This window comes from Hordeum vulgare, chromosome 5H, assembly GCF_904849725.1.
Source record: "Hordeum vulgare subsp. vulgare chromosome 5H, MorexV3_pseudomolecules_assembly, whole genome shotgun sequence".
Taxonomy (NCBI): Eukaryota; Viridiplantae; Streptophyta; class Magnoliopsida; order Poales; family Poaceae; genus Hordeum; species Hordeum vulgare.
The window spans coordinates 571,719,976-571,791,260 of NC_058522.1; the positions used below are offsets into that span (position 1 = coordinate 571,719,976).

Sequence of the window (71,285 nt, forward strand, 5' to 3'; positions counted from 1 at the left end):
ACAGGGGCCCACAAGCCTGCTAGGCGCGGCCCTGTCACGCCCAAGATGCGACCCTATCCTCAATTTAGCACGAAGGCCTCGTCAGGGATAGAAGCGCATCTCGTCGTGTCGCAAGAATGGATATCGTTACAAGTACATGTACTGAAAAGATGAGATATATATAAAGAGTTGGCGTACACTCGCCACAAGCTACATCAGAGTCACATCAATACATTACATAATCATCAAGAGTAAGAGCAGGGTCCGACTACGGACGAAAACAAACGAGAAAAGAAGAACGACGTCCATCCTTGCTATCCCAGGCTGTCGGCCTGGAACCCATCCTAGATCGATGATTAAGAAGAAGAAGAAGCAACTCCAAATGAACAATCAACGCGCTCGCGTCAAGTACCCTTTACCTGTACCTGCAACTGGTGTTGTAGTAATCTATGAGCCACAGGGGACTCAGCAATCTCATTTCCAAAGGTATCAAGACTAGCAAAGCTTAATGGGTAAGGTATGGTTAAGTGGTGAGGTTGCAGCAGCGGCTAAGCATTTATTTGGTGGCTAAACTTACGAGTACAAGAAGTAATAGGGGGAAGATCTACGCATAACGGACGTGAACTACTGTTGATCAAATGAATGATCCTGAACACCTGCCTACGTCAGACATAACCCCACCGTGTCCTCGGTCGGAGAAGGAACTCACGAAAGAGACAGTCACGGTTACGTACACAGTTGGCATATTTTAATTAAATCAAGTTCAAGTTATCTAGAACCAGTGTTAAACAAAGTTTCCACGTTGCCACATAACCGCGGGCACGGCTTTCCGAAAGATTTAACCCTGCAGGGGTGCTCCAACTAGTCCATCACAAATTACCACAAGTCGCATAGAAATCCTCAACCATGAAGCTCGCGATCTCGTCGGATTCCCTAGTGGAAAACCTCAACTCTGAGATTACCCAAAGCATCACCGGAATCCCGATGCACAAGATATCTCGTTAAAGGTAAAACTAATCCAGCAAGGCCGCCCGCGTGTCGACGATCCCGATAGGAGACGCGTATCTCGTTCTCAGGACACGACGGATAAGCACAGCGTACGGTGGCCTGATAGAAATCTCCCGAGTTGCCCCGGGTTGGCCCCGCAAACGGCTCTAGTTTTGGACCAACACCAACAGCACTGGCCCCCCCTACATTATGTAGAATTACTCCTCGGGTAGCGCTAACTCCCTATGCATTTCAGTTTTATCAAATTATTATGTTGGGCAAATAGTACCAATGTTGGGCCTTGCCAGACCAGCTTTAATCTAAAATGAATTATCAAGGGGGTCCCCATAACAACCCCGATCGTGTTAGGAGCGCTCAATTATGTAACATAACACCGGTAGCCGAAACTAAGGGGGCAAAGGTGGAACAAAACACCAGGCTAGAAAGGCTGAGCCTTTCACCTTTTACCAAGTATATAGGTGCATTAAATTAAATAGCATTAATATGGTGATATAATAAAGAACCCATGTTTTCACATGGAAGCATCTGCACCTGCAACTAGCAACGCTAACACAGGGTTAAGCAAGTGGTAACATAGCCAATCAGTGGTTTGCTAGGTCGAACAGGTTGAAGGTTTCATGGCATTATTGAGAGGCTGATATTTAACATGTGGTAGCCAACAAGACATAATTGATAGCATCGAAATAACTAGCATGGAAATGATAGTAATGGTATCTGGGGAAATGGTCATCTTGCCTGAGATCCCGCTTGGAAGAAGAATGCCTCCGTGAAGCAGACGAACTGATGTAGTCGAACGGGTCCTCACAATCCGGCACGCAGCGGAACTCTATCGAGACAAAGCAAACCGGAAACACAAATCAACACACGGAATTCACCACACGATGCACAACACATATGATGCATGAGCAGCTGAATATATGCAAGTCACGGCATGACAATTCACACAATCAAACACTACACGTTAAGTGAAGTTCAATATGCCACGAGTTGCATATTGATGAAACTCCACGTTTAATTATTTAGTTCTATCCCGATTAGGTGCATGGCAATATTAAATGTGGTTAAACATGGCAAGAGGTGAAGCGTAATTAAACTACCTATCTAGGCATTTTAAATGAGGTCGGAAATGACATATAGCACCTCCGAGACGACCTCACATGTTAATTTTCAATTGCTGTCCAGATCTGAACTAGCACATTTAATTAGTTGTTAAACATCAAAACAAATAGGTTCACGTGATTCTACGCGTCATTTCAAGCAATTTACACATAAAGATCATCTTCAACGGAGCTACGGATCAAAAGTTACAAGCACCGCAAGATATGATGGCATGAATGCAATATGTGTGCAACGACGGTCACGAGCACTTCAAAACACACAACCAGCAAGATAAAATGAAACTACACGAGATTCTAAGCAAGTTTCATGTAGGACACGATCAAATCGGAGCTACGGTTCAACATCTACGAGCAAAATGAGAAATCACTACAATCTGCCAAAATCAGTCACATAGCATTTTCTACGCCCCACAACTACGAACTATACAACTCAAATATAATCCACCAAGGCATGACACGAAAGAGGGCAAGAAGCACTACTACAAACAACTAACAACAACTAGCATGGCAACAAGGAACACTAGGAAAAGAAGTCACAAAATGGCTTCCCACACACTATTTCAGACTTAGTGAAAATTACACCTCATGAAAGTGCAGTTTTCAATCTGAAGCAATATTTACAGCAGCAAAACCTATAGCTACAGGGCTCCAAATGGCATGAAAAATCACAGTATGCAAGAGAAACACAAGAGCTACAATTAACTCCATTGGACCAACCTCAAAAGAGCTACACATCACAAGATACAAGCCAGACAAGACAGCAATAAAATATAACAGATTTCAGACTTAGAAATAATTCAGCTCCTCAAAATCAGCACTATTTCTAGCAACTTGAGGCCAATCAAACGACACCTAAACATGCATTTCTATTGCAATCAAAAATACCAGGGGCTAGAGTAAACACCCAAGGACAACTCCCTAGTTGACAACTCCGTCAAATGAAGCACGGAATAAATCCTACGAATTAAACAAAAGGGCATCACAGCAAAATATCGCGCAAACTAACTTACTCAAAAGCTAAAACTAATTGAACAGAAAAATCTCATGGATTTTTCTACCCCGGAAACATATAAAATATGTGGGGTTGCAACAACAAAATATTGCCACACAAAATGCGAGATAAAATACCCTAGACACGGAAAAATAAACTACCGGCAAATCCCTACACGCAAAATACCAATGACCGCTCTAAAATACATGGAATAATGGTCCTTAAAACATAGGCATTTCTAATACGGCATACGAACAACCCGGTCTTGCGCGAAAAATAATTACGAGCACTATTCTAATGGGACAACACGTTACTCTAGGCGAACAGTGGGTCAAACCTCATCAAACATTTATGCAAGTTGCAAAAACGGATACTACGTGAAATTCTACACCAAAACCATATAAAATACGCCTCGATCCGATTTACGGTTTAAAAGTTACGGGGGTTTGAAAATCTAGTCTATCTCTGAAAAAGAATTAAATTCGGATTAAATCCTAAATATCTACTGGGCCGAAATCCATGCGCGTAAAAAAACTAGGAGGCGCCTGGGGCGCGAGATAGAGAGGCTCGGGGGGGTGCTCTCACCTGGGCCGAGAGGCTCTGCTGGAGATGGGCCGCGTGGGAGGCCAGCCCAGGAGCGCTGCCGTGCTGGTCCAGGAGACGGGAGCTCGTCCCCTCGCTCGACTGGAATCCATGGCGGCACCGAGGTCCACCCTGGCGGCGCGACGGGACGTGGAGGCGAGCGGCGCTGCACAACGGCCCTTTGGCACCGGCGGATCTGACTGGGGAGGCGAGGTCGGGGCGGCGGCACGCCGGTGAGGAGGCGCGGCGACGAGCCGGCGAGGAGGCGCGGGACTGCGGTCCCACGGGAGGCGGCGGCGGGCGATGCAGGCGGCCGGGGGCGAGGGAGGAGCTGGCGGCGGGGCGCGCCGGCCGGCGAGGCATGGCGGCTGGGGTGCCGGCACGCGCGGGCTCGGGGGCTCCTCCCCTCGAGCTGGCGGCTGACGGCGGCGGCGCTGGAGATGCGGGATCCGGGCAGATCGGGGGCGGCGGCGGCTCGGGCCCAGATGGGCTCGGGCGGGCCTGCCTCGGGCTCGCGGGCTCTGGCGGCTGGCAGGAGGTGGGAGAGAGGTTGCGCTAGGGTTGGGCACGGGAATCGAGGAAGAGAGAGAGAGGGGGCTGAAATAAATGCTTGGGCGTCTATTTATAGACAAATGGGGGGCTAGGTTTAGCGAAATTTCGATCCGGATCCAACCGTGCGGTCGGATTCGGACGATTCCGCACGCGGGAATGGGTACGTGGCCGTGGCCGTGTAGGGTGGTTTACTGAAGACGAGAGGGAAAACGGGCGGCGCGGCAACGAATTTTAAAACACCAACACACGTCGGACGAATACCCGAAGACGGTGGCGCTACGGTCGACCGTTCGGGTACCAGACGGTCTCCGATCGCGACGAAATTCGACAGGCGGCCTACCTATATTAAAATAACACCGCACGTCAAATCTCACCCGAATCAGAGAAAGTTTTACGCACACTTTTAAAACAATATTCGAACGATGCCGCGGGCACGTGCGTGTGCGGTCGGGCTCAGAACGGACAACGACGATAACTGGCAACTTGCAACGGATGCACCTTTTGAAAACTGGCGGCAACAAGAGCCGATGCAATGCTGATGATGCGCATGATGCGATGATGATGCGACAAATCTTGGGTGACGTGGTCACTATGTTTAGTACTCTTTTTACGTATTTTGGTACTAGTAACATCAGAACCACCGTTCGTTTTGGAGCCCTTTTTCATGGTTATCTTCTAGCGCATTGGAGCCCCTCATTTTTCATAGATTTTTTCTGCATTTTTCTTTGTGTTTGTTCTATGTGGGTCCTTCTTTTGCAGGAGCAATCTAACATTTTTCCTAGGGAGGTAAACTTGGTAGGAAGCATTGGTAGCCACTTCTCCAAGGTAATGTTCTTTAAACTTTTCACAATTATTCACTGTTGTGTCCTTGTTGTATTTTATTCAGTGAGGCAAGTTGCACTAGGTCACATAAGTTACTCACAGTACCAACAATTCTTTTGTAACTACCAGGTTGCAACATTTTTCTATCAGCATTTTTGTGTGAGACCATCATATTAGTTGCTTATACATAATCATAATAGTTGCTTAGAAACCAGGGTTTTATTGTTATTCACTAGCACATAGAGTTGCTAAAAAACACAGTAATTGCATTGAAGTCAACGTAGCAGTTTTTCTATGTTACGAGGTTTTTAAATTTCCAACTCCAGAACAGTTGCTTACAATGACAACATTAATTGCTCAGAACAACCATAGTAGTTGCTCACAGTACCAATAGTTCTTTGATAAAGGTTGCAACATTTTTCTATCAGCATTTTTGTGTGAAACCATCATGTTAGTTGCGTATACATAATCATAATAGTTGCATAGAAATCAGGGTTTTATTGTTGTTCACTAGCACATACAGTTGCTTAAAATACAGTAATTGCATTGAAATCAATATAGCAGTTTTTCTATGTTACAAGGTTTTTAAATTTCCAACTCCAGAAGAGTTGCTTACAATGACAACATTAATTGCGCAGAACAACTAGAGTAGTTTCTTAGAACTGTTGTTGTTTTTACTAGTTCTGTTTGCCAACATAACGGTTTGCTTTAATACCTCATGCACAGTTGCTCGAAATAACCACACTCATTGCTAAGTAGAAAAGTACATAAGTTGCTTTCAACATGTTGCCAAATCTTAGCAGATTTTGCTTACAAAAAAGCAACAATAGAAGCTTCAGCACAACACATGAAAATAAGATGATGCACACATGAGTATGGAGTTGTAAGAAACTGAACAAAAAGTAAAGTCCCTTGGTGCAATCTGAATTAGGTGATTCTACCGAATTTAGATGAAAGATTTGGGCAAACCTGACCTCCCTGTGCGTTTTGCTTTGTGTTCTTTCTGTAGTTCTTTGATTTTTATGAACTAACTTGTTATTATGCCGCCATTGATAGGGAGAGAACTTTCTAGATCTAGGGAAGAACCTGTCTTGCTGAGGAAGAAGATGGGGACACAGGGGGTGGGGGTCGGGTTAGCTGTGCTTGGTGGGGAGGAATCACGTGAGGGGGGATGTGGGGGAGGGGGACCGACCAAGGCGACGGTGGAGACGTGGGGGGAGAGGAGAGACGCGTGAGCTGGGGAGGGAGACCCGGGTTACCTTTTTTGACAGGGGGGCAAAACTTGCCTTTTATGGCCGGTTGTTAGGGAAAGCTAGGGAGCACCCGATCGCTCCCTAGCCACGTCCTTTTTTTTTCTTGGTGCTTCTCGCTCACGTACAACATTCTAGGCAGGCCCGTCTTCTTCGCGGAAGCGTAAAAGGTGGGATGATGATTCGGGGGGATCTGGGGTTTCTCCGGATCCTGTTGAGATCATTTACGAAGGGGACAAAAATGGCTTGTAGTAGGGTGTTTTCGAGACCGAATTCAAACTCTCCAATTTCAAAATTTCTGAAAAAAAATACACATATACAAGCAGGTAATGTACATATCTGTAAAAATTCATAATAAAATAGCTTGAACTGCAAGATGCACACAAAACAATAAATCATGGGCTTTGAGAATGAACGGTGCATGGGCAAACAAGTTACGTATTTGCTTTATTTTTGTGTAGATTCCATTTTAACGTGTTTCATAACAAAAATGTACACAAATGTACATTATGTCTTTGAGTATGTGTGTATTTTGAAATGTAATTAGTTTTTGTTATTTCCATTTTTCATTCTCTTTTATTTTTACCACTATTTCCATTAACGTTTATATGTTCCTCTTCCTTTCTCTTTCTGTTATTTTTTCATTTTCGTGTACTCTAGGGTTTTTTGGCTTTTCTATTGTTCTTTTTGGGTTTCATTTCTTATTCATTTTTGTTTTTGAAATACATGCCAACTTTTCTAATACACGTTGAACATTGTCAGCGTCATGTTGAGCATATTTTAAATATACACTTAAATTTATCTGAATAGATCTTGAACATTTGTCAAATGTACATTAAACACTTTGTAAATACACGCTGCACATTTTTCAAGCACATTGATTTTTTTAAATAAATAACCAACACGAGATATTTTTTTACCTTTCTATTATTTTTCCCCTTTTTTCATAGTTTTTTCCCAAAACGTTCTTGTGTATTTACAGAAGGCTCATGTCGTATTATAAAAAAAACATTCAACTTGTATTTAAAAAAATTCACCACTGTGTTAAAAAATGTTTGGCATGTACTTTAAAAAGGTTGATCTTGTATAAAGAAATGGTCATCGCATTTTCCAAAATTGTCATGTATTAAAAAGAGGTGTTCATCAGATAGAAAATGTTCATCGCTTATTTCAGAAATGTTCATTATTTCTCCAACAATGTTCATTTTGTAACTTGAAAAGGTTCATTGTGCATTTTCAAAATATGTGATTAAAAAAGTGCATGAATATTTTTATATACAGACAATGATTTTTAAATAGTAAAAAAATACATGATGGACAATTTACAGTGCACAATGGGCAATTTCTTAATACGGGATGAACACTTTCTTGATACCAACTGAACACTCTCTTCAATTCATGGACATTTTTTAGATATGAGATTAATTGGTAGAATACATGTTAAACTATTTATAAATACACAATAAACATTTTTTAATAGATGATGTACACCTACTATTAAAGAGGAGATATGTCATTGTAATGGTTACTACTCTGCGTTCCAAACCAGCGTAAAACAAATTAATACTGGTGGAGCCTTTAGGTAGTCAACTAGATCAGGAGAATGGGGTTTTACCATAAGAAATTACGTATCATGGAATTGCACTAGTTGCTGCAGCAGGGAATTTTGAAAGTGTTGCTCAATCGCTGCAAGCTGAAGCTCTGACCATCCTCTATGTTGTGAACGAAGCGTCAAGAACGGCGTGTCAGAAAGTCATCTTAGAGACAGATGCAGAACAAGGCAATCACAAGCGACCTGTATGACTACTCGAGCGGTCAAGCCTAGGCGTGTTGTTTGTTTAAATGGACAAGAGCAGTGATGCAATAAGCTTTTCAATATTGTAAAGTAGAAACCTGCCCACGGGTATGTAACATATTTCTACATACTGTTTGGCTGCTCATGGTGTATGTATGGAGCAGAGAAGCTATCAAATTTGGCTTGAACCGTTTCCTAGCAATGTAAAAAAAATGTAGCTGGTGAGTCCAGCATGCCTTGTTAATGGAATACTTTGTGTTCCTTCCAAAAGAAAACGTGTCACAGTCACACGTGTGGCATGAAGCACTCCATCTCTGATGATTTTTAAAACTAAAATTGCCATCCAAAAATTAGAAAAACAAAAACAGATCCAAAAAAAACTGAAACTTGTCATCCAAAAAAAAATTGACGTGCTTTACAACAAAAGACATCATCCTTACATCACTAAACTTATCAAGGTCTAAAAAAAGAGTCTTATATTTAGATACCATTTGTAATGTGAAATTATATCAACATACTCCCTCCGTCTTAAAATTTTTGTCTTTGTTTTGTTTAGATATGAATGTATCTAGTCATGGTTAGCATTTAGATACATCCATTTCTAAACAAACGCTAAGACAAGAATTTTAGAACGGAGGGAGTAAAAAACTAGATATTCTTGTGAGAGTAACAGTATTTGAACATTAGCAGTTATTTATTCCTACTTACAAATCCATAATAACTACTCCCTCCGTTTCAAAATATAAGACCTTTTAAAGATTATACTACGAGACTACATACGAAGCAAAATGAGTGAATCTATGTACATCCGTATGTAGTTTATAGTGCAATATCTAAAAGGTCTTATATTTAGAAACGGATGGAGTAGTATACGTCATGGTGCATATTCAAGGGCACCATTACTGAGGCAGAGTTTCAAATTGCCTGAAAAAAACATATTTAATATATAAATATAACTGGAGCATCGTGAGAACCATTAGCTCGTGGTCATTCTGGCCATGGACATGTTAGCAATTCAAGTCAAAGCAAAACTACAATGTGAGGATCCTGATTGATAAGAGCGGAGCAGTGAAATTTTTGTGCGGAAACACAAACATTCAAATGAAATTGCGTATTTACCATATAACTAATGTTCAATCCTCACGAGGAAACACACACGTAGATTATTGATTTGTCCTCAAATGAAATGGAGAAGAAATTGCCGGGTGGACAAATCATCAAATGGCAAGTAGTAGTACGTTTGTTTGTAGAATAGAATTACTGTAGAGTACAAGCAAGTATACCAACTGATCGCTGCCTGTGTATATATAGTATATGTATGGGGGAAGGAAGGAGAAAGAAGCATGAATGAATGAATTTGCCTGCCCTATCACGACGACTCGGAATCATCGTCGTCGGGCGGGGTTCCGACAAGCCAGCCCCACACGCCACCTGAGCCAGCTTGCTTCTTCTGCTTGGCGTCCAGCGCCGCCTGCTCCTGCTCGGAAGCCGCCTTCTGCCTTCGAAGGAGCTCCACCTCCCTCTCCAGTGCATCCAGACTCTGAAGCTTTTGCCGCAGCTCCGCCACGTCCACCTCAAGTTTGAAACATCTCGACTGCTCAGCAGCAAGTTGCCCACGGACAGATTGAAGTTCCTACACCGTTTGCATGCATATATTGATTGGTTCAAAGCTATATATGCAGGACAAAAGGACACGATAAAGTAATCCGTAGGAGCAGAAATTGAACAACTGGGAGATACGGAGTAGAAAAGAATACTCACCTTTGTCAGCTCAGCATTTCTGGCCTCCGCTTCAGTTATCTCTTCTTTAAGCTGTACAGTTTGCAGCCCTTCCCTGTTAAGTGTTGCCTCTAGTTCCTCTTTCTCAGCTTTAAGGGCTGCCAAGAGTTGTTCATTTGCTTCATCATTTCTGTTTTTCTGAAACACAGCACAGATCGATGACATATAAACTCAGTTCTGATAAGACCCTCCAAAATAACTGAAAGTGTCATTATTGGCACGTCACTGCCATCAAGAGCTTTGTACAAAATTACTCCCTCTGTAACTTAATATAAGACAATTTTGTACACTATGATAGTGTCAAAAAACGTCTTATATTAAGTTACGGAGGGAATATGTTGTACGAGCACATGTACCAAAAAGAATAGCTGCACCGTCTAGCTAACATAATTCTAAATTGTACAAGCAGCATGTATACACAAACCCAGACTCAAACTACACTTTCTGCTGCATTCAAGTTGTTAGGTCAACATAGGCAGCTCCATGTAGTTCTGGATATCAAAGAAAAACATTACCGAATCAGCATTGTCCATGGCAATCTCCCGTATCTTCCCATCTTGAGAAATTTCAACCTCAGGTTCCAGCACCCTAGACGTACTATCTGAGGTGGCTTGGTCCTGTGTGCTCGACTGCAAATCTAAATTTACACTAAGTTTAAGAGCATACACCTGTCCAGCAGAGGAAAACAAAACATTGAGATTTTGAACGCAATTTCCAGGAACATAGATGATTAATAAAATGCTAGTTACCTCATTGTTGTACCGTCCATTGTATCCTCCAAAAGAAATGAGATAATCTTCTCCGCTATAATTGCTGTACAATAAAGTCATGCCCTAAAAATAATAGGATGTGAAATACTACCAACCAAAAGAAAATCATTTCAACATTTAACAAATTGTTCAAGAGGAATACCTCACTGGCAAGAGGAACACGTCCTTCTACGGTACTAACAACTGACCATGCCAGAGTTGACATGTTAAGCGCAAGTGTCTCAGAGACACCTGTAAAGACAAATGCATCAGATCACTAAATGAAAATAAAAACCAAAATAAACTACAGGTACACCTTAAAATAGTGATAAACTCACCACAATTCACTAGCATTAACAAAGATGCGTGTTATCTTAATCCTCTTAAAGGAAAATAATAAGACAGTACAATTTGCATTCAAGACAACAAGTACTTGAACCGTTGATTTGTGGATTTGAAAAAGATTTTGCAGAATACTTTCTGAGGTTATGTGGAGTACTTAACAATATGAACATATAAATATAGACTGGAAGACATAAAGTTTTTTTTTTTTTTGGTGTAGATGAGAAGAGACGGAATGTACATGGGACCAGGCACTTGAAAACCTACCGCTTTTGTTATTGCCACCACCAACAATGTACCAATTCTCCCCAACAGTTGCACCTGCATGACCAGCACGTGGGCTTGGAATTGGACCCTGCTGTTTGGGTCTTGACCATTCCATCTGTAATTCCAACATTAGAACTTAACAATCACAGGCAATGAATTAAACTTTAGAATTCCAGCAAAAATAACTGTTCTTACCGTCTGCAAATCAAGGACATGTAGGTCATTAAAACATGTCGCATGAGATCCCCCGCCAAAAATTAGAAGGTAGCGGTCAGCATGGCAAGCAGCAACATGGTCTGATCTGGGAGCAGGAGGGGTGCCTCTAAAACATAAAGCAAACATCAGAATACATTGAATTCAGAAATACGGTAATACCAAGTTCGTCATCCAAAACAAGATCCAAATTTCACATCCAATACGCCTTCCCTGTTTTTCCTTCCATTTCATTTCTCTCTTTCAATCAATTTAGTACTTCTATCAGTCCCATCTAATTGAGAAAAAATTCTGTGGTAAACTAGTAATAATCCAAATAAGCGAAGCACTTCAATTCAGAACTGTTTAACATGAAGAGTAATCCACTTGAATAGCTTTTTAAGTGAAGTTTATGGAACAGCTCACTAGGAAAAGAAGCTTCCATCCTAATAAAATAACTAGTGAAAAGGAAACAAATGAACACGAGGATCCACGTGTTCCAACTAAATTTAGTAGCACTTAACAGTAGTTCAGATACGATGAAACTATCAATGTCACCAGATGAATGAAACAGATCACAACGATTGTGCATGAGAGATCTATAGAGATTCCAGTACTCACATTGCATCCACATCATCCCATGTCATGGTTTCAAGATCAAGAATGTGCAAATCATTCAAAAGACATCGCTTTGCATCTTCGCCACCGAACACAACTAGAGTTGTTCCAACAAGAGTCACTGACTGACCTCCACGAGAAACCTGCAGCAAGATGAAATCTGCATAAGTAATATAATTTACCTTTTACATAATAATTAATAAATTTAGTATCTAGCAAGATTGTCTATTGTTCATTCGCTTAAGGGTGCTTGTGTCAACTCAGCAAGCACCAGAGAATTATTGCAACAATAAAACTACACACGGACATCAACTTGGTATCATACTAGGATTTTGGTGTCACCAGATGCCCTCAATTAGTACCATAAATGGACTGAGTTTTGTTCAAAAAATAATTGGACCGAGTCAAAATATTTCTTGTAAACATGATACATATATTTTGATGATGTACAAGGTCGCCTCAAGTTTGATACTGGTACCGATAACACTGACAAAAAACTTTTACATAAGCTACGAATGAATTAGTCACCCCAAAGCTGAGAGCATGCTCTTTGGACTATGTTGCAGATTGCAAGTATTCAATATGAACGAATCGACGACTTCTTTGGCCAAAGGTAAAAGAAACTCTGGTCATGTAGAAAATTGAGTGAACGTCTTTCAGCAAAGCTGAAGGCCATTATAATGATCAACCCAAGTTCATGGTTGCCAGAGAAAATTAGAACTGCACATACTCACCACTCTTGAACCTTTACTACTATACCACATATAAATACTGTGGTAGCATTTACTCTACTGTGTTAAACGAAAGAAAATTCTCAGACAAAATGAAGTATATGCCAACAGAAGAAATATTTAAGAGAGATGCTTATCAAAGGACAGTGATACAATAAACAAATATGTCATTATAATTATAACCGATATATGGATTGAAGAAATTATTACCGGTGGTTTTCCGTAAGTCCTGACAATCGACCAGGTACAAGTATGCGGATCAAATTCCTTCACTAGCATAAAAACACCAGAAGCAGAGTAACAACATCAATGTTTATTAACCGATATTAGAGACGTAATTATCATGACAACGCTATGCAGACTGAAAAGTGAGTTTAGCAAACCTGTAATGCTGTCAGATGGATCTTTTGTATGCCCAGCAACAGAGAAGAATTTGTTACCGCATGATATCTACAAAGTGATAGTGGGGGATTAGCATCTGGCGTAAGATAATGACTAGCAGCAGCTATTAAATATTTATGTAAAATTTACCAAAGAATGGCCAGCACATGGAGAGACTTGTGCTGTTTTGGCTGAATCAGATGTTCCTGCTTGTAATTTGGCATCAATCTTGGACCAAGTCAAACTCTTCAGATCCAAAACCTGCGGTCGGCACAAATTGTCACAAAGAAAAACAAGCATTGAGTCGGTATTACTTAATTCTGTAGTTGATTCGAATTGGAAATATTTGAACCAACTGTCTGTATGTGCAGTTGGCTCCTCCTCCATGCCACTCTTAAGCTACTCCAACTATTATCTAAATAACTTTGAGCTCTAAAAGTCACCCAGTTAATTCAACACCGTCAAGTCCCAATGTAGGAAATACCAACATCATGAATGACCAATAAACTTGGTATTTAGTTTGCAGTCTATTTTAAAAGAAGAAATCTACGTATCCTCATGCATTGTTACAACATACTCAATTGAACAATACTAATAATCTAAGAGCCTAACTGTTATTTGCATAAAGCACAGATGACTGGAATTGTTACAGGGCATGCTTCAGCACCGCACGAATATTACGTATGATCATTTAGCTTAGGGATTATGAATATAAATAAATCGTCAAATCTGAGAACAGTGTGTACAGATAAAACAATTGGTTAAGGATGATTTGGTTACAAATATAGGATGAAAGTTGCCCATATGCCTCCATGTCCAAGCTAACAAAAAGTTAGAATGCATACATATGACATGCTGCATTATCACAGTTAGCATCACAAACCTGAAGGTCACTAAGATAACGCCCATTGTGGTTTCCACCAAATACAAACATTTTGTCTTGTAGTACAGTAGCCCCATGCTGCAGCAGCCAAAATTCACATCAATGCTACAAAAGTAAATACAGTAAACAGAAACGAAAGATAGGGTAATAGCCTTACAAGTTTGGGAATAAAAGAGGCAAGGGAACACATGGCTCACCTCATAGCGGGGTTTAGGCCGCTGGCCGCTAACAGACAATGCAGTCCATTCTTCGTGAGCACTGACAGTACTAAGACCTTCCAGAATAACAACTTTGTCTTGTGTCTCCATTGAACTTCCGTTTTCAGAAATGGTTTTTGGTTCTGGAATTGATGATGTTCCTGTTCCATTTGTCAAAGCCGGTACGATGCCCGGCTCTTCCTTTGGTTTCTTGTAAAACGAAATACAGATAATTTATTAATAAACCAATAAGTTCAAGGATACATAAGGTGGATTCTGAACACTCAGGCAAACAACAGAGAATCAATGTATACTTGGGATATATGTACCCAAATACACTATCTGATGTGACTTACATGCATTTCAATATCTACTACAGGCTGAGGGTTGATGAACTCAGGGATTCTAGAGTACCATCCAGGATCTTCCTCCTGCCACCATAATACCAATGTGTCAATACAACATTACCGCAGACACAACACAGAGAAGAGCAACGCGTAACTAGCTATACCTCCAGTATTTTGACAAAGAGACGCATCGCCTCGGCGGACGGCATGCTCCCAAGCCCATGCCAGCTGAAAACACAAAGGGTATGACTAAGCAAGCAGCAACAATTCAAGCGTGCATGGCAATTGCTAAATTGGTGTTCACTGGGCTGGGCATCTATCTAAATGGATAGATAATAATTGTTCCAAAAGGCCAAACTACTAAACTAGCGAGGAGTTGCGGCATATGTAGGAAAATTGTGCTAGGAGTTGCTGCGGCCTTTGCAGCAGCATTGGTGAGCTCGATGGAAGCCGGGAGTCGGGCTCGGCGACACCAACCTCGTCCATTTGCTCTGCTCCACGGGACTCCACGCCCTGGGCTTGGGCACGTTGCAGGGCCCAACCGTCGCCTGCACGGAAACGAAAACCCGAGCGAGGTCAGTCACCGCCGACCGAATTCCCGATCCCTGATCCCCCGCCATTTCGGCGGGCCGGGCCTGCTAGGTCGTCACCTGCTGGTGGAGGCCGTAGAGGAGGAGGGCGACGTCGTTCTGGAAGCGGGAGACGGCGGCGGCGGAGGGGGCCCCGGGGCCGAAGCCGGCGTAGGCCGCGGCGGCGTAGAAGCGGTCGGGGTAGGCGATGCCGGAGCTGGCCATGGCCCCTGCTGGATCTCCCTCCCTCCCTCGAGATCTCCCGCCGGCGCCGGCTGGAGGCGGGCGGGCGGGCGGGCGGGCGGCGGCTAGGGTTCGCTGCGGGCAGCCCCGCCTCCTCTTATTCGCCGCCGGGTGGGGGGAATGGGAGCGGGAGTCAGCGGCGCGGGGAGCGGGAGGGGGTCCGGAGATCTGGAGGGAGACGGCGATCGACGCTCGCTTCGTTGGCGTGGCGGGGCGGGGCGAGGCGACGCTCCTTTAACGCAGCCGCCGAGGTGGACGGGGGAGGCCACGTGGGCGTAACACGTTGGTCGAGTGACGTGGTGGTGCAGGGTCGCCGGGGTTGGAGTTGCAATGCTTTGCTCGCTCGCTCGCTCGCTCGCGCCGGGATGAGCAACACCGTCGGAGATGGTGGGCCTAGAATACCTTACAAGCGCGTGTAAAATTTCTGGCTAAGAGTTTACATGAATTTTGTAGACATACCAAATGAAAAAAAAGAAACTTTGAAGTTCTTTGGTTTGTATGTATGTACTTCCTCCGTATTAAAATAAGTGTCTTAACTTTATACTCCCTCCATCCCAAAATAAGTGTCTTAAACTTAGTATAACTTTAAACTAGATCTAGTACAAAGTTAAGGCAGTTATTTTAAAACAGAGGGAGTACTAGTTTTAGTATAAAATTATACTAAGATTGAGACACTTATTTTGAAACGGAGGGAGTATATTCCTATGTAGCGTATGAATCAATCGTTCACATTCAAAGGAGAACAAATATTAGCTTGACTCAATGAAGTAACCAAATAACATCTATTCTTGTGTAAGGATTGACATGCATGTCATCTCTCTTTTTATGATTTTTTATTACCATAATATTCCTATCGCTTTAAAAAAAAAATCATATCCTATGAACCAAAGGAGACCTAAGCTCTAATATATCTTGTGCGAGTTAAATCGAAAGTCCCCGGCTAACACCTATGTCGAAGACGTTAGGTGCTCTCTGCTACAGAGGATTCAAAATACAATCAAAGGTTTCGATACAAGGAGAAGTGTGCAAAACGAGAAGAGGGTGAGTAGTGTTGAGAATCGGGTGGGATTAGGTAGACACTGCTCTTTCCGGATCGTGATCGGTATTCCAAGATGATTGCCTTGGATCATGAGCTTTTTATGTTGGCGCAAGCATGTTCACCCACTTCGGACCAACAAATCTTCACGGACTCCTCAGAATTCGTGTGAAAACTAGACCGGCGAACCAAAACTTGTTCAATGACTCAGTTAGCTTTAAATTCATGACGAGTGTCAAGAATTTGCACATGAATTGCAATGTTGGATTAGTATGAAGGTGAAGATGGGGAGGCAAATACACCTGGTTTCAAAGCTTTTGAGTTGCGAGACCGTAAAAAATGGATGGATCAACGAAGCATCAAGCAAACTGATATGTAAGGTATTTGGCCAATATGAGCACAAACACGAAAAAGGCCTCAAATACCCAAAAGTCAATTTGTGACAAGCATGTTGGGCTGCAGAACTTTGCACATGCGGTTTTAACTTCATGTAAACTTGCTCGCCCACTTTAAATTTTGTGTTCTCACATGTTTTGTAAATCTGGTGCTTCATACACATACGAGCTTGTAACAAGTGTTGCTTGACCAATCGCTGCTTTAACGCTATGTCGAGGTGGACGGAAGGTGTCCACGCGGGCATGATACATGTGTCAAGTGACGTGGTGGGGGAGAGTCGTCGGGAAAGTAAACACATGGGTCTTTTATGTTGGAGGAGTGAGCCTAGACCTTGGTAATGAATATAATAATTGTGACTAAGCTCTATAGCTCGCGCAAGCTTAAAATTTAAATCCCAACTAACACCCAAATATGTCGAAGAGAACTTCAAATGAGGTGAAAGATGAAGAAAAATAATGTGCTACTTCAAATGACTAAATTCAGATATGATAGCGTCGCAGGGTTCAAGTTGCTCACACCAGACGTATTCAACTCGATGGATGGTTCAAGTTTTTTCTCGGTCAAGCTCTGATGGTTTGAATTGTGCGATTCCATGAATTATGGACGGCATCACGTCCTTGCTTTTCGGAATGCTAGCAACATCATTGTCATATTTCATGTTGTGTTTGATTACATCATTCCATGAGATTAGATTTGAAAAAAACCCTTGCGGTAAACTTTCATTTAGAGTAGTCTACGGAACAAAAATTATGGAATTCTTCATCATATAACTAGAACAAGATCATATGGAACAACCTTGATCGATCCTCATCATCCGAAGAATCACATGGTAATCCGCGGCGTTCGGGATTCATCCCTTACTTCAAATACGAATCAAAGAGCATCAACTTCAATATTGTCTTCAAATACAAACCAATGACACATTTTAGATCGCTTGAAATGAAAAATTGTCAACACATTTTAAATCGGCCACTCAACAAGTAAACGTAGAATCTGGTTCGGTTCGAAGTTTGATTTCAGTAGCTGGGCACGTCAGCAGCGGGGTCTTTCCTAGGTGGCGGTGTGAAAAGTCAGCCGACACAGGCCGGGCACAGTGGCCCACCGTCTGAAGGGGAACGAAGGGGTCTACACGACGCCGCTCCCCCGTTCCGGCGACGCGACGGCCGCCGACCGCGTCACCGGGAGTGGAGGAGGGATGATGCAGCAGCTGCAGCCGACGCGGATGCACTGGGCGAGGGCCGTCCCCTCCGACTTCGGCGGCCAAGCCCCCGCCCCTCGCAGGTAACCGATCCCCGCCCCGCCGTCCTTCGTCGCCGATCTCTCGCTCCCCAGACCCTTCCCGCCTGAAAACTGAGCCGGCGCGTATCCCCGCAGCGGGCACACGGCGGTCGCCATCGGCGGGTCCAAGGTCGTCGTCTTCGGCGGGTTCGCCGACAAGCGCTTCCTCGCCGACATCGCCGTCTACGACGTTGGTAAATCCCGCCCCCGCCCCGCCCACCACTCGCTTCGCCTCACCCGAATGGGGCATCTGGCTCCGGTCGGCTCTCTGCTCTGCCGCTGTCTGATTAAACTCGCGTGCCCGCCCCCCTTGCCGCAGAGAACAGGCTATGGTACACGCCGGAGTGCAGCGGCAGCGGCCCGGACGGGCAGCCAGGCCCCAGCCCGAGGGCCTTCCACGTCGCTGTGGTCATCGACTGCAACATGTTTATCTTCGGCGGCCGCTCCGGGGGCAAGAGGTTCGCCATTGCGCACAGCTCTCTGTCTAGTAGAGTTTGCAACCTGTCATTGTCCGTTGTTTACTGTTCCGGTGTCTACCTCGCAGGTTAGGTGACTTCTGGATGCTTGACACCGGTAAAGCCCTTCATTCCATCGAACCTTTCTAGAATCCCCTGTTATGCTCGTTTCGTTTCGAATTGTGTCGGGGATTCAGCGACCGCTAAGCGCTCTCAATATGTCTCGGTGCTTCTTTCGTGTTCAGACATTTGGCAGTGGTCGGAGATGACTGGCTTTGGCGATTTGCCGTCTCCCCGGGAGTTTGCTGCCGCATCAGCCATAGGAAACAGAAAAATTGTCATGTAAGCGATTTGTTTCCTACAAGTTTCGACTGTCATTACCGTGTCTCATCACCTGTGAATAACATGTTGTCCATCCTTGTACAGGCATGGTGGTTGGGATGGCAAAAAGTGGTTGTCTGATGTATATGTCATGGACACAAGTGAGCTCACAGCTCCCTTTATTCAAGCTGTGATGAGCATTGATGTATTTTGTTGAATGAGTTGATCATTCATTATTTTACTTCTGTTACAATCTGTTGCATTTTCTGTTGGATAGTGTCACTTGAGTGGACAGAACTAGCAGTTACTGGATCAGCGCCACCTCCAAGATGCGGACATTCTGCCACTATGATTGAGAAGAGGTTGCTTATATTTGGAGGCAGAGGTATTTGCCATTCCTTAATTTGGTTCTTCTTGGGTCCTGTCAGAGCTTGTGTTTGCTTAACTGACCAGCCAAGTCTCATTCCATATGTTGCAACAAGCCTGTAGTACTTCTCATGCCTTCCTGGTCCAACCTTGAAAAGCTTGCTGACACTAGAAAGTATAATTCTGATTTATTTTGTAAATAGCTACTCCCTCCGTCCCATGATATGATATAAGACGTTTTTGCAAGCTATGTTAGCTTGCAAAAACGTCTTATATTATGGGACGGATGGAGCACCAAACATAAAAGATGATTGAAGCTAAAGTGCTTTCTTGCATTTCAATAACTTCAACATTGCAAATTTTAAGAGCAGTGCCAGTATCAACCCCTTTTTCTAATGAAAACTGTAAGTGATACCCTGACAAACATAACAAATAGGAAGCCAAATTGGGGTCCATGGGGACTTGAACCAGGTGATGGGATTGTACATCCACTCCCACCCAAGTGAGCTAGGCTATTTTCCTCAGCACCAACCCTTTATTGTCATTCAAATTCAATTAGTCTATGTGTACTACAGATTATTTATATTTTCCCCTGAATAATCGTTAATTTCTGAAGAGCTATTATGTAAATGTTCCGCGCGATTGGATTTGCCTGTAGGCTTCCTGCTGAGTACCAGCTCTATTCCTGAGTATAATTTTTAGTGCACTGACGATTTTGAGGATTAGTGAGTTGCATAATTTTTTGGTCTAAAAAATCCTACCCCTGACTACTTTATATCTTCCTCGCAACAGGTGGAACTGGGCCGATAATGGGTGACCTCTGGGCTTTAAAGGGTATTACTGAAGAAGGTATCTCTTCTTTTTTGTTTTTAAAGGCTTTAAAGATCTTAATTGATTATTACATGTACAAAACTTGTAGTGCACTTAGAACTTCTTGTCTAGACAGTTTATGCAAGGGAACTATTGCACGTACAACATTTCCTGGTCCCATCCGGGTACGGTGCAAGATCCAATGGTGTGCTGCACTTTGGTTCCACCCGACGGTTGATTTGATCTGGTGTGTCGGATAAGGATCGGATGGAATGTGCCATATGTATAGCAGGACTCTATATGCAAATATGTGTCATGGTCGGTGGAGGTTACATAACTGCGTTTATAATATTTACATATTTAAGGACACTATCCAGCATATCGTATTCACATATTTTTTTCATGTATGTCCATTCCTGCTTTATTGAAGAAAATGAAGTTTGAGATGGCTTACTGGTATTATTTTACTGTCCTATTTCACTGAGGGATGTGGGAGATCACCCTTTTTTGTTGATATATTTCACATGCTTATTTGTACAGAGTTTCTCATTTAGTCCTTTTGCAGTGGTTACCTCACAGTTGTTTGCGTTTTAGTATGAAGTTGTGTTTCTTAGTTGATTTATAAGGATTGGTTCACTGCAAATCGAAGTTAGACGATTACTGCAATATTTGTAAATTTTCTATTACTGAACCCGATATTGTTGATTTTTGGAGATAATGAGACACCAGGATGGACACAATTAAAGCTGCCAGGACAATCTCCCTCTGCACGATGTGGTCATTCAGTGACTTCTGGTGGACCTTATGTATGCAATCTGAAACGTTGATGTTTTTTTTTCTTCCAACGGCTTAAGTATTAACAGTTGATATCTCTGTTGTGTGCGTCACATATCTGGAAGGTTAATTTCACTTGATTTTTCTGTAAGAATCGATATTAAGCGTCGGTACCTATTAATCATCAGGTTGTTTGTGTTAGACCTTTCAGCCCGAGCATTGATAGTTGTAGATGACACTAGGAGAGTTGGGACAATTTTCGTTGGTTTATTTCTCACACAATGCCATACCAACCTGAGGGGTTGGGGATACATATTTATAGGCTGCTAGCCAGCCAAGCATATGCTAGGATGCTAGTCTAAGATGCTGCTAAGATGCTAGTCTAAGATGCTATCCTAACTGTCAATCCTTGATGGTCAAGGATTCTATCCTAACAACCACAAGGACCATGTGCTGCAGCCCCACAAAGACCCTAGTACAGAGATTTATCCATCATTCTCCCCCTAAGTCTTGTACGTTGTCTTGTGGGAGAGTCGAATCATCCCGATCTTGGAGCAGAGTTCGAGGAACTTGATCCTCCCAAGAGGCTTGGCGAGCAGGTCTGCGAACTGGTCCGTGGTGTTGATGTAGCTCGCCTCGATGCTCCCTTCTTCCAAACAGCTTCGGATGAAGTGATACCTCAGTCGGATGTGCTTGCTCCGTTCGTGGAAAACGGGGTTCTTTGCCAGGGCCAGGGCGGACTTGCTGTCCACCAGGAGCTGCACCGTTTTGGTGTCTCGGACGAGGAGATCACCAAGCAGTCGAGCGAGCCAGAGCGCCTGAGTGCAGGCGGTGGAGGCCGCTATGTACTCGGCCTAGCAGCTGGACAGGGCCACCATCTGCTGCTTGACCGACCGCCAGCTCACGAGACACTTGCCGAGGAAGAAGAGGATCCCGCTCGTGCTCTTGCTGGTGTCGATGTCGCCAGCGTGGTCGCTGTACCCGAAGAAGTGTGCCGCCCCCGGACACCTAGGGTAGTGGAGGCCGTGGTCGAGGGTCCCCGCCACGTAGCGGATGATCCTCTTCACCGCCTGCTGGTGCTCTGTCGTTGGTCGCTCCATGAACCGACTAACGTAGCCGACGGAGAATGCTAAGTCCGGCCGTGTGTGGGCGAGGTAGCGAAGGCTCCCCACAAGGCGCCGGTACTGCGTAGCGTCCACTTCCTCCATTGTGTTGTCGCGGCTCAATTTCAGCCTCTCCTCCATTGGAGTGAGGGCTGGGTGGCAGTCGGTGAGCCCAGCTAGCTCAACGATGCGCTTGGCATAGGCGGACTGTTGAAGCGCGATCCCGGAGTGATCCGGGTGCACCACGATCCCTAGATCACTCATCTGGAAGGTGGCCTTCATTTCTTCCTTGAATGCCGCCACCTCTGCATCCTTGATGCCGGTGATCACCAAGTCGTCAACATAGACGCCCACCAGCAGGGCATTTCCTCCACTGCCCCATCGGTAGACGGCCGCCTCATGCGGGCTTTGCTCGAAGCCCATCTTCTTTAGCGTGGAGTCTAGCTTGGCGTTCCACGCCCTAGGCGCCTGCCGTAGGCCATAGAGAGCCTTACGCAGGCGGAGTACCTTGCCCTCCTGGCCGGGGATCGCAAATCCCGGTGGCTGATGCACGTAGACTTCCTCCTTCAAGTCGTCGTTGAGGAATACCGACTTGACATCCATGTGATAGACACGCCAGCCCTCCTGGGCAGCTAGCGCAAGAAGAAGTCGCACGGACTTCATCCGTGCCACGGGAGCGAAAGCGTCGTCGAAGTCGACTCCTTCCTGCTGGAAGAAGCCTCGGGCCACCAAGCGAGCCTTGTGGTTGACGATGGCGCCGGCTCCATCCCTCTTCAGCTTGAACACCCACTTAAGGGTGATTGTGCGGTGACCACGAGGGAGGTCAGCGAGCTCCAGGTGCGGTTTTGCTCGACCGCATCCATCTCCAACTGCATCGCGGCGCGCCATGCCGCGTCTCTCTCGGCCTCTGCAAAGGACCGAGGTTCGTCGTCCTCACACGCAAGTTGTAGCTGCCCCTCCAGGTCGCGTGGCACTAGTCCCGGCATCGGCTGGTCGCCGAGTAGATTATCCATCGTACGATACCGCAACAGTTCGCCGCCATGATACGCGTCGATGCGCTCCTCGTCGTGAGTGAGCGGGGAAGCGAACTTCACCGGGCTGTGCTCGGCGTGAGTTGGTGCTGATGAAGACGAGCCCGGAGTGGTGACTGCTAGGGCTGGAGTATGCGGCGTCGCCGGTTCTGGTGCCATCAGCGCAGCAGGCACCGGGGTTGATGGAGTTTTGGGGGCTGTGGTAGACGTGCTCGGCGAAAAGGAGCTGCATGCTCCCCCGACTTCCTTGAAGTGGACGTACTCGACAATGAAGTCGTCATACGTCGGCGTCGAGCCGTCGTCCACTGCCTTGTCCCATTTCCACCCTCGCCCTTCATTGAACACGACGTCTCGCGCCGTGCGCACACGCTGTGTCTTTGGGTCGAGGATGCGGTAGGCCTTTTAGCCCTTCGCGTAGCCGATGAAAACTCCCGGAGTACTCCTGTCGTCGAGCTTGCCGATGTGGCCGAGCTCCTTGGTGAACGCAAGGCAGCCAAACACCCGCAAGTGGTAGACCGCCGGCTTCCGCCCATGCCATGCCTTGTACGGCGTCCTGTCGTCGAGTGCGTTAGTAGGCGAGCGGTTGAGGATGTAGATGGCCGTCAGCACCGCCTCTCCCCAGAAAACAGACGACATCCCTCTCTGCTTGAGGAGAGCCCGAGCCATCCCCACAACCGTCTGGTTGCGCCGCTCGACGACGCCGTTCTGTTGTGGGCTGTACGACGCGGAGTAGTGGCGTTGGATGCCCTCATCAGCGTAGTACGACACGAATTCAACCGTTGTGAATTCGCCGCCGTCGTCAGTGCGCAGCACGCGCAGTTTGCAGCCGCTCTCCGCCTCCGCAGCAACCTGCACGCGCCTGATGGCGTCCGTCGCCTCTCCCTTGCTACCGAGGACCATCACCCACATGTAGCGAGAGAGGTCGTCGACGAGCAGCAGGAAGTAGCGTCGACCTCCTGGTGTGGCTGGCGTCACCGGGCCACACAGATCTCTGTGCACGAGCTCCAACCTCTCCTTGGCCTGGTAACTCGCCTGATGAGGAAAGGGGGGTCGTCTCTGCTTCGTCAACACGTACATGGTTGAGGCATGGCAGGCCTCGCACCATCTCCTTGGCACTTAGATGCTTTAGGGCCTCGAAATGAAGGTGCCCAAAGCGCTCATGCCATTGCGACGCCTCGTCGTCCCGACGGGCAGCGAGACAAACCGGTTGTGCCACCTGCACATCAAGGACGTAGAGTCGATTTTCACCTCTGGGTACCTTGGCGAGAAGGCGAAGCTGGCGATCCCAGATGCGCAGGACCCCATGCTCAATCAGCACGCGTGAGCCGTTCTCATCCAGCTGTCCCAGTCTGATGATGGAGTTCCTTAGCGCGGGGATGTAGTAGACACCGGTGAGCAGCCGGTGCTCTCCCCTCTTGGTGGTGAAGATGACAGAGCCGACGCCCTTAATTTCCATGGCAGAGGCATCCCCAAACTTGACGAAGCCTCGCGCGTCGGAGTCGAGCTCGGCGAAGAATTCCCTTCGACCGGTCATGTGGTGGGTGGCGCTGGTATCGAGGCACCACCTCGCAGTCTTGTCTTTCCCGGAGCCATCGCCGAGAAGAGCGTGCGCTTTTGGCTCGTCGAGATGGAGGAGAGCCTTTGCGGCTGGTGTCGCTGAAGGTAGCTCGATGCTTGCATGCGCCATGAACAGAGCCGTCCCCTCCTCCGCCTGTGCGATGTGAGCCTGGCCGTGTCGTGGCTGTCAACACTCATTGGCCCAATGGCCAAGCCGGCCACAGTTGTGGCAGCTGTTGTCCTGTGCCGGCTTGGGTTTGCCAGCGGCACCGTCCTTGGCGCCTCCGCAGGCGTCACCTTCGGCACGTCCTTGTGCCTTGCCCGGGGGGCCTCTTCGCGCCTTGCGTTGCTTGCCGCGCCTGCGGCCGCCTGTCGTGGAAGAAGGCTCCCCCTTCTTCCTGTCACCGAGGCCGGCATCCCACTGCTCCCGAGATAGGAGCAGCTTCCCGCCGGTGGTGATGGGCCCCGAGAGAGGCTGTGGCTCGTCGGTGTCGACGACCTTGAGGCGGCCTGTCGCCTCCTCGATCGTCATCGTAGAGAGGTCCAACAAAGACTCGATCGAGCGAGCCATCTGCTTGTACTTCTCAGGGATGCACCCAAAAAGCTTCTCGACAACTCTCTCCTCGGTGTAGGTTGCATCGCCGAACTTCACCATCTTTTGCAGCAGAGTGTTGAGACGGAGAGCAAAGTCATCAACGTCCTCACCTGGCTTGAAGGCCAGGCTCTCCCACTCCTTACGAAGTGCCTGTAGTGTGGACTTGCTAGCACAGTCGCTGCCGATGCGTGCCGCGGCGATGGCGTCTCAAGCCTCCTTGGCAGTCCGCTTGTTGGAAAGCGAGAACTACATCTCGGGCGGGATTGCGGCGATGAGGGCGTCCAGCGCCCGTCGATCCTCTTGGTGGTCGATGTTGCTGTCCTCGACCGCCTCCCACAGGTGCCGCACCTGGAGCTTAATCTTCATGATCGTGGCCCACTCGACATAGTTGGTTTTGTTGAGGGTAGGCCACCCAACACCGGGCCCAACATCCCTGACCACAGTCCAGACCTCGTAGAGGCCATGGTCCCGGTCGTCGCAGCCGCCGTTGCCGTGCGCACCTCCACTTGGAGCGCCATCGCGATGTGCTCGGGCGTGCTTGGCTGCCCACTCAGCCGTCCGCTCTTGCGCCACATTGGCGCGGTCCGCGTCGGCGCCGTCGTCCGCAGGCACGGAGCCGTTGGAGTTGCCGGAGCCGCCGCGGAGTGCCTTGGCATCCGCCGTAGCCTCACGTGCTGCCTCCGCTGCTGCTGTTGCTTCTACCTCACCCCTGGCTGCTGCCAGCTCCGCCGCAGCCAGCCTTGACGCCCTTGCTGCCGCAGCAGCGGCTGCTGTAGCCGCTCGTTCACGCTCCTCTGCCACGGCGCGCTCGGCCTCCTGCCGACGCCGCGTGCTCGAGGTAGCCGTGTGCTGAGAGCAACCTGCAGACATGGCTTGCTGCAGGGGGGCTGTTGCGTGAAGAAGAGGCTGCTTCTGACGAGCTGCTGCTCGACAGTCCGGAGGGGGGGAGGTAACCAGGGGCAGTCGGAGCAACTGCTGCTACCGGCTTGGGCTGCTCAGCTCCCGGTGAGAGAGGTGAGCAGGAAATGCTCAAGGTACAAGACAACGAGGCTCTGATACCACTTGTTAGACCTTTCAGCCTGAACATTGATAGTTGTAGATGACACTAGGAGAGTTGGGACAATTTTCTTTGGTTTATTTCTCACACAATGCCATACCAACCTGAGGGGTTGGGGATACATATTTATAGGTTGCTAGCCAGCCAAGCATATGCTAAGATGCTAGTTTAAGATGCTAGTCTAAGATGCTGCTAAGATGCTAGTCTAAGATGCTATCCTAACAGCCAGTCCTTGATGGTCAAGTATTCTATCCTAACAGCCACAAGGACCATGTACTGCAGCCTCACAAAGACCCTAGTACAGAGACTTATCCATCAGTTTGCTATCATACCAAGCTTCTATTCAGCGAAGCATAATGTCCTGTGAACATGAATATAATGGCCCTCGGGTGTACTTTTGTCGGGTAAACAATTAAATAAACTTGTTTTATACAAATCAAACATCCGAATTTTAACATTCCTGCTAAATAGTTAGTATTCACTTAGATATGAGTTTGTGGAATGCATTAGCTTTGATTTAAACTGCGTTCTGGTCTGGTGAAACAAGGCTTAGCAACCAAAACCTTGACCCCTTACATAATAGGAAGTTTATTTAGTGATCCAGAAGTAATAATAAAATCGTTATTTTCTTGGAACCTGAAACAAGTCTTTTACAATTTACAACTAGAATTATTGTATCAGAAAATATTTTTTTCTTGGGGGCTTATCTTGGGTTTTCTCGTCTAGTTTCAGTTGTGCAATAACATTACTAACAACATATAGATCTTGGATCTTGCTATCAGCTCTTGCTATTTGGAGGACATGGAACTGGCGGTTGGCTAAGTAGATATGATGTGTACTACAACGAATGTGTTATTTTAGACAGGGGTAAGCTCAAATGATTTATTTTTTCCCGCGCATCCACTTTGGGGACATTGAACATGAATTTGCATCTTGTTACCTACTGAGCACACCAAATCTTGTTATCGTACTATTGACATAGATGGTTTTATGAAACAAAAGACCGCGTCCTGGTAATTAAATTTAAAATGCGATTCCATAATCAACCAGCTTAGCCCAAAATTATCTAGCTTGGTTAGTATGAATTTGCTGAAACACTACAGACAGCTAGATGCATGCCATGCGTCCACTCATTCTGCACACGTGCATCGTATGTCTATGCTGTCCTGTGTGGCAAATGCAGCACATGTCCACTCCAGATCTGCATGTGTTTGTGCAGACAGTTGTAGACTAATGATACATGTAAAATCTATAACATCCAAAATCAGGCCAAAATGTCCTCTCAGACGGATTGGCCTGTTTCTTACGACTAGAACTTTTTAAGTGTTAACAAACATCTTGGCCATTTTGTTTTCTGTTCTTGCTTTGATTTGTCTTCCTTTAATTACTGTTCTTTTATTGGAGCAACCAGTGTCGCGTATGAATTTTCAGTATTGTATCTATTATTTCTGACTAATACTTTGGTATTCCAGTGTCTGTTCAATGGAAGCGCTTACCAACAAGTAATGAGCCACCCCCTCCTCGGGCATATCATTCTATGACTTGCATAGGGCCTCGGTTTCTTTTATTTGGTGGCTTTGATGGAAAGAATACCTTTGGTGATTTGTGGTGGCTTGTTCCTGAAGGTATATTAGTATCACATCTGAACCAAAATAATAATAATATCTATTTGATATCTTGGAGAGTTGAAGTTTTTATTTGTATTGTGCAAACAGCAAACCGTGAAAGCTTTTAGAAGCAATATTATGTGTTATCATATGTTGGCCTGTGGTTTGACCTATAATCTGTTAGGAATAAGCAACTTGTATTCCCATGAGGCCATATGCCGGTATATATACATGTACAGGTGGTGGACTATATGCAGGAAACCCCTTATATATTGGGATAAATACAAAAGGGTACATGACTTATATTATAACTCTAACACCCCCCCTCAAACTCTTGGTGGATGAACAACACTGAGTTTGGAGAGATAAAAGCCATGTTGTGCTCTAGTCTGGGCCTTCGTCAGGAAATCCGCCAACTGTAACTCGGAAGGCACATACTGAAGAGCAATGACCCGATCCTGCACACCAGCGCGCACATAGAAAGCATCAACACCAATATGCTTGGTGAGCTCATGCTTAACAGGATCGCGCGCAATGCTAATAGCACCTGTACTGTCAGATAAGAGCAGAGTCGGTGTAGTGACAGAAACACCAAAATCCTGAAGTAACCACCGTAACCAAGTCACCTCTGCCGTCAAAAGAGCCATCGCTCGCAACTCAGCCTCTGCACTCGAACGGGAAACTGCAATTTGTTTCTTCGTCTTCCAGGCAATGAGAGAACCATCAAGAAAAACACAGTAAGCGGAAAGTGAACGGCGATCTGAAGGATCACTAGCCACGTGGCATCCGAATAGGCCTGAAGCTGTAAAGAACTGGAGCGAGGAAAGAATAGACGGTGAGAGATCGTGCCCCGAAGATATCGGAGAACACGGAGGAGATGACTATAGTGAACCATGTGGGAGCAGAGATGAACTGACTCAGAATATGAACCGGATAAGAGATATCCGGACAAGTAACAACTAGATAAACAAGACTGCCAACAAGATGACGATAACGCGTCGGGTCAGGCAGGGGATCACCATCAGTAGCACAGAGGTGAACATTGAGCTCCATAGGAGTCTCAACAATGCGCTCATCAGTAAGAGCAGCACGAGCAAGAAGATCCTGGATATACTTTTCCTGGGATATAAAGAAACCATCAGAGGTAGAAGAGACTTCAATCCCAAGAAAGTAGCGAAGAGGTCCAAGATCAGACATAAGGAACTGCTCACTAAGACGGGCCTTGACAAAGGCAATATACTCGGGGTCATCCCCAGTGATGACCATGTCATCAACATAGAGAAGAAGAAGAGTCCGACCACGAGGAGAAAGGTGAATAAACAATGCTGGATCATGAGCACTGGCTGAAAAACCAGTGGCAGTCACCACAGAGGCAAAACGCTCAAACCAGGCGCGGGGAGCTTGCTTAAGGCCATAGAGAGAGCGACGAAGACGACATACCATGCCATCAGGAACAGAATACCTAGGTGGTGGCTGCATGTACACCTCCTCACGCAGCTCACCATTAAGAAAAGCATTCTTAACATCAAGCTGAGAGATAGACTAGTGGCGTGTAGAGGCCACGACAAGAAGTGTACGAACAGTGGTCATATGAGCCACAGGAGCAAAAGTCTCGTCATAATCACGACCATGCTCCTGCTGAAAACCACGAGCCACAAGACTTGCTTTGTGACGCTCAAGAGAACCATCGGAGCGAGTCTTAACCTTGTAGACCCACTTACAAGTGATGGGACGGACTCCGGGAGGAAGGGAAACAAGATCCCACGTACCAGTGCGTTCAAGAGCAGCAATCTCCTCTGCCATTGCAAACTGCCATTCAGGATGAACAACAGTCTGACGATAAGTAGTCGGCTCAAGAACAGCAGTACCAGCGGTGGAAAATCCAAAGCGATCAACAGGCGGACGAGGACGAGAACGCAAGCCATAAGTAGGCTGAGACGAGGATGACGACACATCCACAGAGGCATCCACAGAACGTGAACGACGAGTGTAACACTGAGGAAAAGATGGAACAATGGAAGGAGGAATCGCAAAGGTAGAATCGGGGAGTGGCGACGAAGAAGTCACCGGAGATGAAGGTGTAGAATCCGGTGACATGCTAAGTGAGGAGACCGTGGAAGATGGTGGCGACAAATCGACTGGAGGTGGAGAAGCAGAGGGAGCGGAACGAATAGGCAAAGGCTCGACGGGTGTGATAGGTGTGTCAGGAAAAGTGAGGAAAGAGATATCCTCCACTGAAAAGGTCGAGGAAGATGGGCATGGGTAGAAGGGACGAGACTCATCGAAAGTCACATCCCGAGAGATACGCATCCGACGACCGATAGGATCCCAACAACGATAGCCCTTATGCTCATCACTATAGCCTAAGAAGACACACTCAACAGACTGAGCGGTCAGTTTGGTGCGTTCGCGGGGGGCAAGAAGAACATAGCAAACACAACCAAACAAGCGAAACATCGAATAATCGGGAGAACGATCAAAAAGACGCTTGAAAGGAACACCACCCTGTAGAGCAGCGGAAGGCTGGAGATTGATGAGATAGGTGGAGGTGGAGACGGCCTCAGCCCAAAAATGAGGCGGGAGAGAGGCAGCAATCATCAATGCACGAGCCGTCTCAAGAAGATGCGATGCTTGCGCTTAGCCACGCCATTCTGAGCGTGAGCACTAGGACAAGAGAATTGAGAGAGAGTCCCTTGCTCAGCAAGAACACCACGCAACATCTTAGAGATATACTTGCCAGCGGAGTCAGCACGAAACACACGAATGGGAGAAGAGAACTGAGTATGAACCATGGCAGCAAAACGCTTATAAATAGACAACACCTCACTACGAGAAGTCATGAAAAAAAGCCATGTTTAACGAGAGAAGTCATCTATGAAAATAATATAGTATTTATGACCCCCTTTCGAAGCGAAGGGAGCCGGACCCCATACATCGGAATGAACTAAATCAAAAGGACGCTTAGACACTGACTCACTATGTGGATATGGTAACTGAATCTGCTTGCCAAGACGACAACCCTGACACTCTAAAGAGGCATCTCCTGAGACAGACCCCAGAAGACCTCGACGAACTAACGACGACAAACGAGAACCACACAGATGACCAGGTCGATGATGCCACTGCTGGAAGGAACCAGTAGCCGAGGCGACCAAAGCGGAAGAACTGGCGATAGAGTGTGCAGCGGAAGGAACATGAAGCCAGTCCAACTCCCAAAGACCCTGAGAATCACGGCGGCGAGGACCAGCCCCAACAAGAGTGTGCGTGCGACGGTCCTGGACAGAACAAGAGTCAAGGTCAAGGATGACGCGACAACCAGAATCAGCAAGTTGACCAGCGGAAAACATATTCATGGTAAGTCGAGCAACATGAGCAACATCAGGAACAGAATAAGGAGTGGTAAGATTGCCTCTACTAACGACAGAAAGGGGAGTACCATCAGCAGTGAGGACATGAACAGGAGAATCAAGCGATCGAAGAGAGGACAGAGTGGAAGAATTAGAAGACATATGAAAGGAAGTTCCAAAGTCCAGAACCCATGGGGATGTACCTGACTGTGTAGAAGGTGGTTGCTCAGTGCGGGAAGCCTCAGTCACAGAACCAGCAGTACCCGTCGAGGAAGAACCTGAAGCAGCGAGCAGACGCTTAAGTCTCAGAATATCCTGCTCAGTCAGAGCGATGGCTGAAGCTGTCGAGGTAGAGGACGAAGTCCCTGAAGAAGATGATTGCGCCTTGCGTAGATGTTTCTTCTTCGTGTAGCACTGGGACTCGATATGACCATCATTGTTGCAGTAGGTGCAATGTGGACGGGGGCGACCTGAGCCTCCAGAAGGAGTGGGCAAGAGCGGCGGAGCACTCGAGCGAGAAGAGGTCGGTGCAGCATGTGGCGTAGAAGAAGTCCGAGCAGCAAGCACAGAGGGAACCTCCAGCAAACCAGCACCACGTAAGCGAGTCTCCTCAGCACGAATCTCAGAAAGCGCCTCCATGAGAGAGATACGACCACGAGCAAACAACTGAGCACGCCGAGGCTCAAACTCCTTACGGAGCCGAGACGGGAACTCGTAGACGCGATGAAACTCCAAATCGGCCTGGACAGCCTGATAACAGGGGCAAGTACGACAACCAGCACTGAGGAGAGAATCAAGCTGGCGCCAGATAACAGAACTCTGTGCATAGAAGTCATCAACAGTAGAGTCACCCTGCTGAAGAGCATGCTCCTGACGGACCACAAAGAGGTATAAGGCATCACCAGAGGGCTCATAGCACTGACGAAGGCGAGTCCACATCTCAAAGACAGTAGGAAGGCCCAGAAACTCAGAGGCAAACTGAGGCAGAACGCTAGCAGTGAAAACAGCTGCAACACGAGCATCATCATCAAGCCACTGGGTGTAAGCAGACAGAGCATCATGATACGTCTGAAGAGCCTCCTCATAAGCCAAAAACTTCTCATCATAAGCACGATCAGCAGCCTCATCAGCAAGCTTAGCCGCATCCTTGGCGGCCTGATTAGCATCCGCAGGAAGAGCCGGAGGGATCGGCGGAGTGGGAGCCACAGGAGGAACTGGACGGGGCGGACAACAGACCTCGCCAGAAAGTACACCCCAGAGACGGATGCCACGCATGTGAATGCGCATGAAGCCAATGAACTCGGTGTAGTTAGTACCATCGAAGATCATCGAACAACGAGGGACAGAAACATAGCCCGATGCAGTAGACATTTTTTTTAGGTCTCATGGCAGCTGCAGATCAGAGAGGGCCGGCAGGATCTGACGATCGGGGCCAGCGGGAGCAGAGCCGCCTCCTGCCTGGATTATACTTGCTAAGATAGTGCCTGGATTATATGTACTAGTTACCGTTTAAGACAGTAATATGTTTAAATTAAGCTGGCTATGGCACAATGAGTCAAATGTCAGGACCAGTGAATTGTACTAACCCTTAGGGATGGAAGATGAACATAACTTGGGTTGGTACTTGCATAAGCAGCCAATGTGCACACTTCACACAGGCAAACCAAATTGTTTTAGTTAATGGAAGAGATTTCTCCCCTGGCATCTGCATCCGATGATGCACACGATGAACCAATACAGATATTGGTCCTTGAAACTTCAAGAAATGATACATTTAAACATGAAAAGGACTTGGATTAAGATGCTTGCAGAGGTTTGGGAGGACTTGAGTAATGACTGGTAAATGGTGAAAAGAGTTTTGTCGATTTACAAAACTGCCAAGGAAAAGGAATTCATCTGACTCAGTTCAGTTATTGATATTATTTGCTACTTATAACTAGAGGTGCTGGAAATTGCTAGAGCTTATGCTTATATGCATAATTATTACTAGCAGTTATTGTTCATGTTTGCATCTGTTTCCTTTTCTGATTGTAGCCAAACAGTAGCTCGATTTTTTTTCCTTTGCTGTAAGCTCTTCTGATCTACACTCCGTAATGCTTAATGGAGAAAGATAGTCGCTGCTTCTATAAACTCTGCCCGATTGACGTTCAGATGATCCTATTGCCAAGCGGGACTTGGTTCCTAATGTTGGTTCAGACAGCAACCATAGCACTGTGACTGGTGATGCCCAGCAGTCTGCATTGAAGGTATGTTTGCATACAACTGAAGTTCAGAAGATCTTTGTGGGGAGTAAAATGAGAACCAATGTCGATTTTTTTGTGGCATTAGAATTTAGAACCTTGCAATTACTAAAGAATATGATTATTGCAGGAATCAGAATCACAATCTGATGAATCTCCGATGTTGGACTTGGCCAAACGATTGGGGATTCCACTTTCTGTAGAACCTTCAGCAAGTTTTGTTGACGAAATCAACGATAAAGAACTAGTGGAATTATCATCTAGGCTCATTGGTGAATCACTTCCTACCACCGACCAGCTTGCATGTATTCAGGTGCTGATATCTTTCCTTTTCTGCAATCCTTTGAAATTGTGTTGGCTTAATGGGACATTATTGTATATATATGATGTACAGGCACTTCGTGATCATTGGAGAAGTTCTCCATCTAGCTCAATACAGCTCCAGGAGCTAGGCCCTCTGCTGAGGGACTATCAACGTCTCATTATCCGCCGCTTCGTGTATGGTTCCATTTCTCCATTCCTCCTCTGCATTATTATTTCAACATTTTAAGCATTCAGTTTTCCATAAAATCAAGAAACAATACGGTGGAACAATGACAACTTTGCAGATGGTTCTATCTCTGGTCTATTATTATTATCTTCTTGTCATGATAATAATTTCAACTGCTAGATATTAATCCATTCATCCATGTCTTTTGCACACACAATGATGTGGAATTATGCAAAACAAAATGTTGCCAGTTCATCACGTGGATTATGTGTTTTATATGTAACTAAAGGCATGTTTTCATGTCATTTATACTTGATTCAAAAGGAAAAATGAAAAACAATCGAGAGTAGAATATGCCTTTTTTTCAGTCAGACTAGTGGACTTGCTGGCTAAAAATTGAGTACGGCTGTGCGGGTAACCCAGCCACGGTCAGAGCTTGTTATGTCTGAAGAAACGATAGCACAGGAACTAATAATTGTTAAAGTCCTGCCATGAGTATTTCGCATTGACTATATCTTCATTCCCATCACTAAATGGATGCAGGGAAAACCCATCCCCGACATTCCTTGAAAGGGAAGATCGCCGCCTCTTCCATTTGAAAAATGCCTCACAGGTATATGAGCTCCACGGGCGATCATCTACTCCTCATTGTCCGATGCACGCTCATTTACCAGTTTCCCCTACTTACCCAGTGCTCTGTATTTCTTATACACTTCAGTTGCGCATGGATGACATCCCCATCTTGCTGGGCGAGTATAGAACTCTGCTTTCCACCTGATAGAGGGTCACACAACTATTTTGCCTGGTAGGTCCTTGTGGGCTAAAACCATTGTGCTACGACCATCGGTTCTCTGCTTCTGTTCTCTGCTTCTGTGGCTTCCGATGCGCGGGGCGAGAAGGACGACGGCCCAGCCACCTAGGCCACAGGGCAAGCAAGCAAACAGACTATTGATGAGCAAAATTGACGAGGAAATGTTGTATTTGCAAAATGCATAGAAAAACAAAATGTCATGATTTATGATGGTTGTATTTTGATGTACTCCCTCTGTGATCTAAACGCTCTACAAGCTAGAATCTTCTTTTGTTTTCTTGGATGTACAAATGTAATTTTGAAATTGTCAAAATAAAGAGCTCCATGGAGCACGGAGCAAATTAATTCCCATCTGCCATCTTTTTAACATATGTGGTCACATGTTTGTCACGCTGTTGGACACAAGATTATGGACGTCGCATTGACCAAAAGAGAATAGTGTATTTTCTAGATCCACACCAACGTTGACTTGAAGGTTCAAAAACATGGATCGTGTTTTCTACTTCCTTCGTTTTTAAATATATGTCTTTTTAAAGGTTTCACTAGAAGACTTCATACAAATGTATATAAACATATTTTAAAAGATAGATCCCTTTATTTTGCTCGTATGTAGCCTCCTAGTGAAATCTTTAAAAAAACTTATACTCCCTCCGTTCCTAAATATAAGACCTTTTAGAGATTTCACTATGGATTACATACGGATGTATATAGACATATTTTAGAGTGTAGATTCATTCATTTAGCTTTGTATGTAGTCCATAGTATATAATCTGTAAAATGTCTTATATTTAGGAACAGAGGGAGTATTTAGGAACGGAGGGAGTAATACTTTTGAGGTTGCAAGAATGACCTCTATTTAAAGCTCATTTGGTGACACTTGGGTCCAAAAGAGTCATGATCTACCTTTGCCACAACTAATCCTAGGCAAAATGCGTCCCCCCCCCCCCCCCCCCCCCCCGCCCCCCTCCAAAAAAAAGTAAGGAGAACAAAATGATGGCACAAAGATTTAGCAAAAAATTAAGCCTTACGGTAATTGACAGATTCAGGATTTGAGCATGACCAAAGCTAAACTCTAATGACCAAGAGCATTTGGATTTATTCTCACCATAACATATGCATCCGTTTTTGAACATTGAAATTAATTGCAAAACACTTAACATGCAAAAAAAAGGGCATAAAAAGGATATAAACAATGAGACAAATCCGAAGTTCAAAAAAGAAAAGAAAAACAATGAGACAAATCCGCACTCAACTCCCCTCTCAGACTCCAAAATGAGGGCGTATAAATGTTGTCTCAAGTTAAATGGTCAACAATTATAGCATCAAATTAATTTCATTAAATACAAAATAAATTATTCTCATCTATTTTGTAATGTCGTTATTGATGGTTTCCTATAAACTTGAACAAATTTTGCATCAATTGACTCCAGACAGAATTTATAAGCTTTTTTCAAGTCGGGGGAGTACAAAATTAGGAAATGTTTGGAGTTGACTTGCAATACTTTGAGAATAAAGAGCAAACAATCAATTAGAACCCAACTAGTCATCGCTTAACATAAGGACAACACCATCTGAATGGAAAGTTATAGGGTTCCACAACGGTTTGCACCCTCACCTTGATGAGTGGTGGCATAGGGATGCAAGCCGCGGCCTGCTAAACTAGTGAAACTAGCCAATTAGTTGGAATCTGATTAAAAATCAACCTCAAGTGCGTGTTCTGATGTTGACCGTATATCCGCGCCACTCGCCTCCTTAAAGGGGCATTAAGCTAAGGCGGAATTATCTCGTGCCATGAGAAGAGACCCAATTGCATACTAGTACTAACGTTTGACATTTGGTGAGCCTAAAACTGTCGGGCTAGGTCATAAGCACGGTTTTGGGTGTTAGAGCTGAGCTTTCGAAGGGAAAAATATATTAGTGTGGGTTATCTATGATCCACCTAAGCGAGGACCCCCTATTATAATCACGGTTGTCTCAAAAAAAAACCTGTACCCGTGTCTATCACTACTGGAATTGAGAATTTTGCCGTCTGCCTTGCCTTTGCCGTCTGCTGACGCATGGCAAAGGTACTCTTTGCCGTCAGTTGGCACAGTGCTGACGGCAAAGAGGTGGCTGATAGCAAAGGTTTTATTTGCCGTCGGCCACCTCTTTGCAGTCTGCTGACGGACGGCAAAGGAGCCATATGCGGACGTCAAAGGGTGGGCAGACGGCAAAGCCCCCCCCCAACGGCCGAAACCCCACCCCCACCCACCCCGCCCCTTTGCCGTCCGCCACCCTCCCTTTGCAGACGGCAAAGGGGGCATGGCCCTAACGGCTCCGGCGCCTCTAACGGCTCCCACCCCGCACCCAATCCCTGCCCGCCTACCCCCCCCCCTCTCTCTCGCGCGCGCGTCGTCGTCTGCCCACCCCGCCGCCGCCGTAGCTCCCCTCCCCAGCCACCCCGCGCCACCGCCCTCCCGGCCGTCGCCCCCCCGGCCGCCGCCCCCTCCCACCTTCCTTCCGACCGCTGCCCCCCTCCCACCTCCCTCCTGGCCGCCGCCCCCCTCCCACCTCCCTCCCAGCCGCCGCCGCCCCCTCCCACCTCCCTCCCGGCCCCCCTCCCACCTCCCCCCGGCCGCCGCCGCCCCCTCCCACCTACTTCCCGGCCGGCGCCCCCCTCCCACCTCCCTCCCGGTCGCCGCCCCAGCCTCAACTCCCCTGTGTCGGCGACCCCGACGCCCTCCCCTCCGGTTAGTTGCTATTTTTTCCTATTTTTTCTTCTTCTTTTTTGCTAGAAAAGTCCGAATAATAAAAAGAAAAGGTAGAAAAGGTAGAAAAAGTAGAAGAAGAATATGTAGTTTAGTGCTAGGTTTAGTTTTTTTTTTGTTTTTATGTTAAATTATATAGTTAGTTTATTAGGTATAAAAAGTAGATAGAAAAGAAAAATAGATAGAAAAAAAACTTTGAAGAAAATAAGAGAATAATTTTTTTTTCGGGAAAACGCAAAGGCTTGCGTTTCTATTCATTGAAAAGGGAGAGAATATGTACAATACATGCCTTCGAGAAGGAGGCTACAGGGGCTCAAAAAGAAATAGAAGAAAAGAAAAAGGAAAGAAAGGCCTGCACAAGACTAGTGCACATCCCAGGTAGGCGGCACGATCGTCCCAAGGCCGGTGGCCCCAGCCCGAATCCAAAGGGAGGCTTCCTCTCTGATCTTTGCCGAAAGCACGGCAGTGGAGGACCGTTCGCCGTCGAACACACATGAGTTGCGGTGCTTCCAAAGCATCCATGCTGTGAGGAGGGTTGCCGTGGCGAGGCCCTTGCGCATAGCTTTAGGCGTGTCCAACTTGGTTTGCATCCACCAGTCGTTTAGGGAGGCCTCTTGGTCTGGCGGCCGGCATGTCAAACGCAGCCAGGAGAGCGTGTCATGCCACCTCTTTCTCCCCTCTTTGTCGTCTGCCCCCACATGGCAAAGGGGGGAAGGCAGACGGCAAAGGGGGGAATCTGCCCCCTCTTTCTCCCATCTTTGCCGTCTGCCCCCACATGGCAAAGGGGGGAAGGCTGACGGCAAAGGCAGGAGGCCTGCCGTTAACACTTAACGGGGACGTTGCAATATGTGACGTCCCATTTATTTTGCCGTCTGCCCCCTGATGGCAAAGATTCTTTGCCGCCCGCTTTAAAAAAGCAGACGGCAAAGAACCTCTTCACCGGATTTGTTTTACCGTCTACTTTGCCGTCAGCTGACCGACGGCAAAGCCTTTGGCGTCCGTGGTTGCACCCTTTGCCGTCCGCCTTGGCAGACGGCAAATTTCTGAATTTCGGTAGTGTATCTATGACACACATACCATACATACAACCAAAAAAGTGTGTCAAGCCCTAACTAGAATGACGACGAGCCAAACAAATGTCTAAAGCGTTGTGGCACGCCTAAGGATAGATGTGGCAACCTCATCGGAGGTGAATCAACTTGGCATGCTTCAACAGGCTTGAGCCTATCCTCCCTCCAACAATGAAAAAAAATAGTAGTTAATAGTACATGTTTCTGGTAGTATTATGACAAACTTTAACCTTGTTTGAACAAAAAAAACAGGAGTTAGATCTCCTTTGGTTTGTAGGAATATTGTAGAAATATCAAATGATAGGACTTTCAAAGAAAAAAAATCCTATGGAGCTATTTGGTTTGTAGGAATGGATTCCTTTTCCTATGTAGGATAGGAATCAATCATTCACATTTTAAAAGAAAAAACATTAGCCTAGATTCAATAAAAAAATTATTTTCCTATGCATCAAATGACATGTCTTTCTCTATGAAAATTAAGATGCAACTTCCTATGATTCTCCTATTCGTACGAAACTTCCATCCTACAAACCAAAGCATGCCTGCTTTTTGTTCACGACGTTAACTTCGAACCTGCCTTTGATTTTCTTTCAAGATTCGTGACCGAACCTCGGGGTCTTCTCCTCGGTTCACAAGATTTCTAAGACTGCCGGGTTGCACGGGTGTGCATGCATAGGGAAGCACATGGTATGTACTGTATATACGACTCAAGAGATTGTAGCCGTCGACCGGGAATTCATGTACTACGACCTTCTGAAACGCGGTGTTAGCAGGAGAAAAAGCAAAGCACGTGGAATGACCGAAATCCTTCCAAGCAGGAAAAAAAAGGTTTGTTTTTTTTCCTTTTTTTGACTGGTGTTGCCGGAGTGGACCGAGCTCTGTCCGGGGAGCTCCAGAACCTTCCTCCTTCCGCCACCGCACCCCCGTTCGTTCGTTGACAGCCGCCGTGCCCGTGCTTGCGTGAGGGGCAAACCCGTCATTTCATCATCCGCATCTTTTATGCCCGCATACACTAGGTTTTTATTTTTTATTTTTTTTCCAGTGAGGAAACGACGGGCGCTGCCAGGGCAAGGGCACTCGCCATTCCGCCTATTAAAAGGTGGCCGCCGCCGCCGCCCACCCCCACCACACCATCAGACACAGAGAACACGCGCAAGGAGCACGAGGAGGAGGAGGCAAGGGAACCCGCCCGCCGCCCGCCGCCGTCCTTCCTCGCCGACCCGCCGCGACAGGTAGCGAGCAGCGGCCCCGATCTGCTCCCTTCCCTCTCTGCCTGTTCTCTTCTTCTCTTGTTTCGTTTCGTTTCGTTCTGGCGGCGTGCGAACCCTACCCAGCCGGTTCTCCGGGACGGGGCGGCTCGCCGCCGATCTGCTCTGCTTTGACGCGCGGCCGGATTAGCGGCTTGGGTACCCCGGATTCTCGGACCCCGCCCGCGCGCCTCGTTAGGTCCGCCCGTGCCGCACGCTGAGCCCTGAATATGGACATGGGATCTCGTCGCTTCCTCCCTCCATTCGGAAACAAACGGGGGTGGGGTGGAAATGGGACGCACGCTCCAGTTGTCGCTGCGGTGAAAATAAGAAAATCACAGCGTCGCCGTCGCCGTCGCCGTCGCCGTGAGCGGGCAGGTTTTGGGGATTCTCTCTGGTGGGTTTAGACATGTGTGTACGTGCTAGCACTTCCTCCGTCACGGAATTACCACATCCGTTTGAGGGTAAGTGATTCCGGACGGAGGGAGTACTAGGTGAACAAACGCAGCATTTCAGCTTACCCATGTCCCGGCTACTAAATGAATCCGGGCCTTGTAGTGGAGGGGACTGCTGGCTTGTCCTCAGTTTCCCCCCTCCCTGCTGAATGTACCGTCGGCTTATATCAACGTCCCGATGCGTGTTTGGCCATAAAACCTGCTGTTCATCACACACAGAATACGTGTGTTTCGTGTTCTAGTGCTACTGTCGGATAGCATGTTGGAAGATGCGGCGCGAGCCAGCGCAATAGGTGCACAATAAGCATGACCCCTTGTGTTCTTCTTCTCCTGTTATAGATAAGAGTTTGGCTATTTCTTTTTATTAGAACAAACATGAAATTGGTTGCTGTATTAAGCAAGCAGCTCATGTTTTGCCTGTTGTTTCCTGGAGCTTCGAGTGAATGGCAGGAGTGCAATGCCTGCCTTTCTCATACTGCTCCAAGAGTAATCATGGCCTTCTCACAAAGGGAGTGGATGGCCTGTCCCCATTTCTCTTTCTTGGTAAATATACGGTTGGCATATATTAGCACAACATTTTCGTAAAAAGTTGAGAAGGTTGATTTAGGTTCAGACGGGTATCTGTGCAATAGAGTTTTTCTGTTTCCTGTGTCTCTAGTCTGGGTGTGAATCGTTTATCATGAAACTAGTTGCTATCTTGAGAAAGCAACAAAGGGTGTTTCGTCCTGTGTCCTGGAGCTTCGAGTGAAGGGCAGGAGTGCAATGCCTGCCTTTCTCATACTGCTCCAAGAGTAATTATGGCCTTCTCACGAAGGGAGTGGATGGCCTGTCCCCATTTCTCTTTCTTGGTAAATATACCGCTGGCATATATTAGCAGAACATTTTCATAAAAGCTTGAGAAGGTTGATTTAGGTTCGGACGGGTATCTGCGCAATAGAGTTTTTCTGTTTCCTGTGTCTCTAGTCTGGGTGTTCAAGTAACAAAGGGGCGTTGATGTCCGTGTATCGTGTCCTGGAGCTTCGAGTGAAGGGCGGGAGTGCAACGCCTGCCTTTCTCATACTGCTCCAGAGAGTAACTGTGGCCTTCTCATGGAGAGAATGATGGCTTGTGTACCCATTTTTCTCCCTTGGTAAAGATACCATTGCCGTATATCACTAGCTCTTTGTGTTTGACCTTGATCTGTTCATGTGGGAAACAATGGGTGCTTTTCGAGTGCTAGCGGTAGGATATCCTACCGACCCAGTGCGGCTGAATAATTGGTTGCATTATATAGTGAGAATTTCAGTTGTATATTTTTGTTACCTCTGCTTAAGTTGGGTAGGTACGCGATGGGTTCAAATCAAAATCACTGACTTGCTTCTTTGGTTTTTATGACTGCAGTCAGGTTTCAAGATGTCAACCAGCACGTTTGCGACCTCCTGCGCGCTCTTGGGCAATGTCGGAACAACCGGCGCCTCCCAGAAAGCGGTCAAGAGCAGCCTGAGCTTCCTCGGCCGAGGCGCGCCGCAGCTGCCGAGCCTGAGGTCCTCCTCCTCCAAGAAGCTGGACGTCTCCGCGGCGGCCACGTACAAGGTGAAGCTGGTGGACCAAGACGGGCAGGAGCATGAGTTTGAGGCGCCGGACGACGCCTACATCCTTGACTCGGCGGAGACGGCAGGGGTGGAGCTGCCCTACTCATGCCGCGCGGGGGCGTGCTCGACCTGCGCGGGCAAGATCGAGGCCGGTTCGGTGGACCAGTCGGACGGGTCGTTCTTGGACGACGCGCAGCAGGAGGAGGGCTACGTGCTGACGTGCGTGGCCTACCCCAAGTCGGACTGTGTCATCCACACCCACAAGGAGGGCGACCTGTATTAGGGCTCTCATCTCATCTCTGGTGCCGCGCGCGATTGGTTGTGTGTCGAGTAGAAGAAGAAGGTGTGTGTGTCTGTAAAACCCTGATGGTTGTGTGCTTTGGTCGTTAGTCGGAGGTTCGTTAAGATTGTTGGGTGAAGCCACCCATGGAGATGGAGATGGAGAAGGCGAATAAAAATGAGGTGACTCTGATGGCATTATAAAAGGAGTTTCATGGTTTTTGCGTGTGTCTTTGTGCCGTTTTTGATGGTTGGTTGGGTGACTCTCCTCAATTCCTCATGGAGCTGCTGCTGCTGCTGCTGCTGATGTAGAGTAGTGTTAGTTAATCTGAATGCCGCATCTTCCCTAAAAACAATTCTGAATGCCGCATCTTGACAACACTTGTGAGAAGACGGCATGCTGTGTGAGCGTGTGTGCCAAGAATGGCATCTCAGCATGGCGAAGTGGCTGGGGATGCTGATGATCCCTCCCTCTCTGTGGTGCTTCTTTGTTTTTGTTTCTTGGACCGGTTTTCATTGGCAGTCCAAGTGTTACTTTTTTGTTTCTGGCTTTGGCCACAACCATTGTCGCGTTCAGTTTAGTTTAGTTTGGTGGCCGGCCGAGAGGGAGAGAGAGATCCTCCGTTTGATACCTTTACCGTTTCTCTTGTCCAGAGGGCGGGCCAGTTCTTCATTGGTGGCAGCTCTCCTATTCCTTGTCCCAAGCTTCAGAATCTTTCTGGTTTTTTTTTTTGTTTCTTCTTGAGTGTTCGCTCGGTTCCCCTAATTAAACCGACCCTGTTAGGTTTTGTGGTCTGATTTTTCTTATTAACTAATCCCTCTGTTTCTAAATATAAGTTTTTTGTAGATACTACACTATGGACTACATACGAAGCGAAATGAATGAATCTATCCTATAAAATATGTCTATATACATTCGTATCTAGTTTATAATGAAATCTTTTAAAAGACTTGTACTTCCTCCATCCCAAAATTCTTGTTTAAGAATTATCTATATATGAATGTATCTGGTCACATTTTAGTATTTAGATACATCCATTTTAAAACAAATCTAAGACAAGAATTTTGAGACGGAGGGAGTATTTAGGAAACTCCTTCCCTAGTTAAACAGGCGCTGTCAGGTTTTACGGTCTGATTTTTCTTATAAACTAGATCATCTTTCTTTTTTCTTAATGAACTGCTCGGTTTTCCCTAGTTAAACGGGCACTCTTAGATTTTTGGGTCTGATTTTACTTATAACTTATAAGCTGCTGAATACCCTTGCATGAGGATGAGGTTCTTAAAAAAGACAAACACACAGGCGCAAAGCATCAAAGCAGATGGATGGAGAGATTCCACAGGGCCAGTGGCACACATTTCGCATAAACAGCGTATCATACATACTGCCAGCAGCTCTTGCAATGGAAACGTGTAAGGAGGCACAAACACTTTCCAAGAAACTTTCTTCTTCTTTTTGTATGTGTATATGTATATAAATAAAAAATAGCGAGCCGAAATGGACCCGAAATGGACCGGCGACCAAGCCTTGCCAATCAAAACAACTAATAAATGTATAATAACAATAATTTCACACCGATATACTTAATGGAAGGAAATAATTATACATACACAGCCAGCGTTCTGCACTCTGCAGCCACACAACAGCCCAAGCCCAAACCCGGAACCGGTGCGTCGCACACGCACCGGCTAAATATCAACCAACATAGTAGTATATCACTAAGAACAAGCGGCATCTTCTGTATTAAGTGATACAGGACCTACTTTTCCTTCATCCGTGAAAACGGCCGCACAAAGCTCGGGGAATACTTCAATGGAGGGGAGTCGGATACAAGCTCAATCATAGGAAAAGTGCACAGAGACACGGCCCAAGGCTTAGAAGCACTTGCGGTGGACGATCGAGGGGCCAGACTCATCATACTCTCCCTTGGATATCCACATCTGCAAAAGGGAAAAGGATCAGGGCACAAGTAATACTTTGCTGTCTGGTTGGTTCATGTAATAAGATGTTAAAACAGATAAGGAAAAAAAACAGAATATGATGGTGGTACACACCATGACAAAACAAAAAGGTCGCATAAGTACGTACCTGCTGGAATGTGCTGAGGGAGGCAAGGATGGAGCCACCGATCCAGACACTGTATTTCCTCTCGGGAGGCGCCACGACCTTGATCTTCATGCTGCTCGGCGCGAGGGCGGTGATCTCCTTGCTCATCCTGTCTGCAATGCCGGGGAACATGGTCGTCCCTCCACTGAGCACAATGTTGCCGTAGAGGTCCTTCCTGATATCCACATCGCACTTCATGATGGAGTTGTAGGTGGTCTCGTGGATCCCAGGAGCCTCCATTCCGATCAGCGAGGGCTGGAACAGCACCTCCGGGCACCTGAACCTCTCGGCACCGATCGTGATGACCTGCCCGTCAGGCAGTTCGTAGCTCTTCTCGACGGACGAGCTGCTCTTGGCGGTCTCCAGCTCCTGCTCGTAGTCGAGGGCGACATAGGCAAGCTTCTCCTTTATATCTCTTACGATTTCCCGCTCTGCGGTTGTAGTGAAGGAATAGCCCCTTTCCGTGAGGATCTTCATTAGGGAGTCGGTCAGATCACGACCCGCGAGATCCAGCCGGAGAATAGCATGAGGAAGTGCATATCCCTCGTAGATAGGAACAGTATGGCTCACACCGTCACCAGAATCAAGCACAATACCTGCACAGACATCGCACAATCTGGGTCATACAACCGATGAAGGGATATAATTAAGTATGCATAAACTTATCTTGAGTAGGGAGAAAACAGACAAGTACCTGTAGTACGACCACTGGCATAGAGAGAAAGAACAGCTTGAATAGCCACATACATTGCGGGTGCATTGAATGTCTCGAACATGATTTGGGTCATCTTCTCTCTGTTTGCCTTTGGATTCAGAGGAGCTTCTGTCAGCAAAACTGGATGTTCTTCAGGGGCAACACGAAGCTCATTGTAGAAGGTGTGATGCCAGATTTTCTCCATGTCATCCCAGTTGCTCACAATGCCATGCTCAATAGGGTATTTCAAGGTCAGGATACCCCTTTTTGACTGCGCTTCATCACCCACATAGGCATCTTTTTGGCCCATTCCAACCATGACACCTGTGTGCCGAGGGCGGCCAACTATACTAGGGAAAACTGCTCTTGGGGCATCATCACCAGCAAAACCAGCCTACAGGAAGAGGTGTTTATTTTCAGAACTAATTTTTTGTGCTTAAAATTTGAATGAAACAAAGGGGTGAGCATCGAACCTTGACCATTCCAGTTCCATTGTCACACACAAGTGGCTGGATGTCCTCGCCGTCAGCCATTGGTCTGCATAAGACAATTGGAAACCTTCTCAATCATTTACTTGTTACATCACATATTAACTGCTAGGTATCTTGCTACTAAGAAGTACTCATTTTAAGAAGCTGTCAATTTATCTCTACCCAATGTGCTCATCAACCTTTTCCAGATATGTAACTAGAGTAATGTTTCTGGTAATAACACAGTAAGGAGAAACTACAGCTGTATTTAGCAGAGGTTACCTCTAGCTTTAGCCTTTAAGGCTCTATAAGCATAGCAGGTATTTTCATCCCTAATGAGGTTACTGAAAAAAAGTAGGCTGGCAAAACTAATCAAAACTGCAAACAAGAAAGCACAGAACAATTTAATCGCATTAATGGACCATTACGCTTATGCTTTAAAATAAAGAAAGAGAGCAATAAGTTGTCCTTGCAGGGAGGCATGCTCTACCCATGTGCAACCATGCCTACCAAAGTTGAAAAAAACTATAGCTGTACTGGATCACAATTATTGCTGTTGCTGGACATCCAGCCTAGTACTAGTTATAAATCGACATTTTTAGTCATCCAGCCTAGTACCAGTACTTATAGATCAATATTTAGTCATCAAACATGAGTTACAGAGCTGCAAAGCCCATGTGACAGCCAACAGTGGTGGAATTCAAATTGTTTTTTGTGCTATGTTGAGCTATTAACGCCATTATGATATGATGTGATTAACAAATAGTTGACAGGTATGCCGATTAAGCTAAATATTGGTGTGTTTCTCCGTAATACATGAACCATGTAAGACCACAAGATCAGAGTATAAACAATCAAACATCATACATAGCAATCTTAAAAATTACTAACCCTCGGATCTAATTGTTGTAGCTTTGTACTAAAGTTGTACTAAAGCTGCGACAATTAATATGGATCGGACAGGGTAGAATTTAGTCTGTACATTTGATAAGACATTAAAAATACTGGTTAGTTCAGAAGTTTGATGGACAAAAAATTCGTGCGTACATTAACCATTGTAAAACCATGAGACGGGATTACAGACAATCGAGCATCATGCATAGCAATCTTAAAATTACGAGTAGCATTTAGTCTCCATGTTTCTTAATAATTTTCCCAGAGATGCCGCCCCATCTGGAATCAGTTCCCTTAGTTATTTGGTTTATTAAGAGTATTCGGGTGATATTTATCTTAGATTTGGACAGATCCTGGCCCAGCCATCTCATCTGACACAGAAGAAAGTTGACGCCAAACCCATTTTTATGACCGAACTCCGGTAAGGACACTTGGTTTCCCCTTGGATCAAGCAAGCCACCTCCCCGATTTAGACAGTACTCACGTTACGTAGCCTAGCAGATCCCATCGGGCCAAGGGAAAAGCTACACCACTTGGACACTCTGTGCTCGCACCACACCGCGTCAAGCGTAACACCCAATGCACCAGCGGAATAGCCACTAGCTGGACCAGCAACTGAAGAAGTTACAGCCATTTCGCAGCGGCCGACCAAATCAGAATCACTAACCGCGGACCGGACCGGAGGGTCGCCGGATCGGCCGAGCCCGCGCGCACGGGCAGATCCACCGGCAGGCGAAGCCTCGGCAGTGCGGCACGAGCTCGAACCCACCGCCGATCGGGCGCCCGAGGGGATCAACGGCCAGATCCGCGCCACCGCGGAGCAGCGAGCGAGGGGTCCGGGGAAGCGTGACGAGGGGGAGGGAGGGCGGGGAAGGGATCGAACCTTGGGGAGCGAGGCGGCGGCGACCAGAGGAGGAAGCGGAGAGAGACTGGGGCGGAGACGGAGGCGTGGAAAGTGGTGTCGTCCTGCGCTGCGTGCGTTGGCGTTGGGTTTGGGTTTGGGTGTGTCGTGTTAAATACAGGGCTGCGGGCTGCGGCGTCCGCCGTTACGGATTTTTCGAATTGAGGCCAAGATCTGGAGGACACGAGGAGCTATAATGGTGGGATCTCCAGCGGATCTCGGACCGCGCACAAGATCTGCTGCCAACGCACGTTCTCTGCCCATCCACCTGTCCTAGATACTAACTTTTCTCTCTCTCCCTCTCTCTTCCAAGTGCAACCCCAATGCCACGGATCAAAACCTTTGTAAACGTCGCAATGCCGCCTCGCCCCGATCGACGGTCGTCGTCACGCCGGAGCAGGAGGGCCTGTTGGTGGCGGACACCCGCAAGACCGGCACGGCGATACGCAATGCCTGCCGCCGAAGATTGAAGTAGAGAGAGGACCCTTTGGCGACGGACGGGGGCTGAGTACCTCCTCTGCCTATGTGTGTGGATTGTGCAATCGTCGATGCAATGTATTCGCCATACTTCTACATCGCACAACAGCTCGGTTTGCAGCAGTTGTACGCATCCACCGGCACCGTCGAGTGTCGTTCAACGTTGACCTCAACGAGGACTACACCTTCATGGAGCCTGAGTCGTAGTCATCGAACGCTTATCCGTTCCCGGATGTCAGCTATGCCTGCTTCGCCCTTAGGTTCCCGGTCTCTGTTTGCCGAAATGTCTTAACGGGGCGAGATGGGGGATGAGAAGGAGGCAATAAATGAACACGGTCCACGATAGCCGCGACCACGAAGATGGAAAGGTGGAGGACTCTTAGCCGGAGTTGGACACCTAGATGTCGGACACCCAGCAGACGCACACTCAGTTGTCGGACACCGATCAACCAGACGTAATTCAGACGACTTCTTGGCACCGGGCGTGGACCCAAAAAAAAAGAAGAGAGATAACATGAAGGAGGATGAATTGTTGGTTGATGCATGGTTGGTCATAACCATTGATCTTATTCCTAGCAGAGAGCAAAGGGTATACCTTTTAGACAAGTGTGCATGTTTGATTCCATGAGCAAAAGCACTATGATCTGTATTGCATAGAAAAAATAATCATGTAACACAATTCGAAGTCGCTCACAAACCGATGGTACATCATCCAAGAGGCTACAAGCAAGTATTGTGGCTTTACAAGCAATTGTGAATCGGGTGGCCAAGTGGCACGACGTTTACTAAGCTCGTAAGTCTTTTGTTGCTCTATGTGTTAGTCATTTGGGTGGATATGCAACATGTGTTGGATTTGTCCAGATATGCTCTATATGTTTGCTCATTTGACCGGATATGTTCTTGTTGATCATGTCATTTTTCCTAGGTTGTATGAGCATGCACGGCTACCAACATTGCCGTAAAAGATTTCCAAGTTCATGTCCCTCTCATGTTCGAGGATCATGTTGTGAAAAATCACACAACAAGTCAGGATGTTCTTCAGGGTTCGTTTGTCCCAAAAACGAGCAGGACCATGAACAATGACAAATCTTCATTGCAAAACCCTAAAGACTCTTTCAATATCTTTACGGGTAGCCTCTTATACCTTTGCAAATTCAACATGCTTCCTAATGCTTGGTTTTTTTATGCTCTTGAAAAATATACACTAAGAAGGATAAATATCATCTGTAAGATAGTATCCCTTGGTGTACTCATACCCATTGATCATATAGTTGCAAGCACGAGTATCACCACTAGCAAGTCTGTCAAACAAATGAGACCGTCGCAACATATTGATATCATTGAGAGTATCCGACAGACCAAAAAAGCAATGCCAAATCCATAAATCCTCGAATAGTATGGTTTCTAGCACAATTGTTGCATCACGAGACTTGCCATAATACTGACCGTGTCATGACTTCGGGCAGTTTTTCCAAGTCCAATGCATGCAATAAACGCTCCCTAGCATACGAGGCCAACCTCTCCTCTCACTTGCTACCATCATTTTTTTTGTCTTCCTTGTTGGGTGCACGAAGATAGACAGGCCAAAGACGTAGACGATCACGTTGGCAAACCTACACACTGACTTTATTGTAGTATCTTCGCCAGTGCGAAGATATTCGTCGGCATAGTCAGCCGAAACGTTATATGCAATCACTCGCATAGCTGTCGAGATTTTTTGATATGCACTAAAACCCTACAAACCAGCGGCGTTTCTTCATTGAGTAAAAAACCAAGAATTTTCCTCGTAGGCTTGCACTAATTTTATGATGAGGGATCGGCACATTCGATACCTTCTACGAAAGAGGTGCAGCGGATATGTTGGATTCTCCGGAAAGTAGTCTTGCATGAGCATCTCATTTCCAAGATGGCGGATGCGAGGGATGCACATGCAACCGACGGTCGATCCTTGTCATCTCTTTCGATTTCGATCCTCATGCTCCTTCAGGGCGAGTACCACCACCACCATTTGCTCCCGATGTCTCTCAAGCAGTGTCTCTATGTCCAAGTCACCTGACGTGGAAGAATCCACGAGAAAAAACTTCTCGCAAGGGCTCAAATCCATCTACAAAAATGACGCACCCGAGCTCGCATGAACATATTTTCTTCGCCAAATCGACCGCTACATCAAACTAGGAAAGGACACGAAAGGACTCACCGGCGGCGGGACGGGGGCGGCCGCAAACTTGCGGATCCTATGCAGAGGCGGAGGCGGGTCGTCGACGGCTCGGCGATGGACGATCCGGGTCGGCAGGCACCCGTGGGCGGCGCGACTCGACGGATCCAGGGGGGATGGGCGAGGCGGCGAGGTGGAGCGGGGTCAGGAACAGTCAGGCGGTGTGATTCCGACGACTGTTATGGCCGAAATCGCGGGCAACGGTGGTGCGGGGTGGCTGTGAGATGGGGAGGGAAACAAGCACAGGCTGAAATGTCCCTCCCGCCAAACGCTTTCGCGAGATACAAGACGCCGATGGGGCAGGGGAGGGGGGGACTGTGTATTCATGGGTCGGAGGGTCCTTAAAAAAATTTAAGGGTCTGCCACGTTTACGAGGTGTGTTCAGGACTTTTTTATTGCGAAACTGTAAAATGACGATTGTTTTGCGGGCCAAGAAAATATAAAGAGTTTACTAGAGTTGTTCTAAGGCATGAATTGTTAAGGAACCTACCGGGGATGCTCTATTGACCCACAGAGTTAGCGAAACATATGTGTAGTGCATACTACTATGTGTCATTGGGTTATTTTGTCAGCCAAAGACAGGTAGTCACTCTCAAGATCACGGTGATTTTAACTTCAACTCATACACGAGCCACTTTTTCTTGAAGAAGAAAAATATACAAGCCACCTAGTACTACTTTTTTTTAAGAATCACCTTTTGTTTGAGCGGTAGGAATCCAAATTGCTTTTGGAGCTCGGCCTTCATGGTGGCCTCTAAATTCAAAATTTAAAATTCATGGAAATTCATATTTTCCAATTCAAAAAATTCTGAAAATATTTATAGAAATACGTTAACTCATAATGCATAAGTGTGTAAATTTTCGGATCAAAATATGTTGAAATGAGGGTTATGTAAAAAAAAATCTAAACCTTTTTGACACATGATACTATTCATCATTCCGGACCTTGAATTTGTCCTTTTGTACATGTCACAATTCAACATATTTCATCATGAATTTTTGCACATATGTACATGACATCATTACATACATGCATATTTGTTTTCCAGAATTTTTAAAAACTAAAAAAATGAATTTTGATTTTTTTTTCAAAATCCGATCTCTATGGAGCTCGGGTGCCAGAATGCCCTACTCTGGTAAGAATCACTTTTTTTAGAATCGAGTGGTAAGAATCACCTAGTACTATATTCTTTTTTGAGGCAAATCACCTACTCCTTCCGTTCCTCAATATAAGTCTTTCTAGAGATTTCATTAAGAGACTATATACAAAACAAAATAAACGAATATATATTCTAAAGTATGTCTATATACATTCGTATGTAGTCTTTTAGTGGAATCTCTAAAAAAAACTTATATTAGAAACAGAGCGAGTAGTATTTGTTTTTTTAGGGAAAGGCAAATCACTTAGTACTACATGAAATAATGATCATGGGCATACAATGCTTGCATGGGCCGGCGTTGCTGGCTAACAGCAGACATGCGAGGCGTTGGGCGTTGGCCGGCGGCCGGGCCGGGCCAGCACCGATCTGATCTCTCTCTCTCTCTCATACACACACACCTGTCATTTATTCATGGTCCATGCATACTCCACGGTCCTCTGTGTACACATATGACACATGACAAGCTGGAAAACGGATCTCCAGAGAGGATTCCTCTCTTTCTTTCTTTTAGTTTTGTTTGAGCAACCTTTCTTTTGATGAGATGACACAGAGACGAACCAATGCGATCCTAGAATAAGCCCTCCAATAGAAAAAAAAACACTGCCATTTTCTTCGCTTGTACTATAATGTGCCCGGCCCAACTAAGCACGACCGAGAACCTCTGTCCCACTACTGGTTTTGGGAAGCTCCAAAAACTTCCTTGGGCGGGTTTTGGGAAGCTTCTTCCGGCTGGTTTTCTTTTCTTTGGTTTTGTGTTTTTCGACCGGGTTTTGTTATGTTTTATTCGGTATTTTTTCTTCTTATTTCTCTTTTTTCTATTTTACTCGTCCGGTTCCTAAATATTTGTCTTCTTAGAGATTCAACTATGGACTACGTAAAAAGCAAAATAAATTAATCGATATTTTAAATTATGTCTATATACATCCGTATGTAGTTCGTAGTGAAATCTCTAAAAAGACAAATATTTAGGAATGGAGGGAGTAGTTTTCTATTTTTTCAACTTTGAGAACTTGATTCTAATTCTTTCTTTTACAATTTACCAAATTCATGCTTGTTTTTTTACTGTTTGAACTTTTTTCTCAAATTCGTTAACGTTTTAAATTCATGATTTTTGGTCAAATTCGTGAACTTTCTTTAAATCCACGTACATTTGTTTTTCATATTTGTGCCCCCCACTTAAATTCGTGAACTTTTATTAAATTCACGGAATTCATGAACTTCTCTAATTTGCGATTTTTTTCTAAAGCCATTATTTTTTAAATCAGCTTTCTTGAGTGCGTGATCTTTTTTCAGATTCGTGCACTTTTTCATATTCATGAATTTTTTCAAATCCTATTTTTAAAATTACACATTTTTTGAATTTGTGATTTAAAAAATCATGATTTTTTCAAATTTATATTTTTCATTTAAAAAAAAATCAACGGTCAATGACCAACCAGTTGAACATGGTTTTTCCGAGGTGAACGACCGCATGAAAGAAACATGTTGTCAAGCCGGCCGTCGTGGTAGCACTCACGCACCACTGTCAGCCACCAGTGGTGCTTTAAGCGCCAAGGAGGAGCTCCCTTGCTTGTGGCAAGAGTTCTGTTTGCATCGCTGGCTACATAAATAAGAACTAGCAAAAAAACCCGTGCGTTGCAACGGAAGAGAAAATAACACACGCTTTGAACATAATATATTTTCACATGGCATCACATTTGTGTCGACGATGGCCTCAGTGCTCACACAACGAAAACAACGTGTTTAAATGTACAATCACTCGGAATAAGATAAGAAATATGTTGTTTCTTCCCACGAGATTTTTCAAAGGTGTGCATGTGTGGTTAACGATGTTTTCTTTCCTGTCAATTTGGTTTTAATTTAATGGATATTTATTGCAATTCGTATGGTCGTCGGAAAGAGAGGAAAAAAAAGGACCGTGCACTACAGATTAAGTTTGCACCAAAAATAATATTTAAGAAGTATTCAACAGCTAAAAATAACATCCTATTTAGATTCTACACATTTTTCAATCAAATTTCATATATAACATGTTAAAATCGGAGTTACGGTTTAAAAGATATGGATAATTTTGTTTTAGATAAAATATGGATTGATTAACTAAAAAGTCAGGGTTTTTTTTGTTAAAATAAAAAAACGTTTTGGCTGACTTAAATAGGGACGGCGGGTTGATTACCTGAAACATCAGGGATTTTTCTGGAAAATGCAAAAAAAAAAAAACGGTTCGGCTGTGACTAAAAGATGGACCGCGGGTTGATTATCTAAAATTGTGAGGACTTTTCTGTAAAATGACAAAAAACGGTTCGTTCTGACTTAAAATTGGACCGTGGGTTAATTACCTGAAACTGCGAGGGCTTTTCTGCAAAATGACCGACAACGGACGCCAGAAGCGTTGCGCGCTTTATTATTAAGGGAGATTAGGTCAGTCCAAGAACTAGTTATCCCACGTCACGAGAAGTAGAAAGTTTGGAGAGCAACTAACCAACGAGCACTTCCTAGAAGAGGCTCCCGGCGGGAGCTGAGGGGCGTATCGCGTTTGACGCATCATGTAGGAGTACCCATGTTTCTTAGGATTGCTAGATCCAACCACTATAGGTTTGCGTGAAAAACAAAACCTGTTTTTTATTGGTTACCGTTGACTTTTAAAAAAGAATCACATAATAAAAAAATCCAAGAATTTGGAAAACATTCTTGAAAACTAAATTAAATGAATGAATTTAAGAAAGATCATAACTTAAAAAAATCACCAAAGGAAAAAGTTCTTGACTGCAATTTTTTGCTATCTTTAAAAATGTTCTCAAATTTGAAAATTTATATTAACTCAAATTAAGTTGATGGCATTTTAAAAATACCATGTGTTCAATGAGTGTGTGGATTTGAAAAAGTTCATCATTTTTTAAAAAAAACCACACATTTGAAAAGGAATTTTAAAAAACAAAAAGGAAAAAGATAAAAATAAAAATAAAACAACAAAACAAAATATGGTCAAAAGCTTCTAGAAGCTTCATAAAACCAGGTGAAAGCTTCACAAAACCGTGATGAAAAGCTTCTAAACAATATCGTTCATGGGCCGGCCAAGTTCTACATAGTGCTGGGTGGCTATGTGTCATCTGTTAGATAAAGGTATAAGTGGCGCTTCACGCAAGAAATAAGAATTGGGAGAAGCATGTTCATTAAGCGGTTGTAGCCAACATGTGTACCATCTAAAAGCGTGCATTGTTCTCTGATATAAAGGTAAATGATTCTAATTGGCCGACCGTCGGAACGCTCGACCGGTTTCCTTGATCGCTAGCGCGCAACTGAACCACGCTTATTTGTGGGCCCCACGACCGCTCTCTCTCCGCATCTCCTTTTGTTGGGTATGAATCATAAAAAATATATATTCTTACGAACACCCAAGATTTATATATGGAGATGTATAGCAACGAGAGGGGAGAGCGTGTTTACATATCTTTGTAGGCCGAAAGTGAAAGCGTATATAACACGGTGATGTAGCCGTATTCTTCGCGATCCAATCCAATCTAGCGCCAAAGTGAAGACACTTGTGATATAGCACACATTCCACTCAATGGTGTTCTCTCCTTCTTGATCCAACAAGCGAGGGAGAGGAGGTAGATGAGATCGGGACTAGCCCAACGGCGAGGTGGTGGCAGTGGAAACGGAATCCCGACACGGCTTCGCCAAGCGCGTACAAGAGAAACATGGGAGGGGCTAGGAGTGGCAATGGGCAAGGGTGAAGGGGTGGCCGCCCCCATGTGCCTCCCCCCTCTTTAGAGCATCTCTATTAGTATCCTCGAATCCTCAAATCCTCAAACCAGTTTAAGGATTGAGAATTGGCATTTTTTGACACTTTTAAGGGTTGAAAAACATGGGCAAAGACTAGAACCCTCAAACCCAACCCTTATAACAGAATATTCCGTTATAAGGGTTGAGTTTGAGGGTTCTAATCTTTGCCGCAACCCCAACCCTTAAAACTGTCATTTGACATATCACAATTTTCATCATCTCAATAACGGTTTGAAGCAAACAATAATCATTCTAGTTATTATTACAACACCGAATGGTACTTTCAAACACATAATAATCATTCAAGTTATTACAACAATGTTTTCAAGCAAGTTACAATAATTGTTCGAATCAAATAGGACATAGAAAAGTAAACAAAGGTAGATCATGGGCCTTGACGCTGCCCAACCAACTGCCACTAGTGCTCTACTAGATCATCCCGGAGCTGCCCATGAGTGTGTGCATCCTCAATCGGATGATGTGCTTGAAGAAAAGCTTGTACGCGAGAACGGTTTCTTTCCGGTTGCACACGGGTACCAACATTGTCATAGAAACAAGGCAATTTTAACCCTCTCTCATTCTCGATGATCATGTTGTGTAGAATCACACAACATTTCATGATGTTCTCCAAGGTTTTTTTGTCCCAAAAACGAGCTGGTCCCTGATCTATGGCAAACCTTGCTTGCAAAATACCAAAAGCTCTCTCAATATCCTTGCGGGCTGCCTCTTGTGCCTTGGTGAAATGAGCCTCTTTTCTGGTTAAGGGCACCCCATTTTTCTCCTTGATGGACTTCACAAGAGTTGCCCAATCGGGGTAAATTCCATCGGTGAGATAGTATCCCATTGAGTACTCATTGTCCATGATTTTGTAGTTGCAAGTTGGAGCATCCCGAGAAACTAATCTTGCAAACAAAGGAGATCTATTGAGCACATTGATATGATTGAGTGTTCCTGGTAAACCAAAAAATGAATGCCAAATCCATGTGTCCTCCGATGCCACGGCCTCAAGCACAATGGTAGCATCACGGCTTTTACCGCAATACATTCCGTGCCATGCCTTTGGACAATTTTCCATGACCAATGCATGCAATGAAGACTACCAAGCATCCCCGACCATCCCCTTTTTTCATTCATCTCCATCAATCTCTTTGTATCTTCCTCGTTGGGTGCCCGAAGATACTCATCACCCTACAACCGGATGACCAATTTTGCAAACCTACGAACGGACGTCGTGGTTGTATCTTCTCCAATGCGAAGATACTCGTCGGTATAGTCCGCGGGTATGCCATAGGCGAGCACCCGCATTGCAGCCAATATCTTTTGGTACCCACTAAACCCCATGATACCGGCGGCGGATCTACGAGGCTTGAAGTAATTTGAGGCAGCCTCACAATCGGTGACAATCTTCACAAACAAACTATGGCGCATTCGGTACCTTCTCAGGAAGAGGCGAGGTGGGTATGTTGGTACCTCCATGAAGTAGTCTTGCATCAAATGCTCGTGTCCGAGACCGCGATTCCGGTAGATGGTGACTCGCCCCATCTTCGACCCTCTCCTTTGATCCATCAGCTTCACGCGGTCTTCGAACTCTTGCATGTCGAGGAGGAGGCCCATCATCTTGACGTCATCGTCTTGAAGCAACTCCTCAATGTCCGAATCGTCCGATGATGACCAACCAGAATCATCGGACAACGCCTCCATCTACACAACACAAATTAAAAAATTGTGAGTGCCAACAATGAATCAAAAAGGAAAAAATTAAACAAAAAACAGAAAAAATGCATACCCGCGGGCGGCGGCTGTTGGAAATATGCCCTAGAGGCAATAATAAATTAGTTATTATTATATTTCCTTGTTCATAATAATCGTTTATTATCCATGCTAGAATTGTATTGATTAGAAACTCAAAATACATGTGTGGATACATAGACAACACACTGTCCCTAGTGAGCCTCTAGTTGACTAGTTCATTGATCAAAGATGGTCAAGGTTTCCTGACCATAGGCAAGTGTTGTCACTTGATAACGGGTCACATCATTAGGAGAATCATGTGATGGACAAGACCCAAATTATATACGTAGCATATTGATCGTGTCATTTTATTGCTATTGTTTTATGCGTGTCAAGTATTTGTTCCTATGACCATGAGATCATATAACTCACTGGCACCGGAGGAATACCTTGTGTGCATCAAACGTCACAACGTAACTGAGTGACTATAAAGGTGTTGTACAGGTATCTCCGAAGGTGTTCGTTGAGTTAGTATGGATAAAGACTGGGACTTGTCACTCCGTGTGACAGAGAGGTATCTCGGAGCCCACTCGGTAATACAACATCACACACAAGCCTTGCAAGCAATGTGACTAAGTGTAAGTCACGGGATCTTGTATTACGGAACGAGTAAAGAGACTTGCCGGTAACGAGATTGAAATAGGTATGTGGATACCGACGATCGAATCTCGGACAAGTAACATATTGATACGCCTCCGTCGTATCTACTTTTCCGAACTCTTTTGCCCTTGTTTTGGACTCTAATTTGCATGATTTGAATGGAACTAACCCGGACTAACGCTGTTTTCAGCAGAATTGCCATGGTGTTGTTTTTGTGCAGAAATAAAAGATCTCGGAATGACCTGAAAATTTACGGAGAATTTTTCTGAAATTAATGAAAAATACCTGCGAAAAGATCCACCGGAGGAGGTGAGTGCTACTGCAACAAACGACCTTCCAACGGCGCCAGAAATAGGACTGTTGCTTGATACTCCTCAGCAACGGCACCAGGAATCCTTCTGCTACGGCTACGCCTTACGGGACTTCCTAGGAAAGTATGCAAAGGATTTCCCCCATGGCCTTGGAGCCTTGCGTTGGTGTTCCCTCGAAGCGGAAAGGGTGATGTACCATAGCGGTTGTAAGTATTTCCCTCAGTTTGAGAACCGATGTATCAATCCAGTGGAGGAGTATCACAAGATCCTGCACAAACACAAAAGCTTGCTCCCAACGCTATGAAGGGGTTGTCAATCCCTTATAGATTGTTTGCCAAGTGAGAACTGAAAGCAACAAAGTAACAAAGCAAAGTAAAAGCGGAGGTGTAAATGATGGATGTGAATAGACCCGGGGGCCGTAGTGTTTACTAGTGGCTTCTCTCATGAAAGCAAGTAGACAGTGGGTGAACAAATTACTGTCGAGCAATTGATAGAACCGCGCAAAGTCGTGACGTCATCTATGGCAATGATTATATCTATAGGCATCACGTCCAAAACAAGTAGACCGATACTTTCTGCATCTACTACTATTACTCCACACGTCGACCGCTATCCAGCATGCATCTAGTGTATTAAGTCCAAAAGAACAGAGTAACGCCTTAAGCAAGATGACATGATGTAGACGGACAATCTCATGTCAACGACAGAGCCCATCTTGTTACCCTGGATGGCAACTACTTAATGTGTGCCTTGCTGCCCCTACTGTCACTGGGAAAGGTCACCACATGGTAGAACCCAAAACCAAGCACTTCTCCCATTGCAAGAATCATAGATCTAGTTGGCCAGACAAAACCCAAGACTCGGAGAGACTTACAAGGATATCAAATCATGCATATAAGAAATCAGCAAAGACTCAAATATATATCATAGATAATCTGATCACAAATCCACAATTCATCGGATCTCGACAAACACACCGCCAAAGAAGATTACATCGGATAGATCTCCATGAAGATCATGGAGAACTTTGTATTGAAGATCCAAGAGAGAGAAGAAGCCATCTAGCTACTAACGACGGACCTGTAGGTTTGAAGTGAACTACTCACGAGTCATTGGAGGGACGATGATGATGATGAAGAAGCCCTCCAACTCCAAAGTCCCCTCCGGCAGGGTGCCGGGAAGGGTCTCCAGATGAGATCTCGCGGAAACGGAAGCTTGCGGCGGCGGAAAAGTATTTTCGAGGCTCCCCTCATTTTTTGCTGAATTTTTGGGAATATATAGGCCAAGGATCTAGGTCAGGGGGCGGCCAGGGAGGCCACAAGCCCTGACATCGCCGCCTCCCCCCTGGTGGCGGAGTGGGAACTTGTGGGCTCCCTGGAGCCCACCTGGCTTGGCCCAGAGGCCCCCTGATCTTCTTCCGTTCGGGAAAAAATCATTTCGGGGTTTTTTATTCCGTTTGGACTCCGTTCCAAAATCAGACCTGAAAAGAGTCAAATACACAGAAAAAATAGGAACTGACACTTGGCACTGAATTAATAAGTTAGCCCCAAAAAAGATATAAAAGGTACATAAAACATCCAAAGAAGACAAGATAACAACGTGAAACCATCAAAAATTATAGATACGTTTGAGACGTATCAAGCATCCCCAAGCTTAACTCCTGCTCGTCCTCGAGTAGGGAAGTGATAAAGAATGAATTTTTGATGCTTTCATGCTACCTAGCATAGATGTCCTTTGTAACTCCTCTTATGTGACGTGAATGTTCAGATCCATTAGATTCAAAACAATAGTTTGCTATTGACGTGGAAACAATAATAATTCAAGCAAACTAGCAAGGTAATCATGAACTTTCAAAATAACAAGGCCAAAAAAAGTTATCCCTACAAAAGCATATAGTCTCGCTATGCTCTATCATCATTGCACAACGAATTTAAATCATGCACAACCCCGGTATTGGCCAAGTAATTGTTTCACACCTTTACCTTCTCAAACCTTTTCAACTCTCACACAATACATGAGCGTGAGCCATGGTTATAACACTATAGATGGTGTGGAGTGTGGTGGAGGTTGGAAGACAAAAAAGGAGAAGATAGTCACATTAACTAGGCATATCAATGAGCTGTGGAGATGCTCATCAATAGATATCAATGTGAATGAGTAGGGATTGCCATACAAATGATGCACTAGAGCTACGAGTATGTGAAAGCTCTTAAAGAAAACTAGTGGGTGTGCATCCAACTTGCTTGCTCACGAAGACCTAAGGCAATTTTGAGGAAGCCTATCATTGGAATATACAAGCCAAGTTATATAATGAAAATTTTCTACTAGCTATATGGTGGTGACAAAACGAGAGACTCTCAATCATGAAGATCATGGTGCTTAATATGCACAAGTGTGGAAAACGTGGTGGCATTGTCCCTTCTCTCTTTTTCTCTCATTTTTTTTGGTGGGCTCTTTGGCCTCTTTTTTTTGGTGGGATTCTTTGGCCTCTTTTATTTCCTCACATGGGACAATGCTCCATTAATGATGATCATCACACTTTCAACTCAAAACTTAGAGCAACTATGACTCTATATGGAATGCCTTCGGTAGTGTACCGTGGCAATGATCTAGCATGGCATAGACATTAATGGAAACATCATGCTAGCTATCTTACGATCATGTAATGACAATGTAGACGTGGTGGCACCTGTCATGGTGGTAGTTGCATGGCAATATATCTCGGAATGACTTTGAAAAAGCCATAGTAGGTGGGTATGGTGGCTGTTTTGAGGGAGGCTAATGGTGAGTTTTGTGCACCGGGGAAAGTTGCACGGCACTAGGAAGATAGTGATGGTGGAAGGTGAAAGTGCATATAAACCATGGACTCAACATTAGTCATGAAGAACTCATATACTTGTTGCAAAAGTTTTATTAGTAATCGAAACAAAGCATTCAACGCATACTCCTAGGGGAAGGGTTGATAGGTATAAACCATCGCGCGATCCCGACCGCCACGCAAAGGATGACAATCAATATACTAATAATGCTCAGATTTCATGACATGGCGGTTCACCATACATGCATGCTACGGGAATCACTAACTTCAACACAAGTATTGCTAGATCCACAACACCTTACTAGCATGACTTCAATATTACCATAACTACAACTCAAAACTAATTGAGATGAATCAAACTTCTGTAACTATTCAATGCACATGAAGGTGGAAGTTTTCGTATCCCTTTGGATAACTACCCCTTTTGAGACTAATTTCAAAGCATAGATCAACTGCCAAGCCACGCACCGCTGTGCTCTAAAAGATATAAGTGAAGCACATAGAGCAAAAGTATCTAGCTCAAAAGATATAAGTGAAGCACATGTGAGCTGAATTGTCTACCAAAAGATATAAGTGAAGCTCGACAAAATCACGGTGAGTGCATGTCTCTCTCTCTAGGTGTGCAGCAAGGATGATTGTGACAAAATAAAAGACTCCTACGATACAAGACGCTCCAAGCAAAAACACATAACATGTGGTGAATAAAAATATAGCCCCAAGTAACGTTACCGATGGATTGAAGACGAGAGAGGGGATGCCTTCCTGGGGCATCCCCAAGCTTAGGCTTTTACGGCATCATTGAATCTCGTGGGGTTCCTTGGGCATCCCCAAGCTTCAGCTATTGCCACTCTTTATCTTTTTGTCCATAAGAACTTCACCCAAAACTTCAAAACTTCACAACACGAAACTTAAATAGAAACTCGTGATAACATTAGTATGAGAAAGCAAACCAGCACTTCCTGAGGTACTGTAGCATACTTAAATTCTAATTGTGCTGATGTTGGGTTACTGTATTTTCAGTATTGCATGGCTAATACCCCCCGATACTAACCATAGTTTCATCAAAATAAGCAACCAACACAACAAAAACAGAATCTGTTAACAGCAGACCAGTCTGTAGAAATCTGTATATTTCGTATACCTCTGGTACTTCAAAAATTCTGAACAATTACGAAAGTCTGAAGAATTTGCGTAGAAATCAGCAGCAAAAAGAATCAACTCAAAATCTCTTCTAGAAAAAAATGAAAATTCTTTTCGTGAGCAGAAAGTTTCTGTCTTTTCCAGCATGACCAAACGATCATCCCCAAGACTAATCATAACGGTTTTGCTTGGCACAAACGCAAAAAGAAACACAAAAAACACAATAATAACAGAATTATGAAAGTGTGGAAAACACAAAACAGAAAGAAAAAGGATAGATTCGTTGGGTTGCCTCCCAACAAGCGCTTTTGTTTAACGCCCTTAGCTAGGCAAAAGTGATGGAATCACGTATAGTCATCTTTGGTGCTTAAACCATAGGTAGCCCTCATCATAGATTTATAAGGCAATCTTATTTTCTTTCTAGGAAAGTGCTCCATTCCCTTATTTAAAGGAAATTGAAATCTAATATGCCCTTCCTTCATATCGATGATAGCACCAATAGTCCTTAGGAAAGGTCTACCAAGAATAATGGGACATGAAGGATTGCAATCTATGTCAAGTACAATGAAATCCACGGGTACATAGTTCTTATTTGCAACAATAAGAACATCATCCATCCTTCCCGTGGGTTTCTTGACAGTAGAATCCGCAATATGCAAATTAAGAGAACACTCTTCAATATCATGAAAACCAAGAATATCACATAAAGACTTTGGAATCGCGGAAACACTAGCACCCAAATCACACAAAGCATTGCACTCATAGTTTTTGATCTTGAATTTGATAGTAGGTTCCCACTCATGATGAAGTTTTCTAGGTATAGAGACTTCTAGTTCGAGCTTCTCTTGAAGAAATTTCATCATAGCATCTACGATATGCGCGGTAAAGGCTTTGCTTTGGCTATAAGCATGTGGAGAGTTTGAAATGGATTGCATCAAAGAAATGCATTCAAACAAGGAGCAATTATCATAATTGAATTCCTTGAAATCCAAAGTGGGAGTTTCATTACTACCCAAAATTTTGACTTCTTCTACTCCACTCTCCACACCTTTATTATCAAGATAGGTGGACTCCGAATCATTGGGGCGTTTTTCAACCAAAGTGGATTCATATTCAGCCCCTTCATAAATAGGTTTGACACGCGAAAACAAAGATTCAAGAGGAGACACACCAAGCACTTTAAGATCTTCGTGATTTGCATCACTAGAATGCACCCCTTGGGATTTACGTCTGCTGGTCACTATGAGGAATCCGATAGATCCAAGAACTAAAGTCTTGCCCTCAACTACGAGGACAGGTAAGGAACTATCATCTAACTCTGCACTTGATTCACCTTCAGTTATGGGTAAGTTTGCGACTTCACCTCCTACTAGAAATCTTGATATGTCGCGTGTGCTTGATGATGCTACTTCTGCTTTGCCTGATGATGCTATGCTTGATACTGCTTTATGATGCTATGCCTGATACTGCTTTGCCACTAGGTGCATTCCTTGATGCACAAATTGCTAGAGTTGCTGCTAGATGTGATGATACTTCTGAAACTACTGATACTATTGAAGTAGAACCTGCTATTATGCCTGGATCGCCTGTTATGCCTGAGTGTTATGTTATGGAGGGAGAGATAGCTGAGGATTTGCTTGCGTGTAAGGACAGCTATGATGTTGAGAAATTACTGCTCAAGTGGAAAGAAAAACCTCTGAACGCTAGGATGAAATACGACCCGAAGTTTGCTACTTCACCTATCTTTGTGACCGATAAGGATTATGAATTCTCTGTCGACCCTGAGTTAATCACTCTGGTCGAATTTGATCCTTTTCACGGTTATGAGTCTGAAATGGTTGTAGCCCATCTTACCAAACTGAACGATATAGCCACCCTATTCACTAGTGAGGAAAAGATCCGCCACTACTATATCCTCAAGCTGTTTCCTTTCTCGCTAAAGGATGATGCTAAGACCCGGTTCACTTCTCTTGCTCCTGGTTGTGTGCGTATCCCCCAGGATATGGTCTACTACTTCTCTGAAAAATATTTCCCTGCCCATAAGAAGCAAGCTGCCTTGCAGGAAATATACAACTTTGCTCAAGTTGAAGAAGAGAGTCTCCCACAAGCTTGGGGGAGGCTCGTCCAGCTACTGAATGCTTTGCGTGATCACCCTCTTAATAAGAATGAAATACTTGATATATTCTATAATGGACTTACCGATGCTTCCAAAGACCACCTAGATAGTTGTGTTGGTTGTGTTTTTAGGGAACGAACCATAGAACAAGCTGAGATTCTACTGAATAACATCTTGTGCAATGAGAATGCTTGGACTATTCCCGAACCACCTCCTAAGCCAACTCCAAAGAAAAGAGGTATTCTATTCCTCGGTCCTGAAGATATGCAAGAAGCTAAGAAATCTATGCGAGAGAAAGGCATTAAATCTGAAGATGTCAAAAATCTACCACCTATCGAAGAGATCCATGGTCTTGATAACCCGATACAGGTAGTAGAAGTAAATTCTCTACGTAGGTTTGATGAGAGTGATATTCCTTTTGATAAACCAGCTAGCTTATGCATGGATGAATTTGATAACTTCGTTGCCAAACAACAGAGTTTCAATGATTATGTTAGCACACAATTGGAACAGAATGCTCGTATGCTTAGTCATTTAAGTGCTTGTGTAGACAGAAATGTCAATGATCTTAAACTTCTGAGTAAACATGCCTCTATGGTTACTACTCAGGTAGAACAAGTACTTAAAGCTCAGAATGACTTGCTCAATGAGTTGAATGACAATTCCGTTAGAGTCGTCACTAGAGGCGGTAGAATGACCCAGGAATCTTTGTATCCTGAGGGTCATCCGAAGAGAATTGAACAAAATTCTCAAGGAGTTAGCACTGATGCACCTAGTCATCCTAGGAAGAAGAAGAAAGATGATAGGAACCTGCACGCTAGCAACCCTGATGCTGATACACCTGAGAATCCAAACGATGTCTCTGTCTCTGATGCTGAAACACAATCTGGTGATGAACATGAGCCTAATGATGATATCAATAGTGATGTTCATGAAGATGCTCAACCTAGCAATGAAAAGGATGTGGAGATTGAGCCTGTTGATCTTGATAACCCACAGCCTTAGAATAGGAGATACGATAAGAATGAGTTCGCTGCTAGGAAGCACGGTAAAGAAAGGGAACCATGGGTTCAGAAACCCATGCCCTTTCCTCCCAAACCATCCAAGAAAAAGGATGCTGAGGATTTTGAGCGCTTTGTTGAAATGATTAGACCTGTCTTCTTGCAAATGCGTTTGACAGATATGCTCAAAATGTCTCCATATGCTAAGTACATGAAGGATATTGTGACTAATAAGAGAAAGATACCTGAGGTTGAGATTTCCACCATGCTCGCTAATTATACCTTCAAGGGTGGAACTCCTAAGAAACTAGGTGATCCCGGTGTGTGATGTCCCACAAGCGTATGGGATCGCAGCAGTTTTCGAGGGTAGAGTATTCAACCCAAATTTATTGATTCGCTCACAAGGGGAAGCTAAAAGATATTCTCAAGTATTAGCAGCCGAGTTGTCAATTCAACCACACCTGAAAGATTAGGCATAGTATCAAGCATAGCATCATCAGGCATAGTATCAAGCATAGCATCATCAGACATAGTATCAAGCATAGAATCATGGGCAGCAGAAGTAGCATCATCAAGCAGATGCGACATATCAAGATTTCTAGCAGGAGGTGAAGTCGCAAACTTACTCAAAACTGAAGGTGAATCAAGTGCAGAGCTAGATGGCAGTTCCTTACCTCTCCTCGTAGTGGAAGGTAGGATTTTAGTTCTTAGATCTTTTGGATTCCTCATAGTGATCAACAGACGTCAATCCCAAGTGACTCAGAGAATATAGCTGTGCCTCCCCGGCAACGGCGCCAGAAAAAACCTTGATATCCCACAAGCGTATGGGATCGCAACAATTTTTGAGGGTAGAGTATTCAACCCAATTTATTGATTCGCTCACAAGGGGAAGCTAAAGTATATTCTCAAGTATTAGCAGCTGAGTTGTCAATTCAACCACACCTGAAAGATTAGTATCTGCAAGAAAAGTATCACTAGCAAGGTAGTACGATAGCAATGGCACCAGAAAAAGCTTTGGCAATCCCCGGCAACGGCGCTAGAAAAAGCCTTGTTGATGGGATGTTAGCGCCAACAAAGTGTTGCAACAAGTAACAGCGGAGTAGCAAGGAACAGTAGTAGCAGCAGCAGCAAAGTAACAAGTAACAGCAGTAGCGACAGCAGCAGCAAAGTAATAGTAGTAGTGACAGCAGCAAAGTGGCCCAATCCCTCTTGTAGCAAGGGACAAGCCTAGGCAAAGTAACATAGCGAGGACCAGTAGTAAAAGACTCGTAGGCAGTGGATCGGTGATGCATGAGTGTGACGGATGTGATTCATCGTGTAACAGCTATAACACGGAGAGATATGTGGCTAGCTCCCGTTCGTCAATCTAATGTAGGCATGTATTCCGTATGTAGTCATACGTGCTTAGGGAAAATAACTTGCATGACATCTATTGTCCATCCCTCCCATGGCAGCGGGGTCCTAATGGAAACTACGGGATATTAGAACTCCTCATACTATGGTCATCTCCGAGAGTGGTTCCACCTATTGTCACTCCAGGGTTGCCGGGTCATAACACATAGTAGGTGACTACAACTTGCAAGATAGGATCTAAAACACACATATATTGGCGACAACATAATAGGTTCAAATCTGAAATCATGGCACTCGGGCCCTAGTGACAAGCATTAAGCATAGCCAAGTAGTAGCAACATCAATCTAGAACATAGTGGATACTAGGGATCAATCCCCGTCAAGAACTAACTCGATTACATGATAGATCTCATCCAACTCATCACCGCCCAGCAAGCCTACGATGAGATTACTCAAGAACGATGAAGAGCATCATGGAATTGTCGATGGAGAAAGGTTGATGATGACGATGGCGACGATTTCCCCTCTCCGGAGCCCGAAACAGACTCCAGATCTGCCCTCTAGATGAAGAACTGGATGTGGCGGCGCCTCCGTATCGCAAAACGCGATGAAACCTTCTCTCTGATTTTTTCCAGGCGAAACGAAAGATATAGGACTGAGATTGGGGGCGGTGGTGCCACGTGGGCCCCACAAGCCCTCATGGCGTGGCCATAGGGGGTGGCCGCGGCCCAGGGGATTGTGTCCCACTGGCACGCCCCCTCACGTGGATTTTTGCGCACGTATTTTTCTTTTATTCCAGAAAAAATCTCCGTAAGTTTTCAGGACGTTCTGAGAACTTTCATTTCTGCATAAAAACAACACCATGGCAATTCTACTGAAAACAGCGTCAGTCCGGGTTAGTTCCATTCAAATCATGCAAATTAGAGTCCAAAACAAGGGCAAAAGAGTTCGGAAAAGTAGATACGACGGAGACGTATCAACTCCCCCAAGCTTAAAGCCTTGCTTGTCCTCAAGCAACTGAGTTGACAAACTGATAGAGACAAAAGAAAAACTTTGACGAACTCTGTTTGATCTTGTTGTTGCAACCATGTCTAACTCATAACCAGAATTTCAGCAACATCACAAGCAAACCACATAAGCAAATGACATCTAGGTCTCACGGTAAACTCATATCAATGGCATAATCAACTAGTGAGCAAATAATAATAAGCCTCAAATGTCAACACTTCAATCAAAACAACATGAAGCAGTACGAATAGATGGTATCTTGCTAGCTCTTTCTGAGACAGCAAAACGTAAATGCAGAGCACCTTCAAAGACCAAGGGCTGACTAAACATTGTAATTCAAGGAAATGAAGATCCAGTCATAGTCACACTCAACATAGTTAAAAGCAAAGCATAAAAATGACAGAGGTGCTCTCTAATTGGTGCTTTTGTAAGAGGAGGATGACTCAACAGGAACATAAATAGACAGGCCCTTCGCAGAGGGAAGCATTGATTTGCAGAGGTGCCAGAGCTCAAGCTTTGAAAACAGAGATAATAATTTTGGGTGGCATGCTTTCATTGTCAATGCAATGACTAAGAGTTCTCAATATCTTCCACGCTACACATGCTATAGGCGGTTCCCAAACAGAAAAGTAAAGTTTTGACCCCCCACCACCAATCAATCACACTACATGGCTAGCCGAATCCTCGGGTACCGTCCAAACCAACATCAATTCTGGGGGAGTTTTGTTTGTAATTATCTTTTTGATTTGAGCATGGAACTGGGAATTCCAATTATTGGCCCCTTTCTCGTGAATGATAGTGAATAAACACATATCGAGGATAACACGCCTAGCATGGAAGATACCAATAGCCCCCTGTCACCACATGAGCGGTTCGGTCATGCAAAACAGATTATTTCTTGAAGATTTAGAGAGTGGCACATGCAAATTTACTTGGAACGGCAGGTAGATACCGCACATAGGTAGGTATTGTGGACTCATATGGAACAAATTTGGGTTTATGGAGGTGGATGCACAAGCACTATTCCCGCTTAGTACAAGTGAAGGCTAGCAAAAGACTGGGAAGCGACCAACTAGAGAGCGACAACAGTCATCAAAATGCATTGTGAGTAACTAACATTGAATGCAAGCATGAGTAGGACATAAATCACCATGGACATGAACATCATAGAGGCTATGTTGATTTTGTTTCAACTACATGCGTGAACATGCGCCAAGTCTCAACATTCATGTGGGCATCCAAGACAAACCATTATAAGCTCCTAGCTAAGTAAGCATGGCATAAGCAACTATGATCTCTAAGTTGTCATTGCAAACATGTTTCTCTTACAACAAAGCTGAATCAGGCATGATGAGCTAGTCATATTTACAAAAACAAAATAGATCGAGTTCATACGAGCTTTTCTAGGCTCAGTCACTTCATCATATATCGTCATTATTGCCTTTCACTTGCACGACCGAATGATGTGAACAATAATAAGCGTGCTCGTGCATTGGACTAAAGCTGGAATCTGCACGCAAACACAAAGGAGAAGACAAAGTAATATGGCTCTTTGAAAGCTAAACAGGTATGCATGCAAGAGCCACTAAACATTGTAACCAATATCTTCTACCTTGACCCAAATAAAAAGAAGACTATCTACACGGGAAAGCTCCCAACAAGCAAAAAGAAGAAAAAGAAAATATTTTTGATTTTTCTCAAACTAGATAGACACACGAAAAGAAAACGAGAAAAAGAAAATAAAACTAGCATGGATGATACAATGGCAAAGTGTGAACACCGGCTAACAAAGTGAAAGAATAAGCAAGAATGTAAAGTCGGTGAGAACACGTGCTCCCCCAAGGTTAGGCTTTTGGCCTAACTTGGTCTACTCCCAAGGACGGTCCTGGCGAAACCGAAAATCATAACCGGGGTTATACGGGAGCGCTGCAGCCACTGCCTGAATAGCCACCTCACAGAGACAAGCAGCCATCGCCTCCCTCTCATACTCCTGTGCCTCTCCTCTAGTTATGTAATATCTCTGTTTTACCTGAAAGTCAAAGAGAGCAGGAGCAGGAAGGGTAATATGGAAAACACGCTGCCGGTTAAATATCAATCGGTATAGGAGGGATTCATCATCCCTCTCAAGGAACTGGTAGCGTGTCATAGCGACGCGGTCAAGGAAAGCTGTATGGAGCGGGGGATCTCTTGCGCGGATGGGTGACACGTCTCCATCGTATCTACTTTTCCAAACTCTTTTGCCCTTGTTTTGGACTCTAACTTGCATGATTTGAATGGAACTAACCCGGACTGACGCTGTTTTCAGCAGAATTGCCATGGTGTTGTTTTTGTGCAGAAATGAAAGTTCTCGGAACGTCCTGAAAATTTACGTAGAATATTTCTGGAAAAAAATGAAAAATACCTCCGCAAAGATCCACCGGAGGGGATGGGCCAGTGGGCCACAAGCCCTGTCGCCGTGGCCCCCCTGGCCGCGGCAACCAAGCTTGTGGGGCCCACGTGGCTCTGCCGCCCCCAACTCCAGCGCTATTTATTCCCTTTCGCCCCGAAAAAAATCAGAAGAGAAGATTTCAACACGTTTGCGTCACGGAGGCGCCGCCACATCCTGTTCTTCATCTGGAGGGAAGATCTAGAGTCCGTTTTGGGCTTCGGATCAAGGAGATCGTCGCCATCGTCATCATCAACCTTCTTCCCTCTCCAATTCCATGAAGCTCTTCATCGTCCGTGAGTAATCTATTCATAGGCTCGCTGGGCGGTGATGAGTAGGATGAGATCTATCATGTAATCGAGTTAGTTTTGACGGGGATTGATCCCTAGTATCCACTATGTTCTGAGATTGATGTTGCTACTACTTTGCCATGCTTAATGCTTGTCACTAGGGCCCGAGTGCCATGATTTCAGATCTGAAATTATTATGTTGTCACCAATATATGTGTGTTTTAGATCCGATCTTGCAAGTTGTAGTTACCTACTATGTGTTATGATCCGGCAACCCCGGAGTGACAATAACCGGAACCACTCCCGGTGATGACCATAGTTTGAGGAGTTCATGTGTTCACCAAGTGCTAATGTGTTGGTCCGGTTCTTTATTAAAAGGAGAACCTTAATATCCCGTAGTATCCATTTGGACCCCACTGCCACGGGAGGGATGGACAATAGATGTCATGCAAGTTCTTTTCCCTAAGCACGTATAACGACACACGGAATGCATGCCTACATCACATTGACGAACGGGAGCTAGCCACATATCTCTCCGTGTTATAACTGTTGCATGATGAATGTCATCCAACGAATCGCCGATTCATTGCCTACGAGTTTGTCCCACTACTGCTGTTACTTGCTTTGCTCTGCTGCTATTACCACTGTTGCTGCTACTGTTACTTTTTTTGCTCTGCTGCTGTTACTACTGTTGCTACTACTATTACTTGCTGCTGCTGTTACTTGCTACTGTTGCTACTTTCTACCGCTGTCACTACTGCTGTTCCTTGCCACTGCCGTTACTCGTTACACTGCTACTACGTGCTACAATACTTTTCTGGCGCCATTGATACAACAGTTAGGAATAGTCTTCCGTCAACAGATCGTTTCTGGCACCGTTGTTATCATACTACTTGGTGTTGATACTTTGCTTGTAGATACTAATCTTTCAGGTGTGGTTGAATCTCACACATTCAGCTGCTAATACTTGAGAATATTCTTTCACTTCCCGTCGCATGAACCAACAAATTTGGGTTGAATACTCTACCCTCGAAAACTGCCGCAATCCCACGCGCTGGTGGGCCATTATAAGACAATTGCTAATTGTTGAGCAACAGGGACAAGCTCTTTTCTGGCTCCGTTGCCGTAGAGGCATCAAGTCAGGAATAGTTGCACATCAGCAACATTTTTCTGGCGCCGTTGTGGGGGAAGGGATTGCTATATTCTCTGAGTCACTTGGGATTTATGTCTGCTGATCAGTATGAAGAATCTGAAATATCCAAAAACCAAAGTCTTGCCCTCAACTACGAGGGGAGGTAAGGAACTGCCATCTAGCTCTGCACTTGATTCACCTTCAGTTATGAGTAAGTTTGCGACACCACTTCCTGCTAGAAATCTTGATATGTCGCCTGTGCTTGATGATTGTTATGATGCTACTGCTAGAGATGCTATGCCTGATACTGCTAGAGATGCTACTTTGCCTGATGTGCCACTAGGGGTATTCCTTGATGCTCATATTGCTAGAGTTACTGCCAATGCTCGTGATGCTTCTGAAACTGCCGATACTATTGAGATAGAACATGCTTTTGCTCTTGCTAGATCTAGCTCTCCTAGATATGAATTGGCTGATATACCTGAGGGTTATGTTATGGAGGGAGAGATAGCTGAGGATTTTCTTGCGTGTAAGCATGCCTATGACGCTGAGAAATTACTTC

The 71,285-nt window shown here is 45.1% G+C and overlaps 4 protein-coding genes across 4 annotated transcripts; 2 read left to right on the top strand and 2 right to left on the bottom strand.

Moving 5' to 3' along the window:
• Window positions 1–9,237: 9,237 nt before the first annotated feature.
• On the bottom strand, window positions 9,238–15,595 carry LOC123394936 (acyl-CoA-binding domain-containing protein 6). Its single transcript, XM_045089827.1, has 17 exons — window positions 15,234–15,595; window positions 15,061–15,131; window positions 14,748–14,811; window positions 14,593–14,667; window positions 14,237–14,446; window positions 14,040–14,117; window positions 13,307–13,417; window positions 13,159–13,225; window positions 12,986–13,047; window positions 12,048–12,187; window positions 11,430–11,556; window positions 11,235–11,349; window positions 10,789–10,877; window positions 10,626–10,709; window positions 10,392–10,544; window positions 9,859–10,014; window positions 9,238–9,730 (listed from the first exon to the last, which is right to left on the bottom strand). The coding sequence occupies exons 1-17, from the start codon at window positions 15,375–15,377 to the stop codon at window positions 9,467–9,469; spliced, it is 2,010 nt and encodes a 669-aa protein (XP_044945762.1). The 5' UTR covers window positions 15,378–15,595; the 3' UTR covers window positions 9,238–9,466.
• A 2,299-nt stretch (window positions 15,596–17,894) lies between these two features.
• LOC123394937 (protein GLUTELIN PRECURSOR ACCUMULATION 3) lies at window positions 17,895–35,020 on the top strand. Its single transcript, XM_045089828.1, has 16 exons — window positions 17,895–18,108; window positions 18,202–18,299; window positions 18,425–18,563; window positions 18,650–18,678; window positions 18,806–18,902; window positions 18,987–19,042; window positions 19,159–19,266; window positions 20,040–20,096; window positions 20,772–20,863; window positions 26,957–27,041; window positions 27,647–27,799; window positions 33,280–33,374; window positions 33,499–33,681; window positions 33,763–33,866; window positions 34,402–34,471; window positions 34,577–35,020. Exons 1-16 carry the CDS (start codon window positions 18,023–18,025, stop codon window positions 34,634–34,636), a joined length of 1,512 nt encoding a protein of 503 aa, XP_044945763.1. The 5' UTR covers window positions 17,895–18,022; the 3' UTR covers window positions 34,637–35,020.
• A 4,514-nt stretch (window positions 35,021–39,534) lies between these two features.
• Window positions 39,535–42,260, top strand: LOC123394938 (ferredoxin-3, chloroplastic-like). The gene is made up of 2 exons (XM_045089829.1): window positions 39,535–39,718; window positions 41,569–42,260. The coding sequence occupies exon 2, from the start codon at window positions 41,581–41,583 to the stop codon at window positions 42,040–42,042; it is 462 nt and encodes a 153-aa protein (XP_044945764.1). The 5' UTR covers window positions 39,535–39,718; window positions 41,569–41,580; the 3' UTR covers window positions 42,043–42,260.
• A 1,331-nt stretch (window positions 42,261–43,591) lies between these two features.
• LOC123394939 (actin-3) lies at window positions 43,592–47,188 on the bottom strand. The gene is made up of 5 exons (XM_045089830.1): window positions 47,084–47,188; window positions 45,310–45,373; window positions 44,837–45,230; window positions 44,125–44,738; window positions 43,592–43,976 (listed from the first exon to the last, which is right to left on the bottom strand). Exons 2-5 carry the CDS (start codon window positions 45,367–45,369, stop codon window positions 43,911–43,913), a joined length of 1,134 nt encoding a protein of 377 aa, XP_044945765.1. The 5' UTR covers window positions 45,370–45,373; window positions 47,084–47,188; the 3' UTR covers window positions 43,592–43,910.
• Window positions 47,189–71,285: the final 24,097 nt, after the last annotated feature.

What these genes read in the sequence shown, in the direction of transcription:
- LOC123394938 (XM_045089829.1), top strand. Translation starts at nt 41,581, where the DNA reads ATGTCAACCAGCACGTTTGCGACCTCCTGCGCGCTCTTGGGCAATGTC.
- LOC123394939 (XM_045089830.1), bottom strand. Translation starts at nt 45,369, where the DNA reads ATGGCTGACGGCGAGGACATCCAGCCACTTGTGTGTGACAATGGAACT. An exon ending in ATGGAACTGGAATGGTCAAG is followed by an intron (nt 45,231 to 45,309) that starts GTTCGATGCTCA and finishes CTCTTCCTGTAG; the next exon opens with GCTGGTTTTGCTGGTGATGA. An exon ending in TGCCAGTGGTCGTACTACAG is followed by an intron (nt 44,739 to 44,836) that starts GTACTTGTCTGT and finishes ATGTCTGTGCAG; the next exon opens with GTATTGTGCTTGATTCTGGT.
- LOC123394936 (XM_045089827.1), bottom strand. Translation starts at nt 15,377, where the DNA reads ATGGCCAGCTCCGGCATCGCCTACCCCGACCGCTTCTACGCCGCCGCG. An exon ending in TCCATCTGACAGCATTACAG is followed by an intron (nt 13,048 to 13,158) that starts GTTTGCTAAACT and finishes TTTTTATGCTAG; the next exon opens with TGAAGGAATTTGATCCGCAT. An exon ending in ATGGACGGTACAACAATGAG is followed by an intron (nt 10,545 to 10,625) that starts GTAACTAGCATT and finishes TCTGCTGGACAG; the next exon opens with GTGTATGCTCTTAAACTTAG.
- LOC123394937 (XM_045089828.1), top strand. Translation starts at nt 18,023, where the DNA reads ATGATGCAGCAGCTGCAGCCGACGCGGATGCACTGGGCGAGGGCCGTC. An exon ending in AAAGGGTATTACTGAAGAAG is followed by an intron (nt 20,097 to 20,771) that starts GTATCTCTTCTT and finishes TGATTTTTGGAG; the next exon opens with ATAATGAGACACCAGGATGG. An exon ending in CCCAGCAGTCTGCATTGAAG is followed by an intron (nt 33,375 to 33,498) that starts GTATGTTTGCAT and finishes TGATTATTGCAG; the next exon opens with GAATCAGAATCACAATCTGA.